At 38.6% G+C, this 72,089-nt stretch overlaps 1 protein-coding gene across 2 annotated transcripts; it reads left to right on the top strand.

Annotated features, from left to right (window-relative positions):
* Nucleotides 1–23,766: 23,766 nt before the first annotated feature.
* Nucleotides 23,767–63,575, top strand: RIPK2 (receptor interacting serine/threonine kinase 2). 2 transcript variants are annotated; one of them, XM_055546717.1, is made up of 11 exons: nt 23,769–24,175; nt 36,160–36,313; nt 40,316–40,471; nt 45,968–46,125; nt 47,438–47,487; nt 48,310–48,471; nt 54,037–54,122; nt 57,716–57,805; nt 58,842–58,935; nt 61,112–61,267; nt 61,823–63,575. In XM_055546717.1, the coding sequence occupies exons 1-11, from the start codon at nt 24,003–24,005 to the stop codon at nt 62,164–62,166; spliced, it is 1,623 nt and encodes a 540-aa protein (XP_055402692.1). In that variant the 5' UTR covers nt 23,769–24,002; the 3' UTR covers nt 62,167–63,575. The 2 variants fall into 2 exon arrangements, with proteins under 2 accessions (XP_055402693.1, XP_055402692.1); XM_055546718.1 differs by lacking the exon at nt 57,716–57,805 and having other exon boundaries at nt 23,767–24,175.
* Nucleotides 63,576–72,089: the final 8,514 nt, after the last annotated feature.

Genomic DNA, 72,089 nt, shown 5'->3' with positions numbered 1-72,089 from the left:
TACAGATATTTATAGATACTGATGAATGTATATGATGACAGCTACATAGATATGGATATCTATAGCCAAACTTAGCCCTCCTGCCTCGTCTTCTACATTATCACAAAGCTGTGATTTCCCTGGTGGCTCAGATGGTAAAGAGTCTGCTTGCAATTCAGGAGACCCAGGTTCAATCCCTGGGTTGGGAAGATCCCCTGGAGAAGGAAATGGCAATCCACTTCAGTGTTCTTGCCTGGAAAATCCCATGGACTCTGGCGGGCTATAGTCAATGGGGTTGCAAAGAGTTGGACACGACCGAATGAGTTTCACTTGTAATAAGAAGAAAAAGGTCAATGTTCATATTTTGAGGAGAACACTAGACAGCCACAAAGGACAGAAAGAAATGCAAGAATGGTAAAAAATGAAGCAAGTTGTTAGGGATAATCTTCAGATATAAAAACATAATTAACAATATTCGATGAAATGAGGAGTTTCATATATTAATAAATGGAATTTGGGGAGAAATGATAACCTCCAACTTGGATTGTTGCAGAGGACTCCAAAATAAATAGGGACCATGAACTTTTTTTTTTTTTTATGGGTTGTCTTATAGTTGCAAAGAAGAACAGGGAAACTTTAGGGGTTGAAGGGAAGGAGTCAAGTTTAGAAAAAATAGTGTGAGGTCAAGACTATTCACTGTGCATTCAGAGAAAGTGCTGGATTGATTTGTCTAGAGAGAAAGGATCCTAGACAGGTTGCAGGATTAGTGTCAGAAAAGGCAGATTAATAACTATGAACTGTGCTGAATGTGACACTAAAGAGTTGGTAGTTCATCTATTTGGCAATTTGACTTTGAAAGATTTTGATCACAGGGATGACATAAGTAGTCCTTCCATGAGGATAATGAAAGTAGTATTTTAGGAATAATATTGTCAGAAAAGTACATGACAGACAGGGGAGGCTAAAGGTAGAGATGCCCAGGTGAAAGTTGTTACATTAGTTCAGGTATGAGATTGTAAGAGTCTGAATTACATTGGTCAGGCTGAAAGCAGTAAGGGAAAAAAAAAGGATGACACCAAGATTAAATTTAAAGGATTTGGCAAATAGCAAGGATCCTTATATTAGGCTTGGGTGTGGATGCAGGTTACAAAGAGCAAGAAGAAAATAGAATAATGACTCTTGTAGATTGTCAGCTGTCCTGCAGCCTGAAACTTTCAGAATGGCACCCATCAAGTAGGTGTAAGTACTTCTAGAAGAAGAAAAGAGAATAAGAGCAAAATTGTTAAGAACAGAAGACCTGAAAAGGACACAGAATGTGCAAGGATTGATAGAAATACAGAATGAAAGGATATTCTGTAAATACTAATGACTATACCAGCCAAGCCCATTTGTATAAAATCTAAGCTACCTGGACTAAGCAACAGAAAAAGAAATAGGAGAGAGAGGAAATAAGAAAAAATAAGCAAATGGCAAGCAGCCAAGAAGACAAGCAAAACAAGTGGCAGGGGAGAATAGAGGCGTTGGAAGTGACAAAAAGCTGTCACATTGACAAAATAGAAGAATTAAATCAACAATGGAGACAGAGGTGCTAGTACAGCTCTGAAGTCTAACAGGACTACAAAATTCAATATTCCTCATTTAACCATCATTACAGTGACTATTTCCAGGAGCAAAAATTAAGAATCCATGTAGTAATCAACCCAGGTTTACTCATAAATTCAATGGGTAGAATGCTAGGTGTTTGACACCTAAGGAGGTGGGAAGGGAAGAAATTAAGTGAAAAGAGATTCAAGTCATATAAGTCATCTCCCAAGGCCCCTGTGGTCTATCTTATAGGAATGTTCTTCCATGGGATTTGCTGATAGTACCAATTTACCTTCATTCAGTCCCTGCACAAATGTCGCCTCCCCAGCCTCACTAGCTAAATGAACCACTCAGTCAACTCAGTCACTCTTTAACTCCCTAATATGCTTCTATATTTTTAATATAACTTACTGTTATCTGAAATTATATTGTGCCTTTCAAGTATTGTATTTTCTGCCTTGACTGAGGGCAAGAACATCATCTTGTTCATGACTGTAATTATACAGCTTTGAAAAGGGCCTAAGTGTTTGTTGACCGAATGGATTAATAACATTTTCACATTGATGTTCTAATTCACACAGACCTAGGTTGAAATTCTAGGTCTGTGTGAATTAGCAATTTCCATCTCCAGATTTGTAGAGGAAATGTGTTTTCTTTCTCCCCAGCACATTTTGGAGAACCTCCCATCCCTAATCACAATCCAAGTGGCCCAGGAGACTGGACTCATCTTCCAGCTCCCAGGTGGCAACAATTACCCATCAGAGAACCCAATTACCCTGGGCTTGATGGTTTGTCCATGGATTGGCATGGAATCTAAATTAAGTCAGTTCAGACTTATTCCCAGGGCTTTTTCTGGAACTATCTGGTACATATACTCTCTGGGATTTCTTGCAATTAAAATAAGCTTGGAGCCACCAGCAACACTTTGTGTTACTGCACGGAAGCAGCTACCAGAAAATAAATCCCATGTGGAGGGAAATCCACGAGACGTGGAAAAAGAGACAAATTTCTGATGATGTGGTTTGAATCCCTGGATTTAATGATGCTCACAGCTTTCCAAGAATGTGAGACAATCAAAACCTCTGTTTACGATAATTTAAGCTGGATTTCTCTCACTTGCAATAGAGAGAGTCCTCACTGGTGAAAATTGTGAGAATTTGAGAGAGCCTCAATTTCATTATTGGAAAAGCAGGGATAATAACACCTATGGGTGCTGGAGAAAAATCAGTAACAGTTTAAATTATAAAAATTAAAATAAAATACTTCACACAGCATACATACTTAGAAAATGGTAAAAAGTGGCACTTGAATTGTTTATAAAAATATACTAGCAAGGGCAACAGCAGCAGAGTTCACAGTCTGTGGGACATAATTGCTAGCATTCAGAATAAGCAATAGAAAGACACTTTAATGTCAGATCTGTACATAAGAGAGAGGTCTTATGTGAGGCAAATTTGGACACAAAATGTAAAACAACAGAAGAGAGAAAATAGATTCAAGACAGATATGGACAGGAGGGAAAAATAAAACAGTAAAGCAAAGTAGGTCAGCAAGTTCAGGACACCAGTTGATAAGAGATGATAGAGAAGTGAGGTTTTAAATACTAGAGACAAAAAATACATATACAGATGGGTAGGGACAGCTGAGATGGTATTGTCATCATATGCACTCATCCTATCACAGAGATGCTGAGCTGATTCACTACAACAAAAGACACATCTTTGAAATGTCAGAAACTTTGCCTAATGTAGTATATCTAGAATCAATTTACCCCAATCAATCAAAGCTAGATACAGACATCCTCTTGAAATATGTACTGTTTTCTTTCTCAAGTGAAAAACAAAGCTTTAAACAATCTTCCTCACTCTGAAAGAGAAAATGAATATCTGTACATGACTTGAGAAGAGATAGTCCTGGAACCAGCTGGATTAAGCAGTGTGCAATCCTCTACACTATTTAACAGCAAAAGGGCAGCTGGTCACAGTGTCTGTAATTCTTTAATCAACCAATCATTGAGCATTACTGTATCAAGCAATTATGCAAGCAGTTCCCAGTGAGAAGACTAATGTATTTCCCTATCAGGGTTCAAAGTTAAATAAATATAAATGTATATATGAGCAAAAAGAAGAAATGTCACTCAGTTGTGTCTGACTCTTTGTGACCCCATGAACTACACAGTCCATGGAATTCTCCAGGCCACAATACTGGAGTGAGTAGCCGTTCCCTTCTCCAGGGGATCTTCCCCACCCAGGGGTTGAACTCAGGTCTCCCACATTTCAGGCCAATTCTTTACCAGCTGAGCCACCAGGGAAGTCCATATATGAGCAAATATGATTCATTTATCCACAAGCATTGTCTGACGTGGAGAAGGAAATGGCAACCCACTCCAGTATTCTTGCCTAGAGAATCCTCTGGACAGAGGAGCCTGGTGGGCTGCTGTCCGTAGGGTCCCACCGAGTCAGACACAACTGAAGCAACTTAGCAGCAGCAGCAGCAGCATTGTCTGATGAGTAATTTGATAAGAAACATCAGAGAAGACTAACAGCAGCAACTTAAGAGAGACTTCACAAAACTTTGTGCCAAAGAAATATAGAGAGTTTTCCAGTGAATCCAGATTAAAGTCAAAACCTCACTCATCCTCTAAAATCTAATCCAAATGTCACTTCCTCCAAGAGGCCTTTTTGGTACCATACCTTCCCTAAAAGAGCTGATTCCTTTTTCAACCATGTTTTATCCATAACCCTGTTAGGACATTCTTCACTATAAAGTACTCTTTCTTTACTTTTATTTTCCCATTCACCTCCATTAACTCAGTCCCAAAACTGTGACCTCCTTAAAAGCACATCCTTGTAGACCTAGAACTTAATACAAAACCAGGCAGATGGTTAACCAGGCACCAGGCAGGTGAACAATAAGAGAATGACAACTAAATGAATGAGCACGGCAAACCTGAACTGCTTTACATTGTTTCTCAAAGGAATCTGTTTTGGCTAAACCTTGTCATTATCCTGACAGCTGCCCATGAATTAAGATCACATGAGTTTAAAACGATGAGTGAATTGATTGTTTTAGCATTTGCTAATCTCAAAATTTCTAATAATTTAGAAAATACCATCATCTAGGAGCTTCAAAGATATTTACTCCTTATTACTTACACATACAAGCTAATTCATGGATGGATGAATGAAAAATATTCTTGTGTCTTTATCATCTTTTCATATCTTTAGTGGAAGTTAATTTCAGACCTGTATGCTTAGCTGAAGATAGCAAAGCTATTCTACTGCTATAATATTGAAGAAGTCACTCCTAAAATGCACGTTCACTGTCTGTTAATATTCTCAGCATTTTCCTGTTCTCCATTGTTACAGCACTGAGTCAACCAGGGGGTCAGAGTGTTTTCCAAAATATGAAATGCTATTAAGATTCATCTGAAGGAATAACCTAAGAGTTCTAAGTTCATTACAATATTATAAAGGCAATTCCTGTGATATTGCATATACTGAGAATTCAGAGTCAAATGTTACAGACAACTTAAAGGGAAAATGTGACCCAAGGTTAATATGCAGAATTGTTAATGTAGAATAACGAGTGGTTAAGAGCACACACTCAAAGCTAGCGTGTCTGAGCTTGAATCTACCACTTATAGCTATGGACTTTAAACAAGTTACTTCATCCCTCTAAACATCTTTATCATCTATTAAATGAGAATACCCAATAATAAGGCCTACCTACAGATTAGATATTCTACATGAAATAAAACTTTCAGTACATTTTTAGCTATTACTATTATTATTATTATTGCCCTATGATTATGAAGATATTTTAGGCCACAGGCTTAACTGAGTCTTTCTAAAGCTTCCTGACATACACAGTGAAATAAGGATTATACTTCTTTCCCACAATAAGGCAAAGTGGTTGTCTGAGGAGGCTTTACAAGTATCTGAGAAAAGAAGAAAAGTGAAAGACAGGGGAGAAAGGGAAAGATATGCCCAGCTGAATTCAGCAATGTTCCAGAGAATAGCAAGGAGAGATAAGAAAGCATTGCATTATTCTTAAGTGAACAGTACAAAGAAATAGAGGAAAACAATAGAATGGGAAAGACCAGAGATCTCTTCAAGAAAATTGGAAATGACAAGGGAACATTTTATGCAAGGATGGGCACGATAAAAGAGAAAAGGTAAGGAACTAACAGAAATAGAAGATATTTAGAAGAGGTGGCAATTATACACAGAACTATATAAAAAGAGATCTCAATGACCTGGATAACCATGGTGGTATAGTCACATAGCAAGAGCCAGACATCTTGGAGTATGAAGTTAAATAGGCCTTAGGAAGCATTACTATGATTTGTTCATAGTGGAGGTGATGAATTCCAACTAAGCTATTTCAAATCCTAAAAGATGATGCTGTTAAAGTGCTACATTCAATATCAGGAAATTAGGAAAAATCAGCAGTGGTCACAAGACTGGAAAAGGTCAGTTTTCATTCCAGTCCCAAAGAAGGGCAATGTCCAAGAATGTTCAAACTAAAAAAGGTCAATTTTCATTCCAGTCCCAAAGAAGGGCAATGATGTCCAAGAATGTTCAAACTAAAAAAGGTCAGTTTTCATTCCAGTCCCAAAGAAGGGCAATGTCCAAGAATGTTCAAACTAACATACACTTGAGCAATTTCACATGCTAGCAAGGTAATGCTTAAAATCCTTCAAGCTAGTTTCAGCAGCATGTGAACCAAGAACTTCTAGATGTATAAGCTGGATTTAGGAAAGAAGAGGAACCAGAGATCAAATGGCCTACATTCATTGGACCATGGAGAATGCAAGAGAATTATATATATATATATATATATATATATACATACATACATATACATCGGAGAAGGCAATGGCACCCCACTCCAGTACTTTTGCCTGGAAAATCCCATGGACAGAGAAGCCTGGTAGGCTGCAGTCCATGGGGTGGCTGCAGTCCATGGGGTCGCTGAGTCGGACACGACTGAGCAACTTCACTTTCACTTTTCACTTTCATGCATTGGAGAATGAAATGGCAACCCACTCCAGTGTTCTTGCCTGGAGAATCCCAGGGACAGGGAAGCCTGGTGTGCTTCCGTCTATGGGGTCGCACAGAGTCAGACACGACTGAAGCGACTTAGCAGCAGCAGCAGCATACATATACATACACACTTCTGCTTCATCGACTATGCTAAAAGCCTTTGGCTGTGTGGATCACAACTCTAGGAAATTATTAAAAGATATGGCACTACCAGACTACTTGTCTCCTGAAAAACCTGTATGCAAGTCAAGAATCAACAGTCCTGGACATGGAACAACATACTGGTTCAGAATTGGGAAAGGAGTATGTCAAGGCTGTATATTGTCACCCTGCTTATTTAACTTATATGCAGAGTACCTCATGTGAAATGCCAGCTGGATGAAGCATAAGCTGGGATAAGACTGCTGGGAGAAATAACAACCTCAGATATGTAGATGATACCACTCTAATGGCAGAAAAGGAAGAGGAACTAAAGAGCCTCTTGATGAGGGTGAAAGAGAAGAATGAAAAAGCTGGCTTAAAGCTCAGCATTAAAAAGGTAAGATCATGGCATCTGATCCCATCACTTCATGGCACATAGTAGGGGGAAAAGTGGAAACAGTGACAGATTTTATTTTCTTGAGCTCCAAAATCACTGGGAATGGTGACTGCAGCGATAATAAAAGATGCTTATTCTTGGAAGAAAAGCTATGACCAACCTAGACAGCATATTAAAAAGCAAAGATATCACTTTGTCAACAAAGGTATGGATAGTCAAAGCTATGTTTTTTCCAATAGTCATATGCAGATATGAGAGTTGGAACATCGAGAAGGCTGAGTGTCAAAGAATTGAGGTTTTCAAATTGTGGTGCTGGAGAAAACTCTTGAGAGTCTCTTGCACTGCAAGGAGATTAAACAAGGCAATCCTAAAGGAAATCTACCCTAAATATTCACTGCAGCTGAAGCTCCAATACTTTGGCCACCTGATGCAAAGAGCAAATTCATTGAAAAAGACACTGATGCTGGGAAAGATTGAAGGCAGAAGGAGAAGGGGATGACAGAGGATGAAATGGATGAATAGCATCACTGACTCAGTGGACATGAGTTTGAACAAAATCCAGGAGATAGCGAAGGACAGGGAAGCCTGCCATGCTCTAGTTCATGGGGGTGCAAAGAGTCAGACACTGCTTAGTGACTGAACAGCAAACAGCAACTCCTTCACACTCAGCAAACTCCACACTAATAAAGTAGACATATAACTCCTGAGTCAATAAGAATAAATGATTTAGAATTGGATAATATTAACCTTTGAAAGGACACTGCCATCTATATAGAGAAGGAAAAAAAGAGGTTTTCCAGAAGGCTGGAGAACAATCTGGTAAATTGTTCTTCATCACAGAAATGCAGAACACAACACTGAGTGATGCTCACTCCAAACATTGCCCTAAAACTTACTTCCTGATTTATTTATTTATTTATTTTAAATAGAGGATAATAGCCTTACCATACGGTGTAGATTTCTGCTGTAGAACAAAGCAAATCAATCCAAACTATATATATATATATATATATATACCTCCCTCCTGAGTCTCCCTCCTGCTCACCACCATCCCGCCCTTCTAGATCATCACAGAGCAGCAGGCTGGATGGACTCTCTCTGGTATAGAGCAGCTCCCCACTAGTTATCTATTTTACACATGGTGGTGTTTATATGGGGCTGCCCTGTTGGCTCAGCAGTAAAGATCTACCTGCCATTGCAGGAGACAGTTTTCATCCACGAGTCGAGAAGATCCTCTGGAGAAGGAATGGCAATCCACTTCAGTATTCTTACCTGGGAAATCGCATGGACAGAGAGATATGTCTGACTTTTTGCGACCCCATGGATAGCAGCATCCCAGGCCTCCCTGTCCTTCACCATATCCTGGAGTTTGCCAAGTTCATGTCCACTGAATTGGGGATGCTACCCAAACATATCATCTTCTGCCGCCCTCTTCTCTTCCTGCCCTCAATCTTTCCCAGCATCAGGGTCTTTTCCAATGAGTTGGCTCTTCACATCAGGTGGTCAAGGTATTAAACTTCAGCTTTAGCATCATTCCTTTCAATGAGTATTCAGGGTTGATTTCCTTTAGGATTGATTGGTTTGATCTCCTTGCTGTCCATGAGACTCTCAAGAGTCTTCTCAAGCACAACAAGTTGAAAGCATCAATTCTTTAGCATTCAGCCTTCTTTACGGTCCAATTCTCACATCCATACATGACTACTGGAAAAACCATAACTTTGACTATATGGACCTTTGCTGGCAAAGTGATATCTTTGCTTTTTAACACACTGTCTGTTTTTTTCATAGCCTTCCTTCCAAAAAGCAAGACTCTTCTAATTTCACGGCTGCAGTCACTTTTTGGAACCCAAGAAGAAAAAATCTGCCACTGCTTCCACATTTTCCCCTTCTATTAGCCACGAAGTGATGGAATCAGATGTCATCATCTTAGCTTTTTTAATGTTGAGGTTTAAATAGCTTTTTCACTCTCCTCCTTAACACTCATCACAAGGTTCTTTAGTTCCTCTTCACTTTCTGCCATTAGAATAGTATCATCTGCATATCTGAGGTTGTTGATGTTTCTCCCAGCAGTCTTGATTCCAACTTATGATTCATCTGGTTGGGCATTTCGCATGCTGTACTCTGCATATAAGTTAAATAAGCAGGGTGACAATATGCATACAGCTTTGTCATACTCCTTTCCCACTTTTGAACAAGTCAGTTGTTCCATGTAAGGTTCTAACAGTCTACAGCTTAGGACAACTTAGCAACTAAACAATAACTGGTGACCCAATGGTAAAGAATCTGCCTGCCAGTGCAGGAGACACAAGAGACTAAAGTTAATTCCACCCCTGAATCAGGAAGATCCCCTGGGTAAGAAACGGCAACTCACTCCAGTACTCTCACCTGGACAGAGGAGCCAGGCAGGCTACAGTCCATGGGGTCACAAAGAGTCAGACGTGAGTGCATATGTGTTAATGCTACTTTCTCAATTCTTTCCTTGCTCTCCTTGCCCCACTGTGTCCACAAGTTAGTTCTCAAGGTCTGTGTCACCATTCCTCCTCTGCAAATAGGTTCATCAATACCATTTTCCTATATTCCATATATATCTGTTAGTATATGATATTTGTTTTGCTCTTTTTGACTTTCTTCACTCTGTATAACAAATTCTAGGCTCATACACCTCATTACAAATGACTCAAGTTTGTTCCTTTTATGGCTGGGTAATATTCCATTGTATATATGTACCACAACTTCTTTATCAGTCTATCTATCGATGGGCATCTAGGTTTGCTTCCATGTCCTGGCTATTATAAACAGTGCTGCAATGAACATTGGGGTACATGTGTCTTTTTGAATTGTGATTTTCTCAGAGTATGTGACAAGTAGTGGGGATTGATGGGTCATATTGCAGTTTTATTTCTAGTTGTTAAAGGAATCTCCACACAGTTCTCCATAGTGGCTGTATAAATGTATATTCCCACTAACAGTGCAAGAGTGTTCCGTTTTCTCCATATCCTCTCCATCATCTGTATTTGTAGGTATTTGTTGATGGCCATTCTTATTGGTGCGAGGTGACACCTCACTGCGGTTCTGATTTTCATTTCTACTATTAATGAGCGATGTTGAAAATCTTTTTTCATGTGTTTATTGGCCATCTGAGTGTCTTCTTTGGATAAATTTCTGTTTTAGGTCTTCTGCCCACTTTTTGTTTGGGTTGTTTATTTTTCTGGTATTGAGCTACATGAACTACTTGTATATTTTGGAGATTAATTCTTTGTCCATTGTTTCCTTTGCTATTACTTTCTCCCATTCTGAGGGTTGTCTTCTCACCTTCCTTATAGTTTCCTTCACTGTGCAAAAGCTATCAGCAGATGAATGGATAAAGAACATACTTTGGTACATACACACAATGGAATATTACTCAACTATAAAAAGGAACATATTTGAGTCAGTTCTAATGAGGTGGATGAACCCAGAGCCTATTATACATGGTGAAGTAAGTCAGAAAGAGAAAGACAAATATCATACATTAACACATGTATATGGAATCTATAAAGATAGCCCAGATGATCCTACATGCAGGGCAGCAAAAGAGACCCAGACATAAAGAACAGACTTTGGACCTGGTGGGAGAAGGAGAGGGTGGGACAATTTGAAAGAGGAGCATTGAAATGTAATCATTACCTTATGTAAAGTAGATGACCAGTGAAAGTTTGATATATGACACAGGGCATCCAAAGCCAGTGCTCTGCAATAATCTGGAGGGATGGGGTGGGGAGGGAGGTGGGAGGGAGGTTCAGGATGGAGGGGACACATGTGTGCCTATGACTGATTCATACTGATGTATGGCAAAAACCATCACAATATTCTGAAGTAATTATCCTTCAATTAAATAATTTTTTAAAAAAGAAAACAATTCCTTAATCATATGGTGACTTTATTAAAACCATAGTGTCTAGCTCTTGTAAACAATTTAGAAGTATCCATGAAGATTACATAAATAAACACAAGTTACAACAGGCAGAGGAGAGATAATAAATCAAATCTGACTAGCACAGCTAGATCCTAAAAGCCAGTTTGGTTACTCTGCACATTTTGCCAGTTTCCATGTCTGAGATAACATGCTACATTGTGTGAATTTAAGTGTTACATTTAATTACTTGATTTGCCTGTCTTATGTTAGTCAGTGGAGAAATATTTATTGCGCTCCCCAGATGAGTAAGTTTAGAAACCATGTTTGCAGGAAACCATCCAAGGGTGGAATAAATGCTATGCCTCTAAAGACTCCTCTCTCTTCTCTTAAAACTCCAGGAAGGCAGGAAATAGCTTGTGGTTTTCTGTATGTGCCCTGTCCAGTGTTCACCCTCAAATGACACTAAACTAGAATAAAGAAAACCTTAGAATAGAGCTATCCTTCAAAACAAAAATTAATTAATATGTTGCAGTTCATAGGGCACTTTTTTTATGAGTGAGGAAAGCTAGTTTCAGTAAGGATACGCATTCCAGGTACTGAAATACGGAAGCTGACTCTGAAAATGCTTTATTGCCCAGAGTGTAGTTAGGCAGGTCCAGACTTCATTTGCCACTCAATCACTCTTTTGCAGCATGCAGACCCACCAGTTGTCCTGAAAGACGTGATTCTCATTCTTGGATATTGCAGCCCTCTACAAAATGTACCAAAGTCTCTGAAAGCAACTAAAGTGATTTTTTCCTTTGAACTGACTTTCAGATCATCCTTTCCCATACATTTTTCCCAGTCATTCACACTCTACAAAATAATAGTGATTCAATTCCTCACTCACCAACTCTCTGGTAACTTCCATATTTCAGCATGAATATAACTGAATCTTTTTACGGTATTTTTGTTAAATATTTGTATGTAAAGTCATATGTACACTCTGCTACCTCTCCAATGATAGCTGCTTAATGACTGAAGTATTTCAGGCATTTAATTCAGTGTTATGCACAGTTTGAGTACTCACCAAATATATACAATGCCTTTATTCTAATAAGCCACCTGTTGAGCCACAAGGGAAGCAATAAGTACATCACCTCATCACAAAGCAAATATAAAGAAAGCTGCAAATTTATGATATTTGGCTTTGACTTTTATAAGTCCTAGTTATATTGTAACTCTAGGATACTGTATCATGGACCTCGTTAACAAGGGTCCCCTGATGTAATAAACCTGAAATAAACTATCTGGTTTACTCCCAGTTCTATCACTTGTTACTTTTAATACTTGAGGCTAGTCAATCTACTCTTAGACTCAGTTTTCCCACCTTTGAAATGGAAATTGTTGGGGAGAACACTTACCACCATCCACTCATTCCAGATATTCTCTTCCAGGAGGAATTCTTTCCTTGGAATAATATAACCAGCTAATGGCTGCACCATCCATGCCCCCTCTCTCATCAGGCCTGTCCTCCTTTTAGGAGAAAAGGAGTATTTTACCTGACTGATAACATAGTAGCTCATCCTTTTTTCTTCCCTTTCTCTTTGGAATCTTCCTGCCTTCGTATTATTTATTCAGTTCAGTTCAGTTCAGTCACTCAGTCATGTCCGACTCTTTGCAACCCCATGAGTCGCAGCACACCAAGCCTCCCTGTCCATTACCAACTCCCGGAGTTCACTCAGACTCACGTCCATCAAGTCAGTGATGCTGTCCAGCCATCTCATCCTCTGTCGTCCCCTTCTCCTCCTGCCTCCAATCCCTCCCAGCATCAGAGTCTTTTCCAATGAGTCAACTCTTCGCGGGAGATGGCCAAAGTACTGGAGTTTCAGCTTTAGCATCATTCCTTCCAAAGAACACCCAGGGCTGATCTCCTTCAGAATGGACTGGTTGGATCTCCTTGCAGTCCAAGGGACTCTCAAGAGTCTTCTCCAACACCACAGTTCAAAAGCATCAATTCTTCGGTGCTCAGCCTTCTTCCCCCATCAAATATCAATAGGGAAAATATTACAACACAAGCTTGTCTTATGATATTATATTTGGTAGAACATAAAACATTTTTATGTGTGAGGAGTTAGTATTTGACTTTAATAATCCTATCATTTATTTCATAGTAAGTTTTTAAAGGAAGATTGATTTACTCATTCAATCAGATGCTAAATCTACTAAGGAATAAACTTAAGTGAATATTTGCAACTATGCTGGAAATAAAACATCTTCCATCCAACAGATTCAGTTATACATGGTTTATTTAGTAATATTTTAAACTTCTAAATAGCTGAAAGAAAATGTTGGATACAGTCTAAGAGTTTAGAGATAGAGTTTAGATTCAGAGGGTGATCAGAATATTGGCTGCAAAGATTTTTATAAGTCTGGCACTGTCATCATAACTTTACCTCTGTGAACTCTAACGATTTTTAAATATGATCTTGTAACTCTGAAAAAACAAAAACTTGAAATGAGCACACCAGATAACTCCGCATGCTTTTCAGCCAAGAACTATAGTCTTCTGCTGGCCATAAGATCCTTCCACAGCCAAAATAACAATAGGTAGATTATCATGACTTTCATTCATTGTCCTAAGTAATGCTGAACAAGACAGATACAGCCCACGTTTTCATAGAGATCACATTTGAAACAAGAGCATGGCTACACAGTTAAGCCATTTTCAGTAACTGCATAAGCCAACCTTGACAATCATCTTATAAAGTTGATAATTCTCACTTAAACTAAAATTGTTGTTTTAGTTGCTAAGTCATCTCTGACTCTTGCAACTCCATGGACTGTAGCCCACCAAGCCTTCTCTTCATGGGATTTCCCAGACAAGAATACTGCAGTGGGTTGCTATTTCCTTCTCCATGGAATATTCCTGACCTAAAGTCGAACCCATATCTCCTGCATTGGCAGGCGGATTCTTTACCATCAAGCCAACTGGGAAGCCCAAACTAAAACTGGCAAGAGTCAAACACTTTATTTTCTAAATAAAGTAATTTTTGAAAGAAAAGTAATATTTATTGGGTATAATCTTATGCACATTATCCTATTTAATTCTCCTAAAACACTTAAGAAAAAATATTGTTTTCACTCTTTAATACAGGAAAGAAATGAGACTCACTGAGATTACAAAATACAAAAGAGGTCATACACATTGGTTAATGAAGAAGGAAACATTTCACTCCATTAGATATCAAAGCCTCATATATTTCTGCTAGAATTAGATAAGCTAGTGCCAATTATATCCCATGGACTTTCCAGGTGACTCAGTGGTAAAGAATCCATCATCTCAATGCAGGAGCTGCAAGAGATGCTGGTTTGATCTCTGAGTTGGGAAGATCCCCTAGAGGAGGAAATGGCAACCCTCTCCAGTATTCTTGTTGCTGGATAATCCATGAACAGAGGATCCTGGCGGGCTACATTCCATGGAGTTGCAAAGAGCTGGACATGACTGAGCACACACACACACACACACACACACACTAGGGTTCAAATTCCTAAAGAGAGACTTTCCACAGCATTTACCTTAATCTGGTCATATCCCAATTCTAAATTGCTATTACAATAAGAAAGATTTCTAAGGATAAAAATAATGTATATAAAGACTTTAGTCCTAACTTTTGTAGATAGCAATGTAGAGCTTATTTGTGCTGTGTGTCCCATTCTATGTACAGAGAGCCATTCACACCATAGACAGTCAATAAGTGCCAAATTAAAAAGTTAATACATAAAAAATAAAGCAAATTATAGCCAATAGGATTGGTTCCATAAGGTTTAAATCATTCCTAACAGATACCATTATCAAAGAGACATATCAACACTTTAAGATTACTAGATGGAACTTCTTTAAAACATATCCTTGCTCGCATATAACATAACTCTTCATATAAAAGTGTGCTGAAAGTGTTAGTCAATCAGTCATGTCTGACTCTTTGCAGCCCCCTGGACTGTAGCCTGCCAGGCTTCATATCCAAGGAATTCTCCAGGCAAATACACTAAATACACAAATTCTCCAGGCCATTTCCTATCACAGGAGATCTTCCCAACCCAGGTATCAAACCCAGGAATCTGCATCGCAGGCACATTCTTTACCCTCTGAGTTACCAGGAAGCCCTAAAATTGTGTTGAATGGGGCCAATTCAGTCATGCTCCATCTCTCAGTACTCTATATGTGAGAACAGTTGAACTGATTCAGAATACAGCAATATAATTTCTTTTGTTCAGTTGCTGGCTGGCTCTGCTTCTTAATAGCTGTGGGACTTTACACAAGTAATAAACATCTCTGTGCCTTGATTTCTACATCTGCCAAGTGAGAATGATAATGGTATCTACTGTATAGTGTTGTTGTATTAAATTACTCTATGGAAATTGCTTACAAGAGTACCTGACACATAGCAAGCATTATGTGTTGGTTGTTATTGCTGTTGCTATATTGTTGTTGCCATTTTAGAAATTCAGTACCCATAATCCACAAAGGGCTTGAAAGATGAGATTATGGCCAGCCAGAATCTCTTCCTCAGGAGTTCTGTGTTGTGAAACATAATCAACTCCATAGACGTGTCCCTACAGAAGTTAGAAGAGCTGAGATGCAGGTAGTGAGGGCTCCAGGCTGGGCAATAACTGCTCTATGAACCTGTCAATGTCGTCTAGTCAAAGACCATCAGCGGCACATCCGCAGTTCTATGAACTGGATTTACTGACTCACTGCAAGCAGGAGTTCTGTAACACTAGGAATCACAGGACATTTCAGTAAGAAGATATTAGAAATAATTTGTTATAGGATTTGGACTTATTTTAGGTGATTTTGAGGAGAATTCAAGAAAAACAGGTATCTTCCCTGTGTTGGATACTATCTGGAAGAGGAGTGATTCTCTGATTGGATATCTTAATTTGTATCTAGACAATGAGAACAATGAGATCAAGTTAAAGCTAAAATTGTTAAAGAAGCAGTAGGTACTCACTGTTAGCCAAGAAAGGGGGATGTTTGTTCATTTTTGTGGTTTGAACAATGCTTTTACCTCTGTCTGTTTAAACGTGATCATGAAGTGGTCTTATTTTTTCTTGCTCTACAGTGGCAAAGGAGTCTTGTCTGAGATTGGTGTTCTATGAAAGTTACTTATGTTGAACAGGAGAATGCCACAGATTCACTGAGAATGCCACGCCAGCTCCTAGCTAATAGCGGCTGCTTTTCTCTTTCTCAGACTAGGTAAGAATGTTTTGCTTTAAGGGCAAAACTTGTAAAGTATTATTATATTATTTACATAGATTGACAGGTTTATAATTTATAGGTCTTTTATGTTCGTTGTATAACTTGAGTCTCTGAGAACAATTCTGGGAGAGAGGTAAACCGTAGGGCCTCCACATTGTGTAACACTAGGGGGCCCATTTACACTTTTTTCACACTGGCACCTCCCCAGCGGGTATAGTGTCCCCTGGAGTTGTACAACAGAGTTTCCCTGGCAGGGCAGACATTTCTATTCCTTTTTACAACTGGGAAAATTAAGAAACTTCCTGCGTGTTCCTTAGTTCCCAATAAACTTTAGAGTTCTCTCTGGAAACCTGTTCAGCTGCTGCTGCTGGATCCCTGCTTCAGTCATAGTTTCTGGATCCCTCTCTGGATCCCTGCTTCAGTCATAGTTTCTGATTACACAAGCCTGTGCTCTTATGACCTAGACTATATTGGCTACTACAATAAGAAAGGTTCTGCCTTCTTCCACAATTTTGTTTGTGTCTGCCCAAAAAAAGGACACTAAAAAGGGTACTAAATTTACAATCTCTTTCATACAGTCACTGCCTAAAGCAAAAAAAAAAAGTGTGTGTGTGTGTGCATTGTCTAAAAAATATACCTTAGTATATTTTGCGTACAAGATAAGAATGACAGATGGAGAAAATGATTTTGAGTTCTGAAGTCATTTTGGAAAACAAAATATCCTGCTAAATTCAGAGGCTAAAAATTTTAAATGCAGACGGAGCTACTAGTAACATGGCTTTCCACTCTTGGAAACCTGCCAAGTAAAATGTCAAAAGCAAATGGAATTTCCCATGAAGTATCCATTAATAGTTAGTTTTGGTCCATCATTGTCTTTTTGTAGCTGGGAAATTCCCTCTTGCTACTAAATTCCTCTCCTGGGACATCATATAATGTGAAACTGAAAATGGAATACTCTAGCAGTTCCCGGAAAGAATGTGAGCTTTAATTCAAATAGATTTGTGCAGGAATCATGTCCCTGTAATTTAAAACTCTGTTGACTTTGGGTAGTTGCTTTACCTCTCTTCATTAAATTACCATCCATGCTTCTTTCGCCTAGTATCCAAGTGTGCTCTGGACTTCACTATCATATGCTGGACTTCCCTATCAGAACATGTATCACACTCTACTGTAATTGTATGCTCAGGTTCTATCTCCCTTAGAATACTAAAAGTATTATAAGGATAGAGATCACATGTCTTTGGTTATCCTTGTAGCATCTACATTATGGCACATAATATTTGCTAAATTTGTCTGTTGCCTTAGGGAATTGGATTAGAGATCTGAAGAATCAAGGAAAGCTTACCTCTCATTTACACGTGTGCTTGCTCAGTTGCTCAGTTGTGTCCAACTCTTTGTGACCACGTGGACTGTAGCCCACCAGGCTCCTCTGTTCATGGGATTCTCCAGGCAAGGATACTGGAGTGGGTTGCCATGCCCTTCTGCAGGGAATCTTCCTGGCCTAAGGATAGAACCCAGGTCTCCTGCATTGCTCGCAGATTCTTTCCTGCTGAGCCACCAGGGAAGCCCATCTCATTTACATACCTTTCTTAAAATTCTTGTGATTCTTTGCTATGGTAGTCCCAGGAAACTAATACATCCAAGTTCAACTTTTTAACACCTTTTATTTGGAGCTGATAATCGACTCACAGGAAGTTGCAAAAATAATACAGAGAGGTCCCTCATATCCTTCACCCAGTTTCCCTCGATGGTTACCAGATGCATTTAGACCAAACAATAGAAAAAAAAATTAGAATATGAAATGTTTTTAAATCTTTTATTTGTACTTTTAATAAGTGGTTTATTTTTCCACTTTTCTGTCTTGTTTCTAATTTAAGAGACTATGAGAGATTTCAAGCATACCACTTCAAGCAACTATGTCCCCAAAATAGCACATACAGCATAAATAATTTTTATTCTCAGTAAATGGAAAAATGTGTCTTAATATGATTTTACAGAATTCTGAATAGATGAATTTAACATATACATATGACGCTTCTTTTTAACCTAATTTCCATAAATATTCTCATTTTTTGTTTCTCATTTAGTTGATATAGTTTAGCATCAGTATTCTTTAGGTTTTCTGCCTTTAGCCATTCTTTATGGCCATTAAACACTATACATACCACTAAGAACTCATTTGAAAAGACCCTGATGCTGAGAAATACTGAAGGCAAAAGGAGAGGGGAACGGCAGAGGATGAGATGGTTAGACAGCATCACCAACTCAATGCACATGAATTTGAGCAAACTCTAGGAGACAGTGAAGGACAGAAAAGCCTGGTGTGCTGCAGTCCATGGTGGCGCAAAGAGTCAGACATGATGGAGCACACACACACACACACACACAAACACACACATACACACAAGAGACATAATATATATATGTATGTCCACATATATTATTTATTTTGTATTTAAATCTATTAACTTTTTATTGAAGTGTAACCATACATATATATATGAAAAGTGCACATTGTATAACCTCAAAGAATTTTCATAACTGAGCATACCCATGTAACTAGCACCAAGAGTCTAGGTCCTAGATCAAGAAATAATATTTCTATCACCCCAAAAGCCTCATCATGTCCCTTCTAGTCACTATGGTCACCCTACAAGAGTAGCTATTATCCTGATTTCTGAAAGCATAGGCTATTTTGTTTATTTTTGTACTTAACAGAAATTGACTCATAAAATGTATACTTTTCTGTGTTTAGCCTTTTTCATCTGATATTATATTTGTGATTCATCAATATTGTAGCCTATTCAATACCATTGCTGCTTCATATTCCATTATGTTAAATGTGCCACAAATCATCTACCCATTCTACTGTTTATGGATATTTGGGTAATTTCCAGTTTGAAGCTATTATAAATAGCATTACTATGAGGATTCTAGTATAAGCTGTGATTAATCACTCAGACGTGTCTGACTCTTTGCGACCCCATGAACTATAGCTCGGCAGGCTCCTCTGTCCTTGTGGGTTTTCCAAGCAAGAGTACTGAAGTGGATTGCCATGCCCTCCTCCAGGAGATCTACCCAACCCAGGGATCAAACGCAAGTCTCCTGCATTACAGGCGCACAGATTCTTTACTGTCTGAGCCACCAGGGAATATCAGTATACCTAGACAATAGAATGGGAAAGAGTAGAGATCTCAAGAAAATTAGAGATAACAAGGGAACATTTCGTGCAAAGATAGGCTCAAAAAAGGACAGAAGTGGTGTGGAATGAACAGAGCAGAATATATTAAGAAGAGGTGGCAAGAATACATAGAAGAACTATACAAAAAAGATTTTAGTGATCTGGATAACTATGATGTTGTGATCACTCACCTGGAGAAGACATCCTGGAGTGAGAAGTCAAGTGGGCCTTAGGAAGCATCATTATGAACAAAGCTAGCGCAGGTGATAGAATTCCAACTGAGCTATTTCAAATCCTGAAAAATGATGTTGTTAAAGTGCTGCACTCAATATGTTAGCAAATATGGAAAACTCAGCAGTGGCCACAGGCCTGGTAAAGATCAGTTTTCATTGAATGCCAAAGAAGGGCAATGCCAAAGAATTTTAAACTACTGCACGTGCACGCGTGCCAAGTCATTTCGGTTGTGTCCGACTCTTTGCCACCCCGTGAACTGTAGCCCACCAGGCTCCTCTGTCCATGGGATTCTCCTGGCAAGGGTTGCCATTTCCTTCTCAAGCTACTGCACAATTGCAGTCATTTTACATGCTAGTAATCAAAATTCTTCAAACTAGGCTTCAACAGTATGCGAACCAAGAACTTCCAAAGTTCCAAGAACTTCCAAGCTGGATTTAGAAAAGGCAGAAAAACTGAGTCAAATTGCCAATATCTGTTGGATCATAGAAAAATCTAGAGAATTCCAGAAAGACATCTATTTCTGCTTCATTGACTGCACTAAAGCTTTTGACCAAGCAGACCAAAGCAAACTGCGGAAAATTCTTAAAGAAGTGGGAATACCAGATGACCAGACCTGCCTCCTGAGAAACTTGTATTCAGGTCAAGAAGAAATAGAACCAGACATGGAACAAAAGACTAGTTCAAAATTGGGAAAGGAGTACATCAAGGTTGTATATTGTCACCATGCTTATTTAACTTACATGGAGAGTACATCATGCGAAATGCAAGGCTGGATGAAGCACAAGCTGGAATCAAGATTGCAGAGAGAAATATCAATAACCTCAGATATGCAGACAACACCACCCTTATGGCAGAAAGCAAAGAAGAATTAAAGAGACTCTTGATGAGATAAAAGAGGAGAGTGAAAAAGTTGGCTCAAAACTCAACATTCAAAAAACGAAGATCATGGCATCCAGTCCCATCACTTCATAGCAAATAGACGGGGGAAAAGTGGAAACAGTGACAGACTATTTTCTTAGGCTCCAAAATCACTACAGATGGTAATTGCAGCCATAAAATTAAAAGACACTTGTTCCTTGGAAGCAAAGCGATGACAAACCTAGACAGCATATTAAAAAACAGACATTACTTTGCCAACAAAGGTCCATATAGTCTATGGTCAAAGCTATGGTTTTTCTAGTAGTCACATATGGCTGTAAGAGTTGGACAATAACAAAGACAGAGAGTCGAAGAATTGATGCCTTCAAACCTGGTGCTAGAGAAGACTCTTGAGAATCCCTTGGACAGCAAGGAGATCAAACAAGTCAATCCTAAAGGAAATCAACCCTGAATATTCAATAGAAGCACTGATGCTGAAGCTGAAACTCCAATACTTTGGCCACCTGATGCGAAGAGCCGACTCATTGGAAGAGTCCCTGATGCTGGGAAAGATTGAAGGCAGGGAAAGAAGCGGATGACAGAGGAAGAGATGGTTGGATGGCATCACTGACTCAACGGACATGAGTTTGAGCAAACTCCAAGGAGATGGTGAAGGACAGGAAGCCTGGCTTGTGGCAGTCCATGGGGTTGCAAAGAGTCGGACACAACTGAGTGACTGAACAACATACCTAGACAAGGAATTACTAAGGATGTGCATATCTGTAATTTTAATAGATTCTGCCACAGGGTTTGAATAGTTGATTATACCAAATGGCACTCCTATCAGCAATGTACAAGAGTTCCAATTGCTACAGAACCTCATCCACACTTGGTATATTCTGTCTTTTTAATTTCAGTTATTCTTGTATTTGTGTAGTGTTATTTCATTGTGGTTTTAACTTGTAGTTCTCTAATAACTAATGATATAGAATACCTTTTCACATTTATTTGCTATTTACTATTTAGATATCTCCTTTTGTGAAGTATCTATGTCTACTCCTTAATTTCCTATTGGATTATTGGACCTTTTAAATTTTAAAATTTTTGAACCATATGACTATAATACTATTTTTTAAAAGAAATGCAATTAAAATATAAATTTTATAGACTTCTATGCTGCATGTTCTCTCCTTCTTAGAGATTTATAATATACTAGTATTTCAGAAGCTCTAAAAAGTCTTAAACTTTTAAACCACAGAACAGTTTGGAGAAATGCTGCTTCCATTCTTATATAATCTTTAGTTTCATGGAATTAATAATTTCTTTTTTTCACTTGCCTATAGTTTTAAATCTCCCGCTCAAATTTTATCACATATTTTTTAGATCTATCAAACATCTAGCAATATAACTACACACAAATATTCAAAATTAATCATCTAAATAAATAACTTTTATCAGTCTTTCTTCTTGGAATCTGCCATCTTCTTGCTTCAGTGAAAGCAATTGCTCTCTGATCCTGCCACACATCTTTCACCTGGCATTTCCCTTCACATCCTTCTGGTCCTGTTTTCTGGGCCCCATGTCTTTCTTGTTTTGCTGTCATGTTCTATTGCAGTACATCCTCTAGTACTTTTCTTTTTTAAAAAAGTAGATAGATGGAAAATAAATGTTTTTGCATCCTTATATATGTGAAATGTTTTTATTCTGCTCTTATACTTTATGAATAGTTTGACTACAGAATTCTAGATTGGAAGCTATTGTAATACAAAATTTGAAATTTCAATGCAGTGTTTTAGCATAAAAGCATTATCACTGAGAAATCAGATGCCATTCTAATACCCACCCGTTTGTTCTTGTTTCTTCCCTCTGAATTCTTAGAATCTTCCATTTGCTCTTAGGGTCTTGATCTTTTTAATGATGTACTTTAATATAGGTCTTTTCTTATTCACTGTGGGTGCTGTGTATGTGTATGTGCGTGCGCACGCGCTCAGCTGTGTTGGACTCTTTGTGACCCCATGGACTGTAGCCTGCCAGGCTCCTCAGTCCATGGGGTTTCCCAGGCAAGAATACTCCAGTGGGCTGCCATTTCCTCCTCCTCGTCCCACCCCAGGCATCAAACCGGCATCTCTCGAGTCTCCTGCATTGGCAGGTGGATTCCTTACCACTGCGGCCACCTTAGCTGGTAGACCCTCTCAATATGAAGACCTTTGACCTTTGATCCTGGCAAAAATTCTTGAGTTATTATTTTGATAATTTCCTCCCTACTTTTTGTTCTCTTTCTCTAGAGCTCTTAGTTTGTAAACTGAATGAATGAATGAATGAATACGAAAAGTTTTCTAAGCACTTTTTGTAGCAAAAAGCTTATTTAGAAATAAACCACAGATTATCAGACCATAGCTTTAAAGCTAAGCAATTTAAGTTACCAGATTTCAAAACAATCTTTATTACAGCTTCCATTAATTGAAAAACGTAGCATTGCTACTCACGTTTCCGGCAATAAAGAAAGAAAGGAAGCGTTGAATTTCCCTAGGCAGAAATCCCTGATTCAACTCAAGCATTTCCTATTAATTACGTTTTAGAACTCATTAAATGCCCAGCACGAACTTGCTATTGTGTACAATATCTGCACCACACGTTGCGAAACAGCCATTTCAGGTGTAGACAGGTGTTTAAGGTAAAAAAAAAGACGAAAAGATGCTTCCATCGTTTTTCAGTTGGCATTAAATACTGCGTTCTTCCCAGATCTATGAGAAAGAAATGTTTGCAGTCTTATCTGAAATCAGAGAGAAGGAATCTCTCAAGGTTATTTTTCAATCTCTGGCTGTAATTATGGGCGTCAGGAGAAAACATGGGTGAGGGGAAGAAAACTACGTTGCTAGTAGACGGGACCAGAGGAGAGTCTTCCAGGCGGGAGGGCCTGAGGACCAAGTGTGAGGCGGCTGAGGGGAAATTTCCTCACAGGAAACCCTTCCAAACCCTGGCTGGTAGAGGCCGCGGTGAGAAGACGCACTGAGAGCCCTGGGCTCCTTTCCCACTCTCAGGCCGTCGCCCGCGCCGCGCCAGCCCGGGACACGCGATCGGAGCTCTCGGCGGCGGCGGCCTCGGGCGGACGCGCGGGAAAGCCCCTGGCTCGGCGTCCGCCCGCTGACGTCGCTGGAGCGTCTGAGGAGGCGGAGCTCCGAGCGGCGGGTTGCCGCGACTGCCACGCCCTGGAGGGCCGGGTCGGTGAGAGGAAGTCCGTCTCCGGAGCGCCTCGTCGCCTTGGCGTTAAACTGTCTCCAGAGAGAGTTCGCCCGGGCCCTGGATAAGGAGCGTGGCGCGGGCCGCCTGAGGGATGAACGGCCTCGCGACCTAGTGTGCGGCCCCGCGCCGGGCGGAGCTGCGGCCGCGGCGGGCACTTCCGGGAGCGGCCGGCGGCCGGAGGGCCGGCGCGGCCCGCCGCCATGAGCGCGGAGCCCGTCTGCAGCGCCTTGCCCGCCATCCCGTACCACAAGCTCGCCGACCTGCGATACCTGAGCCGCGGAGCGTCCGGCACCGTGTCGTCCGCCCGCCACGCCGACTGGCGCGTTCAGGTGGCCGTGAAGCACCTGCACATCCACAGCCCGCTGCTCGACAGGTAGGGCCGCGGTCCTGCCCCTCTCACTGGCTCTCACCCCGGGCACCTGGGCTCCGGAGCCCCGACGACGGTGACCGCTTCCCCTCGAAGCGGCCCTTCAAGGCTTAGGCTCACCTGGGGGAAAGGCCGGCTTCTCTGGAGATGCCACAGTCTCGCTTCTTGGCACTGTTTTGTTATTTTTTTTCGTAGGCTTCCTTTCTCCAGACACCGGAGCCAGCAATCACAGCCCAGCTCTAAACGTCCTCTCTACTGAAATTCAGTTGTGTTGGCTTCGTTTTTTTCTTTTGAAGTCGAACTCTAGGGTCGCATCGCCCAATGGGTAGCGTTTAGCCACACATAGCTGTTGAGCGCTGAAAAGATGGCTGGCTGAACTGAAATGTGTTCTTAGTGGGAAATACACGTTAGATTTCTAGCATCTACTATCAAAACGTAATATCTCATGTATAATTTGATATGATATGCTTAGATGGTATCTTTTGATATGTTGTGATAAATATATTGGTAAAGTTCACTTTGCATATGTCTACCTTTTTTTTTTAAGTGGCTACATGAAAATTTCAAATTGTATGTGTGGGTCACGGCTTTTATTGACCAGCACTGCTGTAGAATCTGGGACGCTTTGCTTTGGGCTTTTTGTTGTGGTTTTTGGTTTACTACATGTAGTCAGAGAAGTTAAGACATCAAACTCAACTCAATTTAGTTTCTCCTCACTCTCACAGGAAAGGAAGTCTGTCTCTGGAGGAAACTTGTGTAATTTTTACTAACAATAAACTGGAATCAGAAGACTGTTAAATGACGAAACTTTTGAATGCCTCTCCCACTGAACAATTTTAGTGCACTATCCAGATTTCATGGGAGGGCTAGCATTAGTTTCTGTTTCCAGAAAAACCTTTCAACTATATGTATTGGTCAATGTGTTTAGTCAGTATGTTTTCCTTCCGGTAGAAATCTAACTAGGCTCTGCATTCAATTCTTAGCAAGTTAACACTCATGATTGCAAACATTCTCCTCTCCCCGCTCCCCCCATGGAAGTGAAAGTTGCTCAGTCCTGTCTGACTCTTTTCGATCCCCATGGGCAGTCCATGGGATTCTCCAGGTTAGAATACTGGAGAGGGTAGCCGTTCCTTTCTCCAGGGGATCTTCCCAACCCAGGAATCGAACTCAGGTCTTCCCCCTATATCATATAAGTGAAAATACATCATGCTGGATGCCTGATTTATGGCAGAAAGTGAAGAGGAACTAAAAAGCCTCTTGATGAAAGTGAAAGTGGAGAGTGAAAAAGTTGGTTTAAAGCTCAACATTCAGAAAACAAAGATCATGGCATCTGGTCCCATCACTTCATGGGAAATAGATGGGGAAACAATGGAAACAGTGTCAGACTTTCTTTTTTTGGGCTCCAAAATCACTGCAGATGGTGACTGCAGCCATGAAATTAAAAGATGCTTACTCCTTGGAAGAAAAGTTATGACCAACCTAGATAGCATATTGAAAAGCAGAGACATTACTTTGCCAACAAAGGTCTGTCTAGTCAAGGCTATAGTTTTTCCTGTGGTCATGTACGGATGTGAGAGTTGGACTGTGAAGAAGGCTGAGTGCCAAAGAATTGATGCTTTTGAACTGTGGTGTTGGAGAAGACTCTTGAGAGACCCTTGGACTGCAAGGAGATCCAACCAGTCCATTGTGAAGGAGATCAGCCCTGGGATTTCTTTGGAAGGAATGATACCAAAGCTGAAACTCCAGTCCTTTGGTTACCTCATGTGAAGAGTTGACTCATTGGAAAAGACTCTGATGCTGGGAGGGATTGGGGGCAGGAGGAGAAGGGGACGACAGAGGATGAGATGGCTGGATGGCATCACTGACTCAATGGACGTGAGTCTGGGTGAACTCTGGGAGTTGGCGATGGACAGGGAGGCCTGGGGTGCTGCGATTCACAGGGTCGCAAAGAGTTGGACACGACTGAGCGACTGAACTGAGATGCCTGATTAGTTGTCAGTATCCAACAGCAGTAAAATTCCTCAGTTTCAGCCCTGCTAATGCTACTGACTTTCATCTGCCTGTGGTTTCTTTCCGTTCTCTTGCTATCAGGCTTGGATGGGCAAGGTCCCACAGTAAGTTTGAGATACCTCTAGGGATTGCTTCCATTTTTTGTGTACCATAATTCAGATTTAGTGATATACAGGGTATGTTTACCCTAGGTTTTGAATTCTGTGTAGCAAGTATGGGGCAATTACATGTATGTGTATGTATATGTAGTCAACCTTGACGGGTGGTAATTGACTAGAGAGGGTGGATGTATTTTAGAATCAACTTAAAATATATGGAAATCGAGCAGTTATGGACTCATTAGGTATTTTAAAGCAGATTGATCCTCCCATTTTGGATGCTGCTTCTCAAGATTTTAATTTATCTAAGTTTTGTGCCATTTGGAGCCAAGAAATGAAGTGGGAGTTCACTTTCCATGTTCATTAACAATTTTCATAATCCAAAATTCCTACCAAATTGGGTAGGAAATGAATTCTGCCTTCAAAGAAGCCTTAAAGACCAACGCAACACTCTGGCATTACTGCATCATGTATTTCCTCCTACTTGTTACCTAGAATGTTAACGTTATCTATGTTTATGACATCTCAGCGTAGGACTGGATATGCAGTTGACTCAAAGGATGTCTGTGTCCTCACTTATGAAGTAGGAATAACAAATACATGTACTTCTTGGGCTCTCGTGTGGATAATGTTTGCATTGTTCTTTGAGAGGAAAGAAAAATAAGTTTATGTGCTATTACATTTTCTTATTTTAGTGATTGATGAGTCATTCTCTATAACCTGACTTCTGCCCAATGAATGGACCTTCCCCAGCAATCTCCCAGCTCCTATGAGTACATGAGTTTGACTGGTTGTTCAAACACCTTGTGTAAACAGTTTAACTGTTTTGTGACTGAAAATTTCTTTTTTGCCAATATGTCTACAGAAGCTGTGTTTTACGTTTCTGGTTTTTGTTTTTTTTTTAATATATTGGGTTGGCCAACAAGTTCATTCATATTTTCTGCAAGATGGCATGGAAAAACCCAAATGAACTTTTTGGCCAACTCAATAAAAACCTATTTTTAAACTGTTGTAGCTTATTCTGTTTTCCCACTCTCTCATTCTTTTCAAAATATAACTTCAGGAATTTTCCTTTTCAGATTAAGCAGTGATAGGAAAAAACAAAGGTGTTAGAACCCACAATTGCAATTCAAATCTGACTCCAAACCTGCCACTCATTATTAACATGACCATTAGAAAATTATTCATTTATCTAAGCCCAGTGTGGCAACCCACTCCAGTACTCTTGTCTGGAGAATCCTAGGGACGGGGGAGCCTGGTGGGGTCGCACAGAGCCGGACACGACTGAAGCGACTTAGCAGCAGCAGCAGTGCTCTCATAGGGATAATAAAACCAACTTTGGTAAAGTGACTGATACATAATAGGATCGCAAGAGAAGGAAGAATGCCTCATACTCCTAATGGGAGGAGGAATTAGTATGTTAAGTATCACCAAGATTTCCCCTAGCATGCCCTCTCTATAATTCTCAGGGTATCTAGGAACCTTCAGGTCAATCCTGTGTTTTCCCTGCAAAGGTGCTACTCTGTAACTGTCTTGTTGATCTACCTTTCTTAAGGCAAATACACACCTGTTTCAATTTAGGGAACAAATTTAATTAAAGCTGGTCTCACATAATTGGTTGCCTCACAGTTGGGGTACTAAGTGTCTGAAGAACAGGAAGGATAGAGGCTCTTGATGTATTTTTGTAGCTCTTGAATTTAGAAACATGTAAATATATTACCTATTCAAAACATGGATGGCTAAGATATTTTTTCTTTATTTTGTTTATTGTTTGTTTTTAAAAGGAAGCCTCATAGTCTGGTCTGGAATGTGTTTTTCAGCAGCCATTCGTCAAGATCTTGGGTGGTTTAAACAAAAGCATCCAGAAAAATTTTACATTATATGCAAGATGACAGTTATATGAATTTCTTTTAAATAAGCTTTTTAATGGAAGCATAACATGTGTATCAGTTCAGTTCAGTCGCTCAGTCGTGTCCGACTCTTTGCATGTGTATAGAAAAACACAAATAAAATTGTTCAGCATGACATCACAAAGTAAAGATAACTACAGTCACCACCCACATAAATAACTATATCACTTCTTAGTCATTACTTGTCATCCTTCCCAAGGGTGAATACCATCCTGAATTCTAAAACCAAAGATTAGGCTTGATAGTGGTTAACCTTTACATAAATTGAATACATAATGTATCTTTACTTTCTGGCTTCTCTTATCTAACATTGTAAGATTTATCCATGTTCTTACCTGGAGCAGGTAACCTTCATTTTCATTGCTATAAAGTATTCAGTATTCTACTTTATAACACATTTATTTATCCATTCTGTTGTTGATAGAGATGTTTCCATTCTTTGGCTATTAGGATGAGAGCTTCTATGAACATTGTTGTGTATGTCTTTTGGTGTACACACGTATGCTTTTGCATTGTATTCTCTTATTATGCCTAGTAAACCACTTGAGGAATTTTTTGGTCCCTGAAGCCTCAGTCTTAGTGGTTTTGGAGGTTTTAGTACTTAAGGGAGGGATGTTTCCTAGGAAACATGGTTTCAGTGAATTAGAAGAGGACATGGCTTGCTAGCAAGATTTTTTCCTGTCATTAACCAATGCGGGCGGGGGGAACATTATTGACAGAGGAGAAAGATTCCTTTTAAGAGGGGGAACTTGGATTGCTGTTGCACAGTGGAGTGAGTCCCTGGAGAAGGAAATGGCAACCCTCTCCAGTATTCTTGCCAAGAAAATCCCATGGATAGAGGAACTGGTTGGATGAGCCACAGTCCATGGGGTCACAAAAGAGTCGGACACAACTGAGTGACTAAATGACAGTCATCAGTTCAGTTCAGTTCAGTTCAGTCGCTCAGTCGTGTCCGACTCTTTGCGATCCCATGAATCGCAGCACCCCAGGCCTCCCTGCCCATCACCAACTCCCGGAGTTCACTCAGACTCACGTCCATCGAGTCAGTGATGCCATCCAGCCATCTCATCCTCTGTCATCCCCTTCTCCTCCTGCCCCCAATCCCTCCCAGCATCAGCATCTTTTCCAATGAGTCAACTCTTCGCATGAGGTGGCCAAAGTACTAGAGTTTCAGCTTTGGCATCATTCCTTCCAAAGAAATCCCAGGGCTGATCTCCTTCACAATGGACTGGTTGGATCTCCTTGCAGTCCAAGGGACTCTCAAGAGTCTTCTCCAACACCACAGTTCAAAAGCATCAATTCTTTGGCGCTCAGCTTTCTTCACAGTCCAACTATCACATCCATACATGACCACTGGAAAAAACCATAGCCTTGACTAGACAGACCTTTGTTTGCAAAGTAATGTCTCTGCTTTTCAATATGCTATCTAGGTTGGTCATAACTTTCCTTTCAAGGAGTAAGCGTCTTTAAATTTCATGGCTGCAGTCACCATCTGCAGTGATTTTGGAGCCCCAAAAAAAGAAAGTCTGACACTGTTTCCACTGTTTGCCCATCTATTTCCCATGAAATGATGGGACCAGATGCCTTGATCTTTGTTTGCTGAATGTTGAGTTTTAAGCCAACTTTTTCACTCTCCTCTTTCACCTTCATCAAGAAGCTTTTTAGTTCCTCACTTTCTGCCATAAGGGTGGTGTCATCTGCATATCTGCGGTGATTGATATTTCTCCCGGCAATCTTGATTCCAGCTTGTGCTTCTTCCAGCCCAGTGTTTCTCATGATGTACTCTGCATAGAAGTTAAATAAGCAGGGTGACAATATACAGCCTTGACGTACTCCTTTTCCTATTTGGAACCAGTCTGTTGTTCCATGTCCAGTTCTAACTGTTGCTTCCTGACCTGCATACTAATTTCTCAAGAGGCAGGTCAGGTGGTCTGGTATTCCCATCTCTCTCAAACTTTTCCACAGTTGATTGTGATCCACACAGTCAAAGGCTTTGGCATAGTCAATAAAGCAGAAATAGATGTTGTTCTGGAACTCTCTTGCTTTTTCCATGATCCAGCACATGTTGGCAATTTGATCTGGTTCCTCTGCCTTTTCTAAAACCAGCTTGAACAACTGGAAGTTCACGGTTCACATATTGCTGAAGCCTGGCTTGGAGAATTTTGAGCATTACTTTACTAGCGTGTGAGATGAGTGCAATTGTGTGGTAGTTTGAGCATTCTTTGGTATTGCCTTTCTTTGGGATTAGAATAAAAACTGATCTTTTCCAGTCCTGTGGCCACTGCTGAGTTTTCCAAATTTGCTGGCATATTGAGTGCAGCACTTTCACAGCATCATCTTTCAGGATTTGAAGTAGCTCAACTGGAATTCCATCACCTCCACCAGCCAAATAGCTTCTACTTGAGAGTGAAAGTGAAAGTCGCTCAGTCGTGTCCGATTCTTTGCAACCCCATGGTCTCTACAGTCCATGGAATTCTCCAGGCCAGAATACTAGAGTGGGTAGCCTTTAGTGCAGTATGTTATACTTCCTTAATAAGGTATATTATACTCCCTTAATCAATAAAGTCAGTCAGCCATCACAGCCTGGGCATTCTATTGAGCTAATGTTTTTCTTCCCATTTCCACTGCAACCTTTATAGCTTCAGACCCTCATTGCTTCACATTTTTTGTTGTTTTGCCTTTTTTTTTTTTTTAATTTTATTTTTAAACTTTACAATATTGTATTGGTTTTGCCAAATATCGAAATGAATCCGCCACAGGTATACATGTGTTCCCCATCCTGAACCCTCCTCCCTCCCCATCCCATCCCTCTGGGTCGTCCCAGTGCACCAGCCCCAAGCATCCAGTATCGTGCATCGAACCTGGACTGGCGACTGATTTCATACATGATAGTATACATGTTTCAATGCCATTCTCCCAAATCTTCCCACCCTCTCCCTCTCCCACAGAGTCCATAAGACTGTTCTATACATCAGTGTCTCTTTTGCTGTCTCGTACACAGGGTTATTGTTACCATCTTTCTAAATTCCATATATATGCGTTAGTATACTGTATTGGTGTTTTTCTTTCTGGCTTACTTCACTCTGTATAATAGGCTCCAGTTTCATCCATCTCATTAGAACTGATTCAAATGAATTCTTTTCAATGGCTGAGTAATACTCCATTGTGTATATGTACCATAGCTTTCTTATCCATTCATCTGCTGATGGACATCTAGGTTGCTTCCATGTCCTGCCTATTATAAACAGTGCTGCGATGAACATTGGGGTACACGTGTCTCTTTCCCTTTTGGTTTCCTTGGTGTGTATGCCCAGCAGTGGGATTGCTGGATCATAAGGCAATTCTATTTCCAGTTTTTTAAGGAATCTCCACACTGTTCTCCATAGTGGCTGTACTAGTTTGCATTCCCACCAACAGTGTAAGAGGGTTCCCTTTTCTCCACACGCTCTCCAGCATTTATTACTTGTAGACTTTTGGATTGCAGCCATTCTGACTGGCGTGAAATGGTACCTCGTAGTGGTTTTGATTTGCATTTCTCTGATAATGAGTGATGTTGAGCATCTTTTCATGTGTTTGTTAGCCATCTGTATGTCTTCTTTGGAGAAATGTCTATTTAGTTCTTTGACCCATTTTTTGATTGGGTCGTTTATTTTTCTGGAATTGAGCTGTAGGAGTTGCTTGTATATTTTTGAGATTAGTTGTTTGTCAGTTGTTTCATTTGCTATTATTTTCTCCCATTCTGAAGACTGCCTTTTCACCTTGCTAATAGTTTCCTTTGTTGTGCAGAATCTTTTCAGTTTAATTAGGTCCCATTTGTTTATTTTTGCTTTTATTTCCAATATTCTGGGAGGTTTTATTGGAGTAATAGTTGCTTTACAATGTTGTATTTCTTCTGTACTACAGACTGAATCATCTATATATGTATATGTGTGTGTGTCTCTATATATATGTATGTCTCCCCTTTTTTTTGGATTTCCTTCCCATTTAGGTTACCACAGAACACTGAGTATAGTTCCCTAAAGTATACAGTAGGTTCTCGTTAGTTATCTACTTTACCCATAGTATCAATAGTGTATATATGTCAGTCCTTATCTTCCAGTTCATTCCACCACCCCCTTTCCCACCTTGGTGTCCAATGTTTGTTGTCTGTGTCTCAATTTCTGTTTTACAAATAAAATCATCTATACTATTATTCTAGAATCCACATATATGCGTTAAAATATGCTATTTGTTTTTTTCTTTCTGACTTAACTTCACTCTGTATGACAGTCTCTAGGTCCATCCACGTCTCTGCAAATGATCCAATTTAGTTCTTTTTTATGGCTGAGTAACAATGTTCCATTGTACGTATGTACCACATCCTCCTTATCCATTCATCTGTAGATGGATATCTGGGTTGCTTCCATGTTCTGGCTCTTGTAAATAGTGCTGCTATGAACATTGGGGTGCATTTATCTTTTGGAATTATAGCCTTTCTCTGGGTATATGCCCAGTAGTGGGATTCCTGGGTCATACAGTAGTTCTATTTTTAATTTTTGAAGGACTCGCCATACTGTTCTTCATAGGGCTTTATCAATTTACATTCCCATCAACAGTTCAAGAGAGTTCCCTTTCTCCACACCCTCTCCAGCATTTATTGTTCATAGATTTTTTTTTTTTAATGATGGTCATTCTGATGGGTGTGAATGATATCTCATTATAGTTTTGATTTTCACATCTCTAATAATTAATGATGCTGAGCAGCTTTTCAGGTGTTTGTTGGCCCTATGTATGCCTTCTTTGGAGAAGTGTCTATTTAGGTCTTCCACCCATTTTTTGATTGGGTTGTTTGTGTTTTTTTTTTTTTTTTTTTTACTTGAACTGTTTGTATGTTTTGGAGGTTAATTCCTTAACAGTTACTTCATTTGCCAGTATTTTTTCCCATTCTGAGGGAGAAAATATTGGCAGATATTTCCTTGTTTGTCTTGTTTATGGTGTCCTTTGCTGTGCAAAATCTTTTAAGTTCAATTGTGGCTCAGCAGTAAAGAATTCACCTCCAATACAGGAGATGTGGGTTTGATCCCTGGGTTGAGAAGATCCCCTGGAGGAGAAAATGGCAACCCACTCCATTATTCTAGCCAGGAAAATCCCATGGACAGAGGAGCCTGGCGGGCTGCAGTCCATAGGGTGGCAAAGAAACAGACACGACTGAGCGAATGAGCTCATGTGCACATAATAAGCACAGATCCCATTTGTTAATTTTGATTTTTATTGACATTACTCTAGGAGGTGGGTCAGCAAAGATCCTACTATGATTTATGTCAAAGAATGTTCTGCCTATATTTTCCTCCAAGAATTTTTCAGTGTCTGGCCTTCATTCAGGTCTTTAATTCATTTTGAGTTTATTTTTGTGTATGGCATTAGAGTTCTAATTTCATTCTTTCACAAGTAGCCGTCCAGTTTTCCCAGCACTACGTATTGAAGAGGATGTCTTCATTGTATATTCTTGCCTCTTTAGTCATAAATTAGTTGACTGTATATGCACTGATTTGTTTTGGGGCTTTCTATCCTATTCCATTGGTCTGTATTTCCATTTTTGTACCAGTACCATACTGTCTCGATGACAGTAGCTTTGTAGTATAATCTGAGGTCAGAGAGCCTGATTTCTCCAGCTCCCATTTTTCTTTCTCAAGGTTGTTTTGGGATATTTGGGATCTTTTGTATTTTCTACGAATTGTAAAATTTTCTGTTCTAGTTCAATGAAAAATGCCATTGATAATTTGATAAGGATTACATTGAATCTGTAGATTGCTCTGGGTAATATAGTCATTTTTACAATATTGATGCTTCCAATCTAAGAATCTCTCCATATGTTTGTATCTTTGATGTCTTTCCTGAATGTCGTTCAGTTTTCTGTGTACAGATCTTTTGCTTCCTTAGGTAGGTTTATACCTAGGTATTTTATACTTTGTGTTGCAATAGTAAATGAGATTGTTTCCTTAATTTCTTTTTCTGATCTTTCTTTGTTAGAGTATCAGAAAGCAAGAAATTTCTGTGTTTTAATTTTGTATCCTGCAACTTTAATAAATTCACTGATGAGCTCTAGTAGTTTTCTGGTGGCATCTTTAGGATTTTCTATGTAAAGTATCATTGTCATCTGCAAACAGTGACAGTTTTACATCTTCTTTTCCAATTTGGATTCCTTTTATTTCTTTTCCTTTTCTGATCACTGTGTCTAGGACTTCTGAAACTATGCTGAATAATAATGTTGAGAGTGGACACCCTTGTCTTGTTCCTGATCTGAGAGGCAATTCTTTCAGGTTTTTCACCGTTGAGAATATTTGCTGTAGGTTGTCATATATGGCCTTTATAATGTTGAGATAGGTTCCCTCTATGCTCACTTTCTGGAGAGTTTATATCGTAAATGGGTGTTGAATTTTGTCAAAAGTTTTTTCTGCATCTATTGAGATGATCATGTGATTTTTATTCAGTTTGTTAATATGGTTTGTCATATTCACTGATTTGCATATATTGAAGAATCCTCGCATCCCAGGGATAGATCCCACTTGATCATGGTGTATGAAGCTTTCAGTGTGTTGTTGTATTTGATTTGCTAATATTTGGTTGAGGATTTTTGCGTCTGTGTTCATCAGTAATATGCGCAAGAATACTGGAGTGTGTTGCCATTTCTTCCTCCAGGGGATCTTCCTGACCCAGGGTTTGAACTGAGTCTCTTATGTCTCCTGCATTGGCAGGCAGGTTGTTTACCACTAGCGCCACCTGGGAAGCCCACTAGTCATTGGAAATGTACAAGTCAAGATCACGATGAGTATGTATGTTTCTTAAAAAGGTTTCTGGACAGCTTGAGATCACAGACTGTATTTTTTTAATCTAATTTTTTATTTACTTGACATGTACACACTGCTTGATTTATCTTTGGGTGGGCTAGGTCTTTGTTGCTGCACATCGACTTTCTCTATTTGCAGAGAGTGGGGGCTACTCTCGTTGTGGCACATGGGCTTCTCATTGTGGTGGCCTCTCGTGGAGCACAGGCTCTAGGTGCCCTGGCGTAAGAAGTTGTGGCCCAGGGGCTTGTTAGTTGTGTCTGCAGGGCCCTGGAGCATGCAGGCTTCAGTAGTTGGGGTGAGTGGACTCAGTCATTGTGGCCCATGGGCTTAGTTGCTCCATGGCATGTGAAATAGTCCCAGACCAGGGACTGAACGCATGTCCCTGGCCTTGGCAGGCAGATTCTTATCCACTGCACCACCAGGGAACTCACCAAACTATGTTTTGGGGGTTTTTTTTTAACTTAATTGTCTCCATAAGGCTGAGCACTGTGGTTTATTCATAATGAAAGTTCAACACTTATTTCTTTTATGAATGAATAAGGAAATAAATCTGGAATCCAGAGTTAGCCCAGGAATGTTATAAGCATTTATCTCTTCTCAGTGTTCTTTTCCTGAGTTCCAGCCTATAATTTCTGAGTATTATTGACCCTTATGCGACTATTATCATCTAGTCATTAAAACCTACAACATTTAAGTGTTTTAATATTCAGGATATTTAGAAAATTTTTACATGGTATGCAACCGTAAAATTTAATGTAACAGTCTAATAAAATTTTATCATTTTAATACAACAGAAACTTATGTAATTGGTTCAAGCACCTATCGTTTTAATACAAATAGACTTTATAAACAAACATTGTGTTCTTTGCCTTTCCTAGGAAAAGTACAGTTTTGATCTATGTGTAGCACTTCTTTCTGTCAGTGGTTTATCTATGTTATTTTGGTCTCTAAACAGACCTATGGAATATGTAAGGTAGAGATTATCCCTCCTTTAAATATGAAGAAACTAAGAAAAGTTGCCTAATTTACATGAGATCAAAAGCTAATGAATGAATGGAAAAATCCAGAATTAATTAATATTATGGGCATGATAATTGTTTATTTTTCATTATTTTGAAATAATTATGCTTTTTTTTTTTCTTTAGTGAAAGAAATGGTGTCTTAAGAGAAGCTGAAATTTTACACAAAGCTCGGTTTAGTTACATTCTTCCAATTTTGGGAATTTGCAATGAGCCTGAATTTTTAGGAATAGTTACTGAATACATGCCAAATGGATCATTAAATGAGCTCCTACATAGGGTAAGTACTATACATTTTCAGTGGCTAGAATTCTGTTAGTTAACATAGTATACAGTTAGTTAACATAGTGTAACAGTTAGTATACAGTGCTTTGGTTTTACATGTGAGCCAAAATAAGAATAATGACAAACAGTTGCAGTGGTAAAATTTCACCATTTCTGGCTTCTTTTGTGTTGTTAAAAATACTGTGCAGCCAGACCCTGCATTCTAGTCACCTCGATTATGCTGCTTAGGTTCCTGAGGCTTACACTGAATTCCAGTATCCACAGGTATATATGTGTGGGAGAGGAGCAGGAGAGAAAAAAAGACAGACTCTGTACACTGTACAGTTTATTGTTGGCTTAAGCCAGCTTTTATTTTATGTTAAAGACAATTTAGTATTCTAATTAAATGTTAGTAGTATCAGTTCACAAAGTTCTGAATTAACAGGCCAAATTATCTATCTCTGAGTATCAAATACCTGAGTTTTTCCAATAATAGGCAATGGCATGAGCCGTATTACCTTTTTCTCAAGGTACCAATTACTCTGTCTTTAACTATGAAAGCCATTAGTAAACAACTTTGAGGGGGCGAGGTCCTCATTCTCAAAATGTGTGTATTCATCTACTGTTGTTTGCTTGACCTTATTAAGATTATCTCTGGCCCACAGTTTCCCTCAAGAGATATTTTTAAATACCTGGGTCTGTTTTGTTCAGGTTGCTTTAGTTAAAACTGAGTAGTAACATAATCTGTAAAATCCAATCACTGAACACTCCTAAATTCTGGTGCATCACAGTGTTCTATAAGCAAATGAGGGAGCATGGGTGCCCCTATCACCACTCATGGAGTGACTTCCTCTTTATTTTAGGATGCAACACATTCTGTTTGTGACAGCACAATCGAAAACAAGGGCATAGTAAAGTGACTAGTGTCAGTAAGATTTGTGTAACCAACATAGCAATTAAGATACAAAACACAATTTCCTTTTTTTGAATGAATGTAAGCATAGATTCTAATGTTTTCCTCCCATACCCCAGCACCCCAGTAGATACTGTGGTACCCAAATTTGGAGCCCATTAGAAATTCTAGAGCCTCCTAAGGGGCATTGCTAATTTCTGGAAGGAATCATAAAATACAGGTTGAGCACGCATCTACCTTCTTCCCCAATGATTATCTACTTCTTCTGAGTATGTTCCTCTTCCTGGGAAGCTGTATTAATGTTTAAGTTAGGAACACATTTAAGAAAATTCAGATGACTATTACTTGTAAGTACCAGGAAATAAAGGCATTACATTTGTAATGTTTCTATATTATACATGGAATGCAAGAGTAGGAAGTCAAGAGATACCCAGAATAACAGGCAAGGTTGGACTTGGAATACAAAATGAAGCAAGGCAAAGGCTAAGAGAGTTTTGTCAAAAGAACATGCTGGTCATAGCAGACAGCCTTTTCCAACAACCCAAGAGACGACTCTATACATGGACATTACCAGATGGTCGATATCAAAAAAAGATTATGTTCTTTGCAGCCAACGATGGAGAAGCTCTATACAGTTAGCCAAACAAGACCTGGAACTGACTGTGGCACAGATCACAAGCTCCTTATTGCAAGATTCAGACTTAAATTGAAGCAAGTAGGGAAAACCACTAGGCTATTCAGATATAACCTAAATCAAATCCCTTATGTTTATGCAGTGGAGGTGATGAACAGATTCAAGGGATTAGGTCTGGTAGACAGAGTGCCTAAAGAACTATAAATAGAGGTTCATTACGTTGTACAGGAGGCAATAACAAAACCATCTCAAAAAGGATGCAGGAAGGCAAAGTGGTTGTCCAAGGAGGCTTTACAAAAAGCTGAGCAAAGAAGAGAAATGAAAGGCAAGGAAGAAAGAGAAAGATACCCAACTGAATGTAGAGTTCCAGAGAATAGCAAGGAAAGATAAGAAGGCCTTCTTAAATGAACAATAGAATGGGAAAGACTAGAAATCTCTTCAAGAAAATTGGAAATGTCAAGGGAAACATTTCATGCAAGGATGGGCACAATAAAGGACAGAAATGGCAAGGAGCTAACAGAAGCAGAAGAGATTAAGAAGAGGTGGCCAGAGTATACAGAAGAACTACACAAAAAAGGTCTTAATGACCTGGATAACCATGGTCACTCACCTAGAGCCAGACATCTTGGAGTGTGAAGTCAAGTGGGCCTTAAGAAGCATTACTGTGAACAAACCTAGTGGAGGTGATGGAATACCAGCTGAGCTATTTAGAATCCTAAAAGATGATGCTGTTAAAGTGCTGCACTCAATATGTCAGCAAATTTGGAAAATGCATAGTGTCCACAAGACTGGAAAACATCAGTTTTCATTCCATTGTCAAAGACAGGCAATGCCAAAGAATGTTCAGACTACCATACAGTTGTGCTCATTTCACATGCTAGCAAGGATATGCTAAAAATCCTTCAAGCTAGGTTTTAGCAGTACATGAACCAAGAGCTTATAAATGCACAAGCTGTATTTAGTAAAGAAAGAAGAACCAGAGATCAAATTACCAACATTCATTGGATCATGCAGAAAGCAAGGGAATTCCAGAAAAACATCTTCTGTTTCATTGACTATGCTAAAGCCTTTCAGTGTGTGGATCACAACAAACTGGAAAATTCATAAAGAGATGGGAGTCATCAGACCACCTTACCTGTTTCCTGAGAAACCCGCATGTGGGTCAAGAGGCAACATTTGGAACCAATCATGGGATAACTTACTGGTTCCAAATTGGGAAAGGAGTACAACAAAGCTGTATATTGTCACCCTGCTTATTTAACTTCTATGCAAAGTACATCATGTGAAGTGCTAAGCTGGATAAATCACAAGCTGGAATCAAGATTGCTGGGAGAAAAATCAACAACTTCAGACGTGCAGATGATATCACCCTAATGGCAGAAAGTGAAGAGGAACTAAAGAGCCTCTTGGTGAGGGTTGAAAAGGTGAGTGAAAAAGCTGGCTTGGAACTCACTATTGTAAAAACTAAGATCATGACATCCAGTCCAATCACTTCATAGCAAATACAAGGGGAAAAAGTAGAAGCAGTGATGAATTTTATTTTCTTGGATTCCAAAACTCACTGTGGACTGTAACTGCAACCATGAAATTGAAAGACACTTACTCCTTGGAAGGAAGGCTATGACAAACTTAGCGTATTAAAAAGCAGAGACATCACTTTGCTACAAAGGTCCATGTAATCAAAGCTATAGTTTTTCCAGTAGTCACATAGGGATGTGAGAGTTGAACTATAAGAAGGGTGGGTGCCAAAGAATTGATGCTTTTGAACTGTGGTGCTGGAGAAGACTCTTGAGAGCCCCTTGGACAGCAAGAAGATCAATTCAGTAAATCCTAAAAAGAAATCAACCCTGAATACTCATTGCAAGAACCAATGCTGAAGCTGAAGCTCAAATACTTTGACCATCTTATGGGAAGAGCCGACTCATAGGCAAAGACCCTGATACCGGGAAAGATTGAAGGCAAAAAAAGGGGGTGGCAGAAAATGAGATGATTAGATAGTAGCAACAACTCAATGGCCATGAATTTGAGCACAAACTCCAGTAGACAGTAGAAAACAGAGGCACCTGGCATGCTGCAGTCCATGGGATCACAAGTAGTGGGACATGACTTAGCAACTGAACAACCTAGAATGAAAAGATATGTCAAGTACAAATGTATGTGTCTGGGTATTATACAGATAAAAATAAACTATCTCAACTGAAGAGAGACCCCATACCATGTAGTGCATTGCCAGTAAATACTAAAAGGAAATATTAGTACTGTAAAGTCATTATTTTCTCTATAAGGAAAATAAGATCCAAGGATGTTAAAGAATGTCAGATAGATACTATGTAATAAAATAAGTATATTTTGCCCTATACTTAGTTATACTAGATATTTAGTTTATACTATTCTCATGGAATATTTCATTTTCAAAGTGGAAATAAATTTGGCCACTAATTTTGGTTTTATTTATTTTCATATATATGAAGAAAATCGAATATCCTGATGTTCCTTGGCCATTGAGATTTCGTATTCTGCATGAAATTGCTCTAGGTGTAAATTACCTGCACAATATGAATCCTCCTCTACTTCATCATGACCTGAAGACTCAAAACATCTTATTGGATAATGAATTTCATGTTAAGGTAATTACTGTTTTTCAAAAAAGCTTATCTGCATCCTTGTGTTTAATAGTTTTAAAGACTTTTTAGTTAATTTTTCTACCTTGCCAATTTAATATCTCTGCCTTTTCCATGGCCCCTAATTCAGTGCCACTTCTTCCTGCTGCACTGGGTTAGTTATTCCTAGACTACAGATATTCATAAAAGTACGGTTCAGATACAAAGTCATTATATTCTTAATTTAAATTGTTAAGTATACCTTTATTTACTTTTTATTTTGAAATTATTAGAGATTCTTAGGTGGTTGCAGAGTAAAGAAGTCTCATGTACCCTTCACCCAGTTTCTACCAGTGGTTACATCACATATAATTATAGTACCATTTCAAGGCCAGGAATTTGACATTGGTACAGTACACATATGTAGTTTGTAGTTCTGTTTCACTTTATCTTGTGTAAATTTCTGTGGCTATTATAGCAGTCAAGATATAGCACTATTCTATCACAACAAAGATACCACTTATACTATCCCTTTATAGTCATGTTCACCTTCCTTCCATCGTCCCTAACCGCTGTCAACCAGTAATCTGTTTTTGTTTTCTATAATTTTGTTGTTTTGACAATGGAATCATACAATGTATGATATTTTGAGATTGGCTTTGTTCATTTAGCATAAGGCCTTTGAGATCCATTTGAGTCTTTGTTTGTGTCAAGAATTGTTTTTTTCGTTGGTGAATAATATTCCATGGTGTGGGTGTACTAGAGTTGTTTAACCATGGTTACTTTTAGCCTTTGGCAGTTAAAATAAAACTCCATTGAATAGTCCTGTACAACTTTTTGAACAAACGTAAGTTTTTATTCCTCTGAGATAAATGCCCAGGAGTTTAACTGTGTGGTCATATGGTAAAGTATGTTTAGGTCTTTAAGAAGCTGCCTGTTTTCTACAGTGGCTGCATCATCGTACATTTCACCAGCAGCGTATGAAAGACCCAGCTTTTCTGCACCTTCACCAGCATTTGGTTTTATCACCGTTTTTTATTCTGGTATTCTAATGGATGTATAGTGATATATACCATGATCTTAATTTTCACTTTCCAATGATGTTGAATAGTGTTATTTATTTATTTGCCATCTCTATATCCTTTTCAGTGATGTGTGTCTTCAGATCTTAAGACCATTTTCTACTTGGACTCTTTGCTTTTTTACTATTGAGTTTTAAAAGTTCTGTGTATTTTTAGATATAAGTCCTTCATCAGATACATACTGATAGTTGGGAGACCTTTTCTGCCAGTCCAAGGTTTTTCTTTTCATCCTTTTCAGCAAGGTCTTGCACAGAGCAAAAGTTTTAATTTTTTTCTTTTATGATCATGCTTTTACTGTCATGACCTTTTTCTTCTGTAGTCCAAGGATTTTTAACTTTGTCTTCTAGCTTTGTGTCATCCTTAAATTTAATTAGCTACTTTTTGTGTCTTCAAGTCATGATTACCTATTAACCATTACAGTGCTCAAATCAGAGCTACACAACATGGTGCTAAAAACCTCCCTTCAGGTCAAGTTCAGGCCTTTTATTAATTAGGACTTTTGGAGAATAAGCATTCATTTTGTTTGGCATACTCCTAAAAGAACTGTTAGCCCATTTTTCTCCGTTTTTTCATACAAGTGTTACAAAAGTCCTTCTTTGACTGCTTTCCCAAGTGTCCTTGTTACCATGTCCAACTTTATACTGCTTACCACGCAACAGAGCCAATAAATCAACAAATGAGGTGTTGGGGCAAGGAACAGCAACCTTATTTGGAAAGCCAGTAGACCAAGAAGATGGTGGATTAGTGTCCCAAAGAACCAGCACACCCAAGCTAGAATTCAGGCTTTTGCTTTTATACTAAAAGGCGAGAGGGTGTGGATGGTGGTGGCAAGTTTCTTGGACCTTTTGTGTTTGCAGCTCTCCTTATGGGTCAGGTCATGATGTTCGTACAGACCTTCAACAAAACAAATACTATTTATTCTCTGTTCTGCACTGTGGAGGTATTTGCTAGTATTCTAACTAAACCTGAAGTATATGTAAAATGAACTGAGACTTGTACTATATAAATTTTTCAACCTCCTTGGACCTTATTTCCTTCCTCTCAGTCCAGAAACCATTCTTGATAGAGAAGACCCAAGCAAAGTAATAGGTGATGACAATCCCTACTTTCTCTTTTTCATTGATGAGTAGGGTATTTATTTGACATGAATAGAATTTAAAATAGTTTGGCTTTGTGTTTTTTTTTTTAATTTTTGTTACTTTTAGAACATACAAAACTGTGACCTTTCTAATACAGTTCTTATAAATTAGTGACACTCTTTTATATGTGTCCTGTGTGTCTCTACTTTTTATTTCGTAAATGTCCCTTAAAAATAAGAGTTTCAGTGACTCATAAATAATTAAGTTAACCTATCTACCTGTCTTCTTGAAAGGGCCATTTAAATGAAATACAAAAAAAAATCTCTTGAAGTACTTAATGAGATTAAATGGAACCTCACACCTTGTTAGTTTGTTTTTTTTTTAAGTAAATTTTCTCACTGTAATGTTAATCAGAAACATATTAATAGTATCTAAAATAAAAATCTTGACCACTAGTTAAGATCAGTCAACTCTTCTACTTTAAAAAGAATACGTCCAACTTGATGGTCTGCTGGTCAGCATCTATTAGTGCACCTTAAATACACACGAGCCTGTGACAGGCTTGTCTGAAGTAAACATTTATATGCACCGTGTCTGGTTTCTCTCCTGTTGTCAGTCCTGTGTGGAAACCAGAATGCTTGGAAGTTCTTCCTCATTGCTTCTTACTGATGATAACTTCATAGTTTTAGAGAGACAGACATTATTATGTAAATAAAAATAGCTATTCTGGTAGGGTGGTAGGATTAGGGATGATTTTTATGAGCAAAGTGTTTTAATCTCCTCTGATTTTAAAATTTTTCTTCATTGAAGTATAGTTGATTTACAGTATTATGTTAGTTTTAGTTATACAGCAAAGTGATTCAATTTTATGTTTTTCAGATTATTTTCCTTTATAGGTTATTATAAGATACTGAATATAGTTTTCTGTGCTATACAATAAATTCTTGGTGCGTTATCATCTGTTTTTAACTAAACAGATCCTTTACCTTTAAAATGTGTGTTAAGATCTTGCGTAGAAATAAAAAGTTCCTATTCTCTGTCTTCATTGTTGAATGACAAATATTTCCGGGTCCTCAAGAAACCATAGAACTTGCATCCCTCTCATATTCTTCACTTTTTTCTCTTCTCTGGAAGATCCAGATTTAATGAATCATGTCTTTTGTATATGGTGTTTGTGATAGAGAAGGGGAAGAAATGTAGTTCCATGTGAACACCAAACTAAACTGACTGATAAAGGGAATTCTAATTAATTTTTCTAGATAAGGTTTCAAAACACAAATGTGAAGTAAATGGAGCACATAAGCAAACTAAGAATACATTTTCTGCAGCACTGTACTCACACCAGTGCTTAGCCCAGTAGCTTGCAGTTTATGGTTTAGGTATAAGAACCTGTTGCTGTTCAGTCACTAAGTTGTGTTGGACTCTCTGCAACCCCATGGACTGCAGCACGCCAGGCCTCTCTGTCCTCCACTAACTGCCCGAGTTCGCTCAAATTCATGGCCATTGAGTAGGCCATGCTATCTGTTTCCTTCTCCTTTGGCCTTCAGTCTTTCCCAACATCAAAGTCTTTTCCAGTGAGTCAGCTCTTCGCATCTTCAGCTTCAGCATCAGTCCTTCCAGTGAATATTGAGGGTTGAGTTCTTTTAGGATTGATTGATTTGACTTCCTTGCATTCCAAGGGACTCTCAAGTGTCTTCTCCAGCACCACAATTCGAAAACATCAATTCTTTGGCACTCAGCCTTCTTTGCCTTCTCATAGTAATGCTTATTATCCTAGCCAATGTGTAACTGGAGCACTGTTTTTGCTTTTAGAGGATGAGTGAGAGGAATAAGAGTTTGTAGTGGCAAGTAAGAGTAACTGGGATACAGTTGCCCAGAGTCTTAATACCACCTAAAAGTTTAGACTAAAGACCCTCAAACTGCATTCTGTGTTGTTGGTATTGTATGAATAAGAGCAAGCTTTAGAGGTTTATTCTTGTGTAGAAAACATTAATAATACTAACACACATGGTTCACCCATTATGTGTCAAATACGGTTCTGAGTGGGGCTTCACTGGTGGCTCAGTGGTAAAGAATCTGCCTCTAACGCAGAAGACTTGGGTTTACTCCCTGGGTTGGGAAGATCCCCTAGAGAAGAAAATGGTAACCCACTCCAGTATTCTTGCTGGGAAGTCCCCTGGACAGAGGAGCCTGGCGGGCTGCAGTCCATGGGGTTGTAAAAGAGTTGGACGACTTAGTGACTAAATAACATCTTGCATTGCCTTCAGAAATCAGTCCAGTTTAGCTCTTCATGTCGTGGTACCATTTTTTCTCCTGGTCTTTTCTAATTTTTTTTCTTAAGTTTACCCTTTCATTATGGTAATATATGAAAAATTTGTATAGTCTTCCGTCCCTTTTTGGAGTGGGGCTATAATTTTTTAATCTCAAATTCATCTAAACACTAAAGAAATTATTTCTTCTGTTAAAGCTTACAAGTATTTTAAGAGTTAAACGATTGAAACACAAATGGTATGGTGGATGGAGCTCATTCCACTCTGTCAACTCCTAAATGGCACAGTGTAAGGTCTAAGTAATTTAAATTAAATGTCTTCAAAGCTTTCCTTATACTTTTTTGTTCATTAAATATTGTTTCTGTTCTTACATTTTTGTCTCCCTTTTTAAAAATATTACAACATTTTAGATAGTTACAAAATATTGTGTAGTATCTGCACAAAATTTTCAAGTGAAGGAAACTACAAAGGACATGTCAAAAGTACAGAATGTCTGTCACTGACAATTCTTTAGGTACCACTTGGCATGGACATAAATATGTTATATTGTTAACTACACTATTGTCAACAGATATTCTTTTAGTGGTAAGCAAAAATCATATAATAATGAGTTATACTTTAATGGAGTTTTACTTATTTCAAAATATAAAAGTACTATTTTAAGCACATATAAAGAAGAACATATACACAGTGACGGTCATATTAGATATGAGTAGTTTAGCAGTTTTGTGAGGTATAGGTAAATTTTGAAAGCATATGATATAAAGCTACTTGTCACAAAAAGTAAAGTGGATATACTCATTCTGTTCTTTTATTCTAAATGCAAAAAATACTCCTGTTTAACTTTTGAAATCTTAGTTTCTTTTAAAACTTGTGATATTATTCTGAACTCTCAGTCAGTTTGTGTTGCTTCTAAGGCTGTTGGGGGCGGTTCAGCACTATGGAATCCAATTTGTTAAGAGACTGGTGGAATATATAGAAATAAAATACTAATATATGTGTGTATATTCTGGTCTCATGTCTAAACACAGTAAATATAAAGAAAGGCAAACAATTCCTGGATTTAAATTAAATTACTCTTTTCCCTTCCAGATTGCAGATTTCGGTTTATCAAAATGGCGCATGATGTCCCTCTCACAATCACGAAGTAGTAAGTCTGCACCTGAAGGAGGGACAATTGTCTATATGCCACCTGAAAACTATGAACCCGGACAGAAAGCAAGGGCTTCTGTCAAGCATGATATATATAGGTACAGTATGTTACTTTTGCTCAGAGTTAACTTTGCCTAAAGTGAAGTGACTCTTGAGAGTCCCTTGGTTTGCAAGGAGATCCAACCAGTCCATTCTGAAGGAGATCAGCCCTGGGTGTTCTTTGGAAGGAATGATGCTAAAGCTGAAACTCCAGTACTTTGGCCACCTCATGCGAAGAGTTGACTCATTGGAAAAGACTCTGATGCTGGGAGGGATTGGGGGCAGGAGGAGAAGGGGACGACAGAGGATGAGATGGCTGGATGGCATCACTGATTCAATGGACGTGAGTCTCAGTGAACTCGGGGAGTTGGTGATGAACAGGGAGGCCTGGCATGCTGCGATTCATGGGGTCGCAAAGAGTCGGACACAACTGAGCAACTGAACTGAACTGAAAGTGAAGTGAAGTCTCTCAGTCGTGTCCGACTCTTTGCAACCCTGTGGACCGTAGCCCACCAGGCTCCTCTGTCCTTGGGATTTTCCAGGCAAGAGTACTGGAGTGGGGTGCCATTTCCTTCTCCACAAGATTAATCAATCAGGGTTTTGAAGCTACAGTTTATTTATTTATATTTTTTGAAGCTACAGTTTAAAAGTATGATTCTTATGCTTCTCTCATAGGTGTAGTAAAAATAAATTAGAGACAGTGGTTAATATTTTTCAAATTAAAAATACCTTGCTTTAAGGAATTCCCTGGCACCTTAGTGATTAAGATTCCAGGCTTTCGCTGCCATGACCCAGGTTTAATCCCTGGTCGGGAAACGGATCTCACAAGTTGTGCAGAGCAGCCAAAAAAATAAAAATATAAACATATAAAAATAAAGGTGCCTCGCTTTAAGCTACTTTTACACTCTATTAATTTGTAATATTCAAGGGCCTTTATCATATGTGACCTTGAGAGAGGGAGGGAAAAGTGTGAATAACATTTAACTTTACCAAAAGAGACAGTACTCACACCAGAAAAAAGTCAGTAGAATAGGGCTACCTGAGACAGTCTTTTTTACTACTCTTTATTTTGTGTGAATGATAGAATCATGTAATTAAAGGACATGGTATTAATGAATCATCCATAAGTTATCCTTGCCTATTATTTTGTTTTTATTGTACTAATTTCCTAATTTTTCAAATTGAATTATTTTCCTTTCAAAGTAAAACTGTATACAAATATTCAGCATCTTGGTTCTATATAGCGATTCTTTAAGCAGCATTTCACTACATTATTATTTTCAAAAATGGTATCTCAACTGTCAGCCTTTTAAATCGGTACTATTTAGTTTATTATGCATAGTTACTATATGTATATTTTATCTTAAACAGCTATGCAATTATTATATGGGAAGTCTTATCCAGAAAACAGCCTTTTGAAGGTAAGTGTACTTTGACTTCCTTATTATGACATCATGTTGGTAAATCACACTCAGAACTATCTAAATAAAGATCACCTATTTTAAATCTGTCTACCATTCATTTTGTGGAAAGCACACTAGAAAAACATAACAGTTTATCAATGTGAATCCCATGTCTATTGGAAAATACTGAATTAAGGATCAGAAAAATACAGATTTGTTCTGATAATAATTAACTCCATTATTAAGCCACTGAATCTCTTAAGTCCTCATTTTTTTCATCTGCAAAATAAGAATTTTGAATTCTTATTTCTAAGGTTCATTCCAACTATAAAATTCTTTATATGAAAATTTAATTAGTGCTCCTTTAAAGACCAGGAGACATTGAAGAATAATTTTCACATTTTCTGATAACGTTGTCTATTTCTTTGAGGTTCATTTAGGTCAGTTTGCTGTGTAACAACCTCAAAATCTCAGTAGCTAACAAACTAAACACTTATTTCTTATTCACACTAGATGATTAGTTGCTGTGACTCTTCTCGGCTCTGCTAGTTCTACTCAGCTCTGCTGAGCTCTGCTTTGCTCTGCTGTCTTCATATTCCATTGGCCAAATCAAATCACGTGGCCAAGCCCAGAATTAAAGAGGTGAAGCTATAAACTCCTCCTGTAAGTCTGGGAATAGCTGGGATATAAATATTCCTTTGACAGAAAGGGAGGTAATGAATTATACCTAAGGTTTTTAAGATTCTCTGATTTTCATCTGGTTGAGTTTAGAATGTAATTAATATGTTAGATCATAATATATTTCTAATGAATGAAATATATTTTCATTTGTTTTGACAGACGTCACCAATCCTTTGCAGATTATGTATAGTGTGTCACAAGGACATCGACCTGACACTAATGAAGAAAGTTTGCCATTTGATATACCTCATCGAGCACTTATGATCTCTCTAATAGAAAGTGGGTGGGCGCAAAATCCAGATGAAAGACCATCTTTCTTAAGTAAGTGTACAGTTTTAATCTGGACCTCTTGAATTGCAAAAATAGCGAATATGCTGTAAATAAAGTATTCCTTGAACAGTCACACAAGTTAGATGATAAAGTCAAAAGCTCGTTATTTTTTTTTTTTTTGATTCAGTTGTTATATGAGATGATGAGATTGAAGTGGTAAGGAGAGACTGTTGGCTATCATAAAAAGATTAGAAGATTATTCCAAATACAAGTTTTCAGAGAAAGAACATGATAAATTAAGTTTAGGAGCTATTTGTTGCTGTGTAAAAAAATTGATTGGAGAAGGGCAAGAGTAGAATCTCTAGACCAATCCTGGAAATCAAAAAATCAAATAGAATTAAAATATATTTCAGAGGTAGAATGGATCATCACCTAAATGTAAACATAGAAGAAAATCTTCATGACCTCGGATTGAGCCAAGAGCTCTTATATACAACATCGAAAACAAGATCTATTAAAAAAATTTTGATAACTGATTTTCAAAAAAATTGAAAAATTTGCACTTCAAAAGATGCTACAGAAAATTAAAAGACAAGCTGTAGACTGGGAATCTTCTTTCCAGCTAGAAAAAAAAATGAAATATATTTTGCATTCAAAACATGTCTAGTGCTTATCTGCATTGTACTTAAAAAAAATCAAAATTTGCTGTAATAATGGATTAGCATTTTCTCTCGTATTTCCAAGCACTGTTTAATAGGAGATATATATATATCTCCTTTGTCCCCGGTGCCATTTTCAAACTGTAATTTCTTCTCCCTTCCCTAAAGATTCTAGCTCTTCTGAAAATCATGCCATTAGTCAAAACTTACTTTACTTCTCTCCAGCAAGAACACTGGAGTGGGTAACCATTCCCTTCTCCAGGGGATCTTCCCCACCCAGGGATCAAACCCTGGTCTCCTGCATTGCAGGATGATTCTTTGGGTCAGGAAGATCCCCTGGAGAAGGGAATGGCTACCCACTCCCGTATTCTGGCCTTCAGAATTCCATGGACACAGGAGCCTGGTGGGCTACATGGGGTGGAGTCCATGGGGTCGCAAAGAGTTGGACACAGTTGAGCAACTAATAGTTTTTTCTCTTCTCTAATACTAAGACTAAGACTAATACTCACTTAACTTCTCTACAAACTTCCTAGCTTTTCCCTATTGTTCATCGAAAACACTGGCTTTTGGCTTAGTGACTTCTACGTCCTGCATTGGTCAGTGCTGCTGAATATTTGAGAGGAATGTTCTGCAGATCTCTGGAGTTCTCTCTACGTGTTCTTCTCCTCTTTCCTACAGTGTCCCATAAACTCTGTCTGCCGTGGTCTACCCTAACTCTAAGCCCGGTGTCTTCAGCTTGAGGTTCCACCAGGCCTCACCTTTATTTGCCTATCCCTGTAGTATAGCTGGAAACTCTCAAGGCAGGATGCTTGGGCAGTCAGGCTGTGGTAGGGCTCACCTCAGTTATTTCTCGTCACTCAGAGATCACTGTCCCTTTTTGTTGCCTGATACCTAGTGTCTAAATAACCACTGTTTCATGCATTTTGTCTGACTTTTGGGTATTTAAGACAGGAGAATACATTGGTCGTTGTTGCTTCATCTTGTCCAGAAATGGAATTCATTGGTTTTTCTTTAATAGCTAGAACTGAACTCTAAACACTACTTAGCATTCTGTTATGTTTTCAAATACATTCTCATAGATCACCTATTCTTAAGTTGTGGTACAGAGACCCCTGAAGGTGGGTTGGTCCCTGAGACTTATAAAGGATTCACAAAATCAAAACTTTTTCAAACTAATAAATATTAAGGTATTATTTTCCCTTTTCACTCTCATCCTCTGGAAAAATAGTTTCCAGAGACTAAATGAGGTGTAATGATATCATTAGGATAATGTAATGTATTTTCATATACTCTGATGTTTTAAAATGTTCTCAGTTTTAATTTCTAATATAGTAAATGTCAATAGATAAGATCAACATACACAAAAGCTCTTTGGGATAATTTTGAAGTTCTGAGACCCAAAAGTTTGAACATTACTATCCTAGATGATCATCTTGAACTACTGCAGGAGATGCATAAGTCCCATACTTTATGTTCCCAAAGTGGAGATGAAATCCCATTTCAATCTCCAAGAAGAGAAGCATGGGAGGAACATTTCCAGCTTCTGTCTGCCCCTCAACACTCCTGCTCATCCGTTAATTTTGGAGAAAAACTAACCATACTTAGCTAATCCATTCTCAGTTTTCTCCTACTTTTGGAAGTAAGCTTGTCTAAAAGATGCATACATTTTTCTGCTTCCCAATATGGAAGCAGGTGAGGCCTGTAGCTGAGTGAGTAAAACTCAGTTGAAGGGGCAAAATATTGCTAGTAAGCCTATATGCTACACATCTGAAAAGGGACATAACTCCATTTAGTTTTATCTGTAATAAAGGTGATATTTTGATCAACATCTGTCATAATTTTGTAGCTTTTCTTAATAGATTCTGAACTCAGAGAAGACAGAGGTAATCCATATTGTACCTTATCTTCCCTTCTTAAGCTTCCTACACCCCATGTTCCATGTTTCTTTTGAGCACTGAGGAAATAGAAACCATGAGAGAGAACTCCCTCATAGTTCTACTACCAGATCCATCAACTTAGTTGTACTTGACCTGTCTTACTGCTTCTCTCTTTTACAGTGGAAAGAAAAGTGTTCTTATACAACTCTCAGCAGTGTTTCTTTGTCTCTGGATGCCATTCTCTTCCTCTCTGCAGCATTCTGTTCCTTAACATTCTCTCTCCGCTCTTGCATTGCCAGTCTCTACCTGTGTACCGGATCCTTCCTTTGTCATACAGATCTATTATACTATTAGATCCTATCTTTATATAGGACAAAAATTCTTGACCCCACATCATCCTTCAGATCAAATCAGTCGCTTAGTTGTGTCCAATTCTTTGTGACCCCATTAATCGCAGCACGCCAGGCTTCCCTGTCCATCACCATCTCCTGGAGTTCACTCAAACTCACATCCATTGAGTCAGTGATGCCATCCAGCCATCTCATCTGTCTTCTCCTTTTCCTCCTGCTCCCAATCTCTCCCAGCATCAGAGTCTTTTCCAGTGAGTCAACTCTTCGCATGAGGTGGCCAAAGTACTGGAGTTTCAGCTTTAACATCAATCCTTCCAAAGAACACCCAGGGCTGATCTCCTTTAGAATGGACTGGTTGGATCTCCTTGCAGTCCAAGGGACTCTCAAGAGTCTTCTCCAACACCACAGTTCAAAAGCATCAATTCTTTGGCGCTCAGCTTTCTTCACAGTCCAATTCTCACATCCATACATGACCACTGGAAAAACCATAACCTTGACTAGACAGAACTTTGTTGGCAAAGTAATGTCTCTGCTTTTCAATATGCTATCTAGGTTGGTCATAACTTTTCTTCCAAGGAGTAAGCGTCTTTTAAATGGCTGCAGTCACCATCTGCAGTGATTTTGGAGCCCCAAAAATAAAGTCTGATACTATTTCCCCATCTATTTCCCATGAAGTGATGGGACCAGATGCCATGAGCTTCGTTTTCTGAATGTTGAGCTTTAAGCCAACTTTTCCACTCTCCTCTTTCACTCTCATCAAGAGGCTTTTTAGTTCCTCTTCACCTTCTGCCGTAAGGGTGGTGTCATCTGCATATCTGAGGTTATTGATATTTCTCCTGGCAATCTTGATTCCAGCTGGGCTTCTTCCAGCCCAGCGTTTCTCATGATGTACTCTGCATAGAAGATAAATAAGCAGGGTGACAATATACAGCCTTGACGTACTCCTTTTTGGAACCAGTCTGTTGTTCCATGTCCAGTTCTAACTGTTGCTTCCTGACCTGCATATAGGTTTCTCAAGAGGCAGGTCAGGTGGTCTGGTATCATTTTTCCACTTGCATTTGGATCTAAACACTTGGTAAGAATTGCCCATACTTCTTGTCTCTACTTCTTCCCTTCTAATTTATTTATTAACAGATGTACAGCAGTCTTCTGTTTCATATTGCCACTAAAGCTGTGTTTGTTCAAGTTACCAAGGAAAGCAGTGTTGAAATACTGATTATCTCACTTAGCCTCTCAGTAGAAGAGTTTTGGCTGACTCTTTCCCTCCTTGAAACTTTCCCCCTGATAGCTTCCAAGGCACAAGAGACCATGCTTCCCTCCCTATTATCATCTCTTCCTCTCTTTTTTTCTTCCTCTGCTCAGTTTCTAACTGTTGAAAATGGCTTAGAGCTAAATATGGCTTCTTTACTGTTTTCCACCTGCACTTTCTCTCTAGACGATCCAGTCCAAACCATGGCTTTTATACCATCTCTACCTTCTTGATGCTCAGTTTTATTTCTGGAGCCCTGACCTCTCCCTTGAGCAGCTTGTCTATATATTACTGTAGTAATAGCAGAATTATGACTGTTTCTCCTTGTTGGCTATTATTAATCATACTTCTATGACTGTTCATATGCACGTGTGTATGTGAACATATGTTTTCATTTCTCTGACCTATGAGTGCAATTGCTTGGTTGTGTGGTAAATTTATCCTTCATTTTAAAGAAATTGCCAAGCTGTTTTCCAAAGCGGCTGCATTGTGATACGTTCCTACCAGCAATGTGTGAGGTTTTCCTTTTCTCTACATCATTGTCAGTACTTGTTATTTTGTCTTTTTAATTACAGCTGTTTTAGTGAGTATGGAATGATACCTCACTGTAGTTTTAATTTGCATCTCCTAATGTCTAATGGTATTTAAGCATATTTTCATGTGCTTTTTAGCTATTTGTGTGTCTCCTTTGCTGAAATTCAATCCTTTTCTCATTTTTAAATTGGGTTATTGTCTTAAGTTGTTAGAGTTCTTTTTATATTCTAGATATAAGTTCTTTACCAGATCCATGATAGGTAAAAATGTTCTCCTAGTCTGGGGCTTGTCTTTTCATTTTTCTTAATTGCATTGTTTTTCTTAATGCATCATTTTTCTTAACGTAAGTGTTTCAACTTTTTTGAAGTCCAGTTATCAAAGATATTTTATGGATCCTGTTTCTGATACCATATCCTGGGAATTATTTGCCTAACTCAAGGCAATGAAGATTTCTTATATTTACATTTAGGTGCATAGTCTGTGTATGCATGCTAAGTCACTTCAGTTATGTCCCACTCTTTGCAACCCCATGGTATGTAGCCCACCAGGCTCCTCTGTCCATGGTGCATAGTCCATTTCAAGTTACTTCTATGTATGTTGTGAGGTAAGAGTCTAAAATCTGTTTTCGTGTGGGTATCCAACATTTGTTGAAAAGACTGTCCTTTCCTTGCTGAATTATCTTAGCAACTTTGTCAAAAAATAATTGACCATACTTGCAAAGGCTTATTTTTAGACTCTCAATTATATTCTGTTGATCTGTCTTTATTTAGATATATCTATTTTTATGCCTATAATAAGCATTCTTATTTTGGCAGTAAACATTCTAATGATTTTGAATGTCATCAGTTTGGGAAAAAATTGACTTGAGGCCTTATCACTTAATATTAGCATTTATGTTTTTCATTTTAATGGTTATAAGCAACCTGAACTCTTTTTTTCTTATTTAGAATGTTTAATAGAACTTGAACCAGTTTTGAGAACATTTGAAGAGATAACTTTTCTTGAAGCTGTTATTCAGCTAAAGAAAACAAAGGTAAATTGTCATATGAAATGTTAGAAATTTAAAACTTTAAATCGTGGAGATTTGTAATTTAGTTCTTTTTTCTTTTTTCCTTTAGTTTTATACCTTCCACAGATATACGCTACAGTACTGAGGCAGTAGAATTTATTAGAGAGTATGAATGCAGTCTTAAATCTGTCACCAAAGAACTTCTCCATTTTATTCAAACAGCCACCTCCAGATTTCCAAGACATTTTCAGACCTCCCATATATCAAATGTAAATTTGAAATGTGCAATGAGTGCCTGAATTGTGTATAATTTTACCCTAAATTACCACAGTTGTTTAATCTATGTTTATTTCCCAAAAGTTTTGATACATACAGAGTAAAAGATGCCTGGATGATTGTGCTTATCTTTATTCAGGTTTCTTGGGTTTTTCAGAGGTTTATTGCCAAATTAAGCTATAGAATTTTTATTAATAATTGAGACCAAAATGTGAATGTTTTATTGCTTATTTGTGTATTTATTTTGTTTTCCCACTCAGACACTCCATGTTGCATGGACCAAAGTAGCAGTTGATATGAATTACCTAGAATGGTTGTCTCATTTACTCATTCTGGTTCTTGTAAATCAGAAGAACAACTGAAGAGACCTATTACTGCAGGGTTTTCTTGCTGTTATTAAAAATTGTTTAAAAAGCAACTACAGTCATTTAGGGACAAAGTCAGCTTAGTTTAACACTTGCTGGGTTTCACGAAATAGCATTTGGGATATGATAATAAAAACTGTCATTTATTAGCTGAATTCTTGGGCTGTGACAGGCATAATCTACCATTGATTTATCACTAAATGACATTGCTTGCCTCTTGCAGTTTGTGGATCTGTTAACATAATTTTGGTTTAAAAGGGAAGTGCATAAAGGAAACAACTGCCCCCACTCAAACTTAAAAAAATGTTGGCAATATTACTGCCTGAATGTTTTGAGGAACTGTGTTTTAATATTTTGATAAATTTTCATTGACTTCCCTGCTTCTAAGTAGTCTTTTCCAGAACATTCCAGTCTCTCCACTTCTCAGTAGAAACAAACTTCTGATAATATTTCTTTTTGCTTTGTCTTTTCAGTTTCCTTTTCTCTCCTTACAACTTGCTGCTATTCTGCCAAGCAAAGATGGATAGAAGGATCTGTTTTCTTGTACCTTTCCTACAACCTTGATTATAAGAAACTGAACTGGAAGAGAAGCAGTTCGGTTCCTTTTTTTATCCCCAGCCAACTTAAATACTAGGATCTATATTTAAAACTGTTAATTTGGGGGAGAAATTTTTGCTTCTTAAAGTAATTTAAAGTGTGTATTTTCAAATACTTGAATATCATATAATAATAACATTACTGTCTTTAGTCAGTGTTTTTAAGTTGCAGTATTATTTTCACTCAGAGTTGTTTTAGTTACATTTTTATTTTTTTGGAATCTTTGTATCAATTCTGTAAAACTCTTAGGGAAAGAATATCATCTCCATTTCATAGACGAAATAACTGAGGTATAAGGAAGTAAGTCACATAACACTACACAGCTAGCTAATGGCAGGGCCAAGAATGGAATACAAATTTAATAAGATAATAAGATTTTTCACAAAGAAATTCCTGAAAATAAAGATCACCATTTGGGGTAGTTGTTTTGTTTGAATTCTGTACATTTTTTTCATTTTTTCTTTGAAACTGGCTCCTATAATACATGTTTTCATGGATAGCGTCTGTTATATCTTCAATAGTAAAAACTGAATCAGTTTTTCCTTCATATTTCATTGTATTTCTTTCTAGGGTCTGACTCATAAATAATCTGAATTTAACTGATCAGTTATGAAAAATGATGTTTGTAATTAATGATTTGCATAATCAGAAATATTTTAATAAATTTAAAAGCACAGAAAAGATTTATATAACAGAAACGGATCTAAAGATGAATTTAAAAGGTTCATATAAAAATCTGTTTAACAAATTTTCATTGGACTGCTGTGTGCAAAATACTGTCAGATAGATTATGTACACAGATGAATAGTAATTTTTTTCTCTTAAAAGTTCTTAGACATGTTACAGAGCAGACAGTTGTTAAGTGTAAATAATGAAGGGCTGGGTATGGATCCCACCAATTTCTGAGGTTCTGTAGAGCAGCTGATATTATGTTGGTTTGAGGAAGAAAACCAGACTGTTGAGTTTGTTTTTAAATCACTCAATAGTGATGGCAGTTAATCCAAACCTGGCTTAAAGAGACAGGAGTGAATCACTAAATGATTTTAGTACAAAGGCATAGCATTTAAACAAATCATCTGCTTAGTAATGGATATCATATATCGAATGCTTAGGAAGTAATCTTAGGGCCTCTGCATATATTACGTCTAATCCTTGTTGCAGTAATCCACAAAAGTAGATATTCTTATCTCCAGTTTACAGATAAGTAAACTAAGATTAAGTCTCATGCCCCAAATCAGACAGGGTTCCTGGCATTCTGATCAGATCTGCTTGGCCCCCATCATTCTGTTAGGTCACTCTGCCTCCTGTACTTAGTCCAGCCCTCAACTTCTTATAATTAAAATATAAATAATAATATTACTTAGAATCATGGTGCCTAAAATATAGTAAATGCTTAATAATTATGGATAGATAGAGGTACACACAAATTGAAATATATAAAGTACTTCGTTTGAACTAGGTACTTTATTATCTCAATCTTTGGAATGACCCTGCATGTAAATATCATTCCATTTTAAAAGATGAATTTGTTCAAGGTAACCAGTTAATATGAGACAGAATTCAAAGCATATATCTCTAAAGTTATTTCCCCTATTCTACACTATCTCTACCTTTAAGTTAGATATTATATTCTCAACTGATTGAGCTTTTCTTTCCATTGATTTTGCATAACTATATAAAATTATGTTAAGTAGATTGTATTTTACTCATATAACTTTCTGCTGCTGCTGCTGCTAAGTTGCTTCAGTCATGTCCGACTCTGTGCGACCCCATAGACGGCAGCCCACCAGGCTCCCCCGTCCCTCGGATTCTCCAGGCGAGAACACTGGAGTGGGTTGCCATTTCCTTCCCCAGTGCATGAAAGTGAAAAGTGAAAGTGAAGTTGCTCAGTCATGTCCGACTCCTAGCGACCCCATGGACTGCAGCCCACCAGGCTCCTCCGTCCATAGGACTTTCCAGACAAGAGTACTGGGGTGGGGTGCCATTGCCTTCTCCGCATATAACTTTGTAATCACCTCTAATTCTTTTTTTTAATATAAATTTATCTATTTTAATTGAGGCTAATTACTTTACAGTATTGTATTGGTTATGCCATACATCAACACGAATCCACCATGGGTGTACATGTGTTCCCCATCCTGAACCCCCCTCCCACCTCTCTCCCCATACCATCCCTCTGGGTCATCCCAGTGCACCAGCCCCAAGCATCCTGTATCATGCTTCGAACCTGGACTGGCGATTCGTTTCACATAGGATATTATACATGTTTCAATGCCATTCTCCCAAATCATCCCACTCTCGCCCTCCCCCACAGAGTCCAAAAGACTGTTCTATACATCACCTCTAATTCAAACACATGTATGTATGTATGTATTTCAGTTACAGAATGCATCAAGAACTGTTCACTTAAGTGACAAGAAGAAAAGGGAGTTATCTCCGAACATACCTGTAAATTCTGGTCCACAGGAGGTAAAAAAAAAAAAAATTATGCTAATTAAACTCAAAATATGAGAAGAATATGAAAAATCATTTAGTCTGTCTTGCTCTTTTATAGATGAGAAGCTCAAGTCCAGGGAGGTTTTAAGATTTTAAGATGGCAATCTCCAGTTTGGTTCATCTCATCAAATCACAGTCCTCGCTTCTTTCTGGGGCATTGAATTCTGTCCCTGTCATCATTTTATGTGAAGACTGGTGTCCCAGGGTAGTACATAGGCAAATCACTGATACACTTTGGCCACTATAAGCTGTACTACCTGCCTTGTTCTTAACTTCTTACAATGACTGGGTAAAGGAAAATGCTATTTATGTGGCTATTCAAATAGATTTCTTTGGTAGCATTTATTCAGAATTATTTCATATTAATCATTTCTTTTAGGAACATATAAAATATGTTCTCTTTACAGATTCAGAAATGTAATAATACCTTCAAAATGAACCATAAAACACAGTGTGTAGTCTTTATATATGCTGTCTCTTGGATCTTTGAGCCCATACATGCACGTTTTTAGATAGGTATGCAGAAAGAACCTGAGAACCAGAGTATTTAAATGCCTTGTCAAAGGTTAGGCAGTAATTCCATGACACAGCTGGGATTGGAGCCAAGTTCAGTATTACTTCTTCCATGAATTTCTGCTCCTCCATGTTGAAGAAACCTGAGGCTTGAGAATAGGCGTTTGATCTGAATCAATATTAGGTAGTCAGAGCTACAGATCTCAAGTTTTTCATCAGCTGGACAGTCTGTGAGATTATATACAAAATATTGAAAAAATAATGATTTCTAGTATATTTAACTATTGCCCCACCCACCCAATTGACCTGATAAATCAAGTTCACCTTGCTTTTTGTTATTTCATATATGTGTTTAATTTTGTAAAGTATAATTTGTGTTAGTCTTGATTCTTTGTTTATAATAAGCCAAAAGCAAGACCTGTTTAGAAATTAAAGCTGTATAACTTTTTAAATAATTTTTCATTAACATAAACAATTTATCTTCTATTTATTTTAGGAATCATCTGGATCCTCTCAGCTCCATAAAACTAGTGGTTCTCCTGGAACCTCAAGGTCCCTGTCAGCTCCTCAAGACAATGACTTTTTATCTGGTGTGTATATTTTTCAGTCAGTTATTACAAGTTTTCAATTTTCTTTCAAGATTATATTCTTGCAGGTAGTCATGGTTCGTATGGAACGTGTCTTTCGTTTGCATTCATAACTTGTTTTTTAAAAGTGACAGTCTAAAGATGTGAAAATAGTAATGGGATGTTAAACAAATACATTTAAGTATAAAAAGCATTCTGTTAGACACTACAGAAAGATATTTTTTAAAATATCTTGTAAGAAAGAAGAAAAATATTTCTAAGTCACCATGCTGCTGCTAAGTCGCTTCAGTCGTGTCCGACTCTATGCGACCCCATAGATGGCAGCCCACCAGGCTCCTCCGTCCCTGGGATTCTCCAGGCAAGAACACTGGAGTGGGTTGCCATTTCCTTCTCCAATGCATGAAAGTGAAAGTGAAGTCGCTCAGTCGTGTCCAACTCCTAGGGACCCCATGGGCTACAGCCCACCAGGCTCCTCCATCCATGGGATTTTCCAGGCAAGAGTACTGGAGTGGGTTGCCATTGCCTTCTCCACTAAGTCACCATAGTATTAGATAAAAAGTAATATACTGTATGAGATATAGGGATGTAGAGCTATGTTAGTATAGTGGAAAAGTAAGAGTTTTTACAAAGTACTTTCACAACAACCTTGTGAGGGAGATATTCCTCATTTTACAGATTCTTAAGATCAAGACTGCTGGATCACATAGTTAGTAACTGGCAAATCCAAGATTTGAACCCAGGTCTTTTTGATAAATATTTTCATGTCACTCTACTACACCATGTTGTCATCATGAAGAAATTATTTCTGGCTGAAAGTTGGACCTATAGTTATAAAGGATGGGCATTCCAGGCAAAAGGAACTACATAGAGGCAAAGAAGCAAGAAAACCCAGAGAACAGTGAGTAGTTGGGTCTAGCTGGCAAAGACGGTGAATGAAAGGTCATCAAAGATGAGGAGGGTGGAGTCATCAGGATGAATTCTAATACTAGGCTAAGCCATTTGGACTCATTTGCTTGGGTAGGAAGCAGCTATTGCAAATTTTTGAGCAAGGGTGTGTGTGACATGATAAACTTTTTTGCTTTAGAAAGATTCATCCTGGCTGGAATATATAGGATATTTTGGAAGGGAAAGGAGATTCAAGGTGGGGAGCCCAGTTAGGAGACTACTGCTGCTGCTAAGTCACTTCAGTCGCGTCCAACTCTGTGCAACCCCATAGGCTCTGTGCAGCCCCCTAGGCTCCCCCGTCCTTGGGATTCTCCAGGCAAGAACACTGGACTGGGTTGCCATTTCCTTCTTCAATGCATGAAAGTGAAAAGTGAAAGTGAAGTCGCTCAGTCGTGTCTGACTCTTAGCGCCCCAGTGGACTGCAGCCTACCAGGCTCCTCCGTCCATGGGATTTTCCAGGCAAGAGTACTGGAGTGGGGTGCCATTGCCTTCTCCGGGTTAGGAGACTATTGGTCTATTAATGTACTCCATGAGAAATTATGAAACCTGCTCCAGAGGATAAGAAGCGGAGAATGGTGTGAGAAATGTTACAGAGGACACACTGATAGGACTACAACTTTTCACTTGTAGGAGGGAATAGAGAAAAAAAGATGAAGATAAAGCTTTGAACAAGTTTAGTTGGAAGAACATTGGTGATATTAACAGAAATAGGAGTTGAAATGGGTGTTAGAGCTAAGATGAATAATTTTTTTTAACTTTTTACAATTTGAGGTGCTTAGCATATATGAGGGTTATATCCTGTTGAAAATGTAAGACTTAAGGTTCAGTGAAGACAGAAAATTCAATTTCATGGATTTGGGAAGGGAGGTGACCATTGAGACGTTGATGTTTAATAAGATTGCCAAAGGAAACTGTGGAAAGACATATAAATTCACAGGACACATTAGAAGTGCAGAAGGGGGAAGATGACACAGAAGAAAACATGATATAAAGAAGTAAAATTCTATGATTTATAATTTATATAGGACAGACAAGCACAGACAGAAATATGGTTTAAAAAAATTCATCATAAATCTTTTTGATCTAAACACTATTTTCTTGTGAGTTAGGTTTATGAATGAGCTTATACAATGAAAATTAAAAGACATTAAATACCACCCTCTGTGTGATCCAGACGTTCATATTTTAGCTAATAGGAATATTCTACCCCTAACGGAGATGTTGTGTTTTATAGCAAAAACTCAGGATTTCTCTGCGCTCCATCAATGTTCAGTGAATCACAGTCGGAACAGTGACTTCTGTGTGGATTGTCGGGTAGCGTTCTGTGACCACAGGACTGCCCCATGCTCTTTAGCAATAGTGAATCCTCTCTCAGCTGAGGGAAACTCAGGTAAATATGTGCTGTGAAACGCTTTGTAAATGATGCCATTTACCTCACAACTGTATATTCAATAGATATGCTATTTAATGTTTTATATTCTTCAGTATGGTATATACGTACTGTAAGTAGGAAAGCATTCCCAATCCCTGAAGAGTGTTAACATGTAAACACAGGCCTAAATGGTATTCCATGAACATCTATCTAGGGAAGGAGTGCTCAGAGAAGGTGTGACTTAATATGTCACTAAAGTAAATATATTTTTATTTATCAAATATTCAAGTATCCTTTATGTTTAAAAAAAAAAAATGAAAAAAAGTGACATTTGCCTCCATGATTTACAGAGAGTAAAAATGCAGTGCATTTTCTTGGAGGGGAAGGGAAGAGATAACCCAAATAGCTGAATTTTTCCTGAAAATTAATAGCATCCTTCAAAATAGTGCTGTTCCATTTTAGCTTAATTACAGAAAAATTAGATGTTATGTCTTATTATTTTGTTTTTCATCTGATTTTACTCATAACTGTGTATCTGTCCCCACTTCTTTACCTGTCATTGCTTTTCTACAGGGCGATTTCAGCCTGGTATAGCCCAACAGTGGATCCAGAGCAAAAGGGAAGACATTGTGAGCCAGATGACTGAAGCCTGCCTTAACCAGTCTCTAGACGCCCTCCTGTCCAGAGATTTGATAATGAAGGAGGACTATGAACTCATTAGTACCAAACCTACAAGGACCTCAAAAGTCAGACAGTTATTGGATACCACTGACATTCAAGGAGAAGAATTTGCCAGAGTTATAGTACAAAAGTTGAAAGATAATAAGCAAATGGGTCTTCAGCCTTACCCAGAAATACTTGTGCTTTCTCAATCACCATCTTTAAATTTCTTTCACAATAAAAGCCATAAAAAATAACTCTTCCAAGAACAGAAGTCAGTGTATAAGAGTATTTTATATTTCTTTTGCCTTGATAATGTTGTTTTTATGAGATTCATATGAGTATTTAAAACTTCAGTGCAGTTTCTTCTTCAGATAAATATTAGTCTCCTTCCATGATATTATAGTATTTTTTAAATTAATACCGTAGAAAGTTTGTGTTTTGCTGCATAGTTCAATTTTTGTCTTCTTTGGTTAATTAAAACTTTTTTCAATTAATAATTAGATGTTTATTATACAAAGCAATGTTTTCAGGTTCCACATGTTTCTCGTGGAAACCATTTTCACATACGCTTTCTTTGTGGATTATTTATTACTTGTTTGAGATGCTTGGCTTTTTGAAGTGTACCCCTTAGACTTAAATCAGGGGTAGTATAGCATTCCTAGCCTACAGTCTCAGGTTCCAGTCCTCTTCAGAGTTGTTCATTAAGCTCTATTATCCACATTACACATTTAAATGTTATTTATTGACCTCCTTAAAAGATTGTTTCAAAGATAAAGGAGTACAGCATATAAAGAAAAAAAATCCTTAACATGTGTTTGTACTCCTGTTTCTAGCCTGAACTATCAACCAAGGTAACAACCAAAATTAACAGATTAATATGTATCATTCTATCGCTTTCTTCCTACTCATATTTAAAATATATGCTCTTTTGGGGAAGGATTGTTTCTTAATATTATCATTGTTACAACACATCATACTTCAACCTGATTTTTGCACTTAGTACATCATGTGAAGCCTTCCAGATCACATTCAAGCTTAATTCATGTTTTGATTGCTGTATAATATTATTAGAGCTATTTTTTTTTTTTCATTTTCTTGTTCAAACCAATGATATATATAGTGTGAGTTTTTTGGGGTTGTTTTTTTTTTTTTTGGTTAATGGGTTATGTCACTAAGGTGAAAACTAATAAGAAATAGCCCTTTTCTGAAAAGGTTTATTTAGCAATGTCAGCAAAAAGTGTGATGTAAGATAAATTTGAAAGGACAAACTTTGAAGTTAGGCTATACGGTATGACCCACAGTTTGAAAAAAAGAGTAAAATCAATAGATGTCACTGAGGCAATTAAATGTTTTATTAAAATAGATATTTTAGTCTCCATTTTGGAGCTGGGCCTCTGGTGCCTCTTTACTGTCTCTGAGAAATATGGCCGTTACTAGGGAAAGGTAGAAACCTAGTATATGAGTTATCTTTTATTATATTTTATTTTTAAAGTGTTTGGATAAAGATTTAATTTGGGAAATGAGGGAGAAAATTATTTGAAGGTTTTCCCCTTTACACAGTTGTTGTTTTTTTAATTATTGTGAATCGTGATGGTTTCAGATTAACTTTTATATCAGTTTAATGATGTGGTATCTGGATTGATAAAGTGAACTTTGCCCTGGTTTTTTGTTTTTTGTTTTTCATTTTCTGCCCAGATCTAAAAACTCAAGGTTTCCAATCTGTATGCATATGACTGCGTGCACATCAGCCACTTTCTTCCCTAACTTATATATGAGCAGCACAGATGCAGTCGTCCATTTCAGCTCTGCAGCCTTTTTAATGACAACGTATTGACGAAGATGGTGATGACAAGGATCAAGATGAATCTACAATGAGCTCTTAGCCCCTAACAGAATCGTTGCAGTCTCAGCAGCCAGTTTCCATTACACTAATACCTGATAATGCAGCAATGTTTAGGGGAAGGTGCCACAGAGTATTCTGAGTCTGACCTGTCAGTATAGCACAGGGCCTGGCAGAGACACTGTCATGAATATCTCCTTAATGAATGTCACTGGAATGAAAGCTGAGAAGAGAGAAGGAAGAGGTTTCCTTGAAATCACACTTCCCAAGATGTAATGCGAATACAGCTGGTAGTGGATGAGATTGTTTTAGGTAGTATGCAGACAGGCAGCACTAAATTAACATTTTGTCACATAGGAAGTTCTTTTTAATCAAGTCTTCTAATTAAGTAAAGGAGAACGTTAAAATTGTGCTATCATCCTTTATCCCCTTTATCATCCTTTATTAAAAAGAGACAGACTTCAGGAACAGTGTTTAGCGGGAATTTTGTAACTTTTTGAATTGTATTTCATTTGAAGATGACCTACATATGTGTCACCATTTTTCTATTTATAATGTATACTATGTAAAGTGTTTTATAATATTCAAATAACAATTTGAAGTACTAAATTATAGGTAGTATATGTGAATGTGAACAATAGAATAAAATGACATTGATTCAATCACTCTAAGGAGGGACCTAAAATTTTATAATAATATATTTTTTAACTAGGTAGTAATAGGTAATGCTCATGCACTCTTTGCACTATATGTTAAGGCAGTGCTACCCAGAAGATTGGTCCACAGAGCAGCTGCATGACAATCAGCCAGAAGTAGTGAGATGTACAAACTCATGGTCCCTAACTCACTCAGATCTTTCCGATCACTCAGACTCAATCTCTGATGTTTGAGACCTTTTGTTTTAAGAAACATAGAGAAGGGGATCAAGATGGCAGAGTAGAGAGGTATGCAACTCACCTCCTACCACAAATATTAATACATAAAAAATACATCTACATGTGAAGCAATCCTTGCAGAAGACCTACGGAAAGTCTGCAGGAAATCTCATACAACCTAGGCTACAACTGAGACCCCCAGATAACCAGGTAAGATAAAGGGGAGAGGAATCTGGACAGGATCTACTGCCCTGGGAGAGAACTGGGGAAAATGTTTCCTCATCCTGGGAACTTCCTTCACTGGCAGGGAGGTCTGCCAGGACAGAGGAGCTTCAGAGCAAGTGCAGAAGTTGCCCTATACACCGAAGGATGAAAAGAGCCCAGCACTGTCGGTCTTTGATGCGTCTCCACACTTCCCCGCCCCAGAGGCACACCTGTTGGCGTGCCCAGCTACTCAGCACTGAGACCTGGGCTTCGGCAGACAGACCAGGGGAGGGGACTCAGTCTGGCTGCACAGCCAGCCTGAGGGCCTGGGGTGTGCACGGGGCCGTGTGGGTCTGCTACAGGAGCCACGCTGTCAACAGAAGGCAGGGCCGGGGTGTGGGTCCACCGGAACAGCGCCATTATCAGCTTGCTCACTGTGGGGTAGGGTGCCAGGTGCAGCAAGTTTTGCAGACTTTATGGGTGTGAACACCTGGAGGCGGGGCTGGTCCAAATTACTAGCATTCCCAAGCTGGGCACAGGAACCAGCTTCTGCAGGTTTTCATGCCAGTGGCTTTGTGAGGACACACACAGGCCTAAGGGACCTCCAAGCCAATGACGGCACCCCACCCCCCGCCATGGAAGCGGGCACAGACGACAGGCCAGCAATGGTGGTCTTTGTTGGCATGCACACCCAGTGGCAGGTGGCATCACAGAACTGCATTTACTAGCAAAACAGCTCTTGGGGAGAAAATGCAGTCACTTCTTTCCCAGAGAGAGCCCTCCTGTCCTGTCCATCTCACAGCTCAGCTTAAAACTGTGCTTGAAACTTCTACAACAACTGGGCAAAAGATCCTGCCCCCAGCAGGTGGTGACAACCACAAAGAAGAGCTCCTGCCCAACATTCATTGCAAGCACCGGTCACCATGACCCTGGCCATACCCCCGAGCAAGGGAACAAGGGCCAGTGCACCCTGAGGAATATGTGGCAAGCATCCACACTGAAAACAGCGCTTGCACCAAAAGTCTGGGCGCATACAGTCTACACAGGGTCAACAACAACAACAACAAAAGCCTTTCCTCACAGGGGATTGAAACACAAAGTTAGGAAGTCAAGAGATGCCCAGAGTAACAGGCAAGTTTGGCCTCAGAGAACAAAATGAAGCAGGGCAAAGGCTAAAGGAATTTGTCAAGAGAATACGCTGGTCATAGCAAACACTCTTTCCCAACAACACAAGATAACTGTACAAGTGGACGTCACCAGATGGTCAATACCGAAATCAGACTGATTATGTTCTTTGTAGCCAAAGATGGAAAAGCTCTATACAGCCAGTGAAAACAAGACCGGGAGCTGGCTGTGGCTCATACCACTCAAGAAGGCAAAGTAGTTGTCTGAGGAGGCCTTACAAATATTGGAGAAAAGAAGAGAAGCGAAAGGCAAGGGACAAAGGGAAAGATATGATCAACTGAATACAGAGTTCCAGAGAGTAACCAGGAAAGATAAAGTCTTCGTAAGTGAACAGTCCAAAGAAATAGAGGAAAACTATAGAATGAGAAAGAACAGTGATCTCGTCAAGAAAATTGGAGATACCAAGGGAATATTTCATGGAAATATGGGCACGATAAAGGACAGAAATGGCAAGGATCTAAGAGAAGCAGAAGAAATTAAGAAGTGGAAAGAATACACAGAAGAACTGTACAAAAAAGCTCTTAATGACCAGATAACCACGATGGTGTGATCACTCACTTAGAGCCAGACATCCTGGAGTGTGAAGTCAAGTGGACCTTATGAACAAAGCTAGTGGAGGTGATGGAATTCCAGCAGAAAAGGAAATTTTCTGATTTCCTTTAGGATTGACTGGTTTGATTTCCTTGCAGTCCAAGGGACTCTCAAGAGTCTTCTCCAACACCACAGTTCAAAAGCATCAGTTCTTCAGTGCTCAGCCTTCTTTATGGTCCAACTCTCACATCCATACATGACTTCTGGAAAAACCATAGCTTTGACTAGACAGACTTTTGTCAGTAAAGTAATGTCTCTGCTTTTTAATACACTGTCTAGACTTGTTAAAGCTTTTCTTCCAAGGAGCAAGCATCTATTTGCCATGACGTGATGGGACTGGATACCATGCCTGTGACTTTTACATCTAAACAAACTCAAGCTTAATGACCACAACAGGGAAAAATAATAAATAACTTCTGTATGTCTATTCATAGGGCTTAGTTGTTGTTCAATCACTAAATTATGTCCATCTCTTTGTGACCCCATGGACTGCAGCACTCCAGGCTCCTCTGTCCTTCATTGTCTCCTGAGTCAGTGATGCTATTTAACTATCTCATCCTCTGTCCCCCCAGCTTCTTCTTTTAGCTTCAGCCTTTCCCAGCATCAGGATCTTTTCCAATGAGTAGGATCTTTGCATCAGGTGGCCAAAGAATTGCAGCTTCACCTTCAGCATAAGTCCTTTCAACAAATATTCAGGACTGATCTCCTTTAGGATGGACTGATTAGATCTCCTTGCAGTCCAAGGGACTCTCAAGAGTCTTCTCCAACACCACAGTTCGAAGGCATCAGTTCTTTGGCTCTCAGCCTTCTTTATGGTTCGATCCATACATGAGTACTGAAAAAACCATGTGCATGCTTGCTAAGTCACTTCAGTTGTATCCAACTCCTTGCAACCTCATGGACTGTGGCCCCCTAGGCTCTTCTGTCCATGGGATTCTCCAGGCAAAGATCCTGGAGCGGGTTGCCATTGCCTCCTCCAGCAGATCTTCCTGATCCAGGGATCAAACCTGTGTCTCTTATGTCTCTGCCATAGCTTTGACTATATGGAACTTTGTTGACAAAATGATGTCTCTGCTTTTTAATACATTGTCTAGGTTTGTCATAGCTTTCCTTCCAAGGAGCAAGTGTCTTTTAATTTCATGGCTGCAGTCATCATCCCCAGTGATTCTGGAGCTTAAGAAAATAAAATCTGTCACTGCTTCCAATTTTTCCCTTTCTATTTGCCATGAAGTGACAGAAATGGATGCCATGATTCTAGTTTTCATAGGATTAATCATTTATTATTTTGCTATCTACTGTTAGTCTTATCTTGAATGTCAATATTAATTAAATATAGGGAAGTAAGAGATAAATCTTACATTCAGAGTGAAAATGTGACACATGTATTTCAAATGATAAACCATAGTTTATTACTTAAAATAAGAAAATAGTTTAATGTTTTTTAAGGGCAGGTAGTTGTCTTGAACTATGCCTCAGGAATGTGTTCTCTTCATTGTTCTTCCTTTAAAGATAATCTTAAATATTTATAAAAGGTGATAACCTGATTCTTTCTGCTTCCAAACAGAAGGGAGAAAATTATGCCATATAAGATGGGAGATGGAAGAACTTTTGTACAATAAGGCTTCTATGATAATTGATTTTTTTCCCCAAAGGTAAATAATGAAATTTTTTCCTTGGAATTTTTAATAAGAGGTCTGCCATATCTTAAAGTATGCTGGGGAAAACGTCTATTGAAATGCCTCTGGGAGTCATACTTAGCAATATTTAGAGTAAATATTTCCCCAAATTGTGTTTCATTATTCTGATTTCCAATGTTTTGTTTCCCTGTGTATGCTGTAGCTCCAATAACAAAATAACGTTGTTACTGTGCTAGTGTTACCTGAAGAATTTGGATGGTGAACAAGAGAAAAAGAGAGGAAAAATCTAAGTACAACTCATTGGATATTTACAATCAGGTCATTTTCTAAAATGACTTGAACTTGTCTGTAACCTAGTTTCTTTATCAGTTTCTTTATATGTGTGTGTATATATATTTATATACTGTGAATACCCTTTCTCTGCTGGAGAGGGCTTATTTTACTGGTGGAATTTTAAAAATACTTGACTACATAGTTATACTTCTTTTTCTTTATTTTTCCACAAAAATTCACCCAATATCTATAATTTGGGCAGGAGGGTATCCTATATCAAGTGCATATATATCAAGGGCATATATTTATGATCTTAGTTCATTAACAAAAAGTTAAGTTGCATTACAATCATAAAAGTGAATAGTGAATGAAACTACAGCCCTAAACTCTTAAGTAGTTATTGCTCTTATTAGCTCACAGTAAACCAACATCAGTTTCTTCTGCTAATGTTTTCTTAATACTAACAATAATGATGTTGTGCCATTGGTCTTTCACTTCACTGATCTAGTCATGATTTATAATAACTGTGACCCTTTTCCACTTAGGTTACCTATTTCAATAGAGCCTGTTTCTGTACAGACAGTAGGAAGTGAAGAATTTGCATGTACATATGTAGGCAGAAAGAGAAAGATGAGGAAATAAAAGCCTTTCAGGAAAGTGGAAATTTTTATGAAAATCCCTAGGGCATTTAAAAAAATTATATTGTAAATGACCATTGTGAATCATCCAACTTCAATGTTAGCTGTTTTTCAAGAAATATTTTAAGATAAGGGTCCTGAACATTTAGAGAGAATCAAATGACACATGCTTTATCATTTTTCCTCACTCCTCTGAGTAAACCAAGAGTATTTCAAGGCTATTGCTCTTCAATTAGGCTTCACACCCACGGCATTATGAGTCAGAGGAATGAGCACTATAATTGGAGTTTGGATTCTAGCCCTGACTTGGTCCAGCAGTGGGACCTTGGAAATTTCCTTAATTCATATACTTTATTTAACTCTCTGAAGTTGCCTAAAATTTCTATCACTAGGGATTACAGAATATTGTATTTAACATGAATTCATAAGTCCAAACTTATCATCTAGAAGGAAAAGGAAAAAAACTTGCCTGCTCTGGGCTCTCATCTATCAGTTTGGGTTGCCTTATTGGGTGAGAAATTGAAATATCAGTAACATCAGATATGCAGATGACACCATCCTAATGGCAGAAAGCAAAGAGGAACTAAAGAGCCTCTTGATGAAGGTGAAAGAGGACAGTGAAAAAGCTGGCTTAAAACTCAACATTCAAAAAACAAAAATCACGGCCTCTGGTCCCATCACTTCATGGCAAATAGATGGGGAAAGAGAGGAAACAGAGACTTTATTTTCTTGGGCTCCAAAATCATTGTAGATGATGACTGCAGCCATGAAATTAAAAGACACTTGCTCCTTAGAAGAAAAACCATGATTAACCTAGACAGTGTATTAAAAAGCAGAGACATTATTTTGTTAACAAAGGTTTGTCTCGTCAAAGCAATGGTTTTTCCAGTAGTCAGGTATGGATGTGAGAGTTGGACTACAAAGAAAGCTGAGCATGGAAGAATTGATGCTTTTGAACTGTGGTGTTGGAGAAGACTCTTGAGAGTCCCTTGGACAGCACGGAGATCAAGCCAGTCAATCCTAAACGAAATCAGTCTCGAATGTTCACTGGAAGGACTGATACTGAAGCTGAAACTCCAATATTTTGGCCACCTGATGTGAAGAGCTGACTCATTGGAAAAAGATCCTGAATGGGAAAGATTGAAGGCAAGAGGAGAAGGGGACGACAGAGGATGAGGTGGTTGGATGGCATCACTGACTCGATGGACGTGAGTTTGAGTAAGCGCCAGGAGTTGATGATGGACAAGGAGGCCTGGCGTGCTGCGATTCATGGGGTCACAAAGAGTTAGACACGACTGAGCAACTGAACAACAACAAATTGGGTGAGAAAGCATACAAAGCTCCACTCTGAGGTGTGAAAACAAAGACACAGTTGATTGAGGTTGAGTGTGTCAATGAAAGGAGAAATGACACGGTTTATCCTGGTGTTCCATGCTTGCCTCTTTACCCCAAGGCCAGAGTTGACAGAAAACTGGGAGCAACATGACTTGAGGACAGGTGACTGAGGGATGGAAAAGAACAATTGTTCAAAAGTGTCACCAAGAAACTAAGAGAAAGACGCTGCCCTGATACTACCAATAATGTTCTGGAGTGAGTATTACATCTGAGGTTGCATAGGAAAAAAAAGGAAGGTTAAATATGAAAGTATGGAAAACATAAGAATTATACCTTTATTTTTTTGTAACACATTTTTTAACACATTGACATTGTGGAAAAAGTGCAGATGTCTGCAAAATAAGCTCACTGTAGGTAAGCATATCATTTGAGGTTAAATGATTTTAAACTTTTAAAATCTGGCTTAGGCAAAAGTGCCCTTAACATTTAAGTTTTGTAGAAATGGCATTATGTTTTTGAAAGTTTCATTTGTCTCTCAAGATGTATACCAATGGTGTTTAAATTTGGGAATTTCTGTGTCATTCAAATGTGTACTTCTGCAGTTGTGAAAAGTATCGAGTTTTACAATCTGCAGGTTGTACTTGCTAGATAAATCTTAAACTGCATGTTTTTAAAATCAGTGTTGCATTGCAGACAGATTCTTTCCCATCTGAGCCACCAGGGAAGCCCCAAGAATACTGGAGTGGGCAGCTATTCCTTTCTGCATGGAATCTTCCCAACCCAGGGATCAAGCCTGGGTCTCCCACATTGCAGGATTCTTTCCCATCTGAGCCACCAGGGAAGCTCCAGAATACTGGAGTGGGTAGCCTATCCCTTCTCCAGGGGAACTTCCCAACCAAGGAATCAACCCGGGGTTTCCGGCATTGCAGGCAGATGCTTTACCAGCTGAGCTACCAGGAAAGCCCCTGCTGATGGCTGTTCAACAGCTAATTGTGATTTTCGTGCTCTCACAGGAGGAGACGAGTACACAACCTTCTACTCCACTATCTTGAACCAGAAGTCTATTTAATTCCGTTTTTAATGGCTGAGTAAGATTCCATTTTATATATATACACCACTTCTTTATCCATTAATCTGTCAGTGGGCATTTATGTTGTCCCATGTCTTGGCTACCGTAAACAGTGCTGCAATGAACATTGGGGTGCATGTATATTTCCCGGCCATGTTTTTTTCTGGCTATATGCCCAGGACTGCGATCGCAGGGTCATGTGGTAGCTCTATTTTTAGTTGAAGGAACCTCTGTACTGTTTTCCAGAGTGGCTGTACCAGTTTACATGCCCATCAACAGTGCAGGAGGGTTCCCTTCTCTCCACACCCTCTCCAGCATTTGTTGTTTGTGGATGTTTTGATGATAGCCATTCTGACCGGTGTGAGGTGATATCTCATCGTAGTTATAATTTGCATTTCTCTAATAACTAGCGGTTTTGAACATTTTTTCATGTGCCTATTGGCCATCTGTTTGTCCTCTTTAGAGAAATATCTATTCAGGTCTTCTGCTCAATTTTTGAGTGGGTTGTTTGTTTTGATGCTATTATGTGT

The sequence above is a fragment of the Bubalus kerabau genome, chromosome 14 (assembly GCF_029407905.1).
Source record: "Bubalus kerabau isolate K-KA32 ecotype Philippines breed swamp buffalo chromosome 14, PCC_UOA_SB_1v2, whole genome shotgun sequence".
NCBI classification, from domain to species: domain Eukaryota; kingdom Metazoa; phylum Chordata; class Mammalia; order Artiodactyla; family Bovidae; genus Bubalus; species Bubalus kerabau.
This window is presented reverse-complemented; position numbering and strand designations above follow the sequence as displayed.

Bases quoted from the DNA above. Each gene is read 5' to 3' on its own strand.
- RIPK2 (XM_055546717.1), top strand. From the start codon at position 24,003: ATGAGCGCGGAGCCCGTCTGCAGCGCCTTGCCCGCCATCCCGTACCAC. The intron at 40,472-45,967 runs GTAATTACTGTT...TTTCCCTTCCAG, and splicing joins ATAATGAATTTCATGTTAAG to ATTGCAGATTTCGGTTTATC. The intron at 47,488-48,309 runs GTAAGTGTACTT...TTGTTTTGACAG, and splicing joins CAGAAAACAGCCTTTTGAAG to ACGTCACCAATCCTTTGCAG.